Here is a 72,089-nt window from a genome sequence, read left to right as displayed (position 1 = left end):
AAGTTATGATTATTTTAATATTTTCAAAACAATGGGATCCCATATCCTAAATGAATTTTCATGTATTTAACCTTTGCTTTACAATTTATAATAAAGTTATGGTTATTTCATATGTATGTTTCTTAAGATTAGTGTCTGTGTATAGTAGTTATTAATGGTCCAAAGTCTAGAATAAGTTGGGTCGTTACACCTTAGGTTATAATAAATATATTTCTAGGAACAACAATATTAATCAAACCTTATGTTATAATTAATATTTTTAAACTATAGGTTAAACTTATAAAATTACTACTATCTAGCTAGTTAAGTAAATATTCTGAGACTTTACAATTCTCCCCCACTAAAAAGAATTTCGTCCTCGAAATTTACTTATCAAACAATTCCGGATACTATACTATCGTGTCCTCCTCCAACTCCCACGTTGCCTCCCTTTCAGAACTATTACTCCATAAGACTTTGACTATCATAATACTCTTAGACCGTAATTCCTTCATCCCTCCATATCTAGGATGCTAACCGATCGTTCCTCGTAACTCAAGTCTTTCTGAACTGCTATTGTATCATACTTGAGGATGTGAGATGGGTCTGACACATATCTACGCAGCATCGAGATGTGAAATACATTATGACTATCTGCTAAAGCTGGCGGTATGGCTAAACAATATGCAACTGTTCCCACCTTGTCCAATATCTTGAAAGGACCTATAAACCGGGGACTAAGCTTGCCTTTCTTCCCAAACTGCTTCACACCTTTCATAGGAGATATCTTTAAGAAGACTTGATCTCCAACTTTGAATTCCACATCACGACGCTTGGTATCAGCATAATTTTTTTGTCGGCTCTGAGCAGCGAGCATGCGCTTTCCAATCAGCGCTACTGCATCTTGAGCTTTTGAGAGATGAAATAAGCGTCGTACGTAGTCCCTAAACTTTTCCAATATAGCATAGTCTCTAACCATTAGGAGTCTCGAACGTCACTTGCTTGCGTTTGTAGTCGATGGTTGCGCCATGCCTTGCTAGCCAATCCATGCCTAGTATTACGTCGAAGTCTTTAATCTCTAATTCTATTAGGTCTCCTTCTAGTTCTACATCCTCAATTTTGATTGTTACACCTCGTACTACTTGTGATGATAGAACTAATTCACCCGAAGGAAACTATGTCACAAACCTAGTTCTACAAGGTTTGTCTAATTTCTCTATCATTCCTAACAAGATATACGAGTATGTTATTCTCGAATCAAACAATACTTGAACATATACTATCGAGGATATGAATCTGACCTTTGACTACTTTATTACTAGCAGGGGCTTCTCCCTGGGTCAAGGAAAAGTCTCTGGTCTTGAACCATCTTAGTATCCCTCTTCTTTTCTTGCTTAAGCTATGGACATTCCTTCTTCTGATGACGTTCCTGACCACAATTGTAACATGCTTTGGTGTTTGCACGACATTCCCCAAGATGTTTCTTTTGGCATTTGGAGAACTGTGGGTATTCTACATAACCCGGCCTATTACTTGCTCATACTCTTTTGTCACTATTGACCTGCTTATTATCATAATGCCTTCTCTTCTGCTTATTATTGTTGCTATGCTGAGGATGCGGTTGCAGCTGAGGCTGTTGTCATTGTCGCTGCAGTAGCTCTTCCACTTGTTGTCGTAGCTTGACAATTTATGCGGTGATGTCAACCAGCGGCGACAGTGCATTTTGGTTAGTAGCAGGAGTGGTAGCACGCGTTCCCCTTCTGCAAACTGGAGGGACTTCACTGGTCTCGTTGGCGGCGCTAGAGGCATTGGTGCGTGCAAACCTTCTCAGCGACATCTTTCGCAAGGTTCTAATAGTCGAGAAAACATATTAGAACTTACCCTAATAGGCTCTATGGTAAAACTTAATCTAAGCAAACATAACTTAGACCTATTAATTATGATTTCTTATGAAAAAAATATATATGTAAGCCTTCTTTATAATTAGGGTGTGTTTCTGAACTTTTTTTAAAAAATAAGCCATCTTTATTTTCTAAGTCTATTTCTAATCATCCTATATGACTAAATTCTCAGGCTCGAAACTCATCGTTGTTCCAAAGTTAACCATATTGAGGGAAGGCTGGGATCAGTAAAATTGTTTCCACTACTATGGTCTCCTAAACTCTCAATATAGAACCTGGTCCATTGATTTGTATCCACCCTCACCGAATTTGGTCATTATTTATTCAATTTATTATTTATTATGATTTAAAAAAAAAATCAAACTCTTACATTTCATTAAAAACAACAATGATATTAATTTGGAAAAAGGTTTTCGCTATGTACAATCATAAATGCAAATAAATAAATAAAACAAATAAACAAACTAACATAACAAGGGTATATCTAAAAATCAGGATACATAATGGCTGACACGTTAGCTATAAACATAAACATAAGCATAATAAACATAAACACTTACATTGGCGGTTAGATTCGAAGCTTGAGCGTGTGTATCAAGGAGAACTTCATGGATATGGACCGTTGCTCTGATAACATTTTGTAACGCCCCACGTCACTATGGCTACTTTCTGGAATGATGACTGGCCCTACAAAACCAACACGAGTCTTTCCAACGTGCTTTGTCCTCACTCGCATGCTTCCTGGGAAAACTTCTCAGGAGGTCACCCATCTTGAGATTACTCCAGGTCAAGCACGCTTAACTTTGGAGTTCTCAAGTGATGGGCTATCGAAAAGAAGATGCATCTTGTTGATATAGGTAGTATCCATCAATCCACTGTGTAGTCCTATACCTACACAGTCTTAGAATCATCACACTTGACCTTCCACAGGCGGTGTGGGATTGCACAAATTTTACCCAGCCTTTCCCCTTACGGATCACAGGATTCTGACTGTCATAATCACCCCGTTACGGGCCCGACGTCCCCGTCGGCCACACTTCCAGCTGGGTCAAGGCTTTGATACCAACTGTAATTACCCAATTATTTCTAAGACCTTGGCCATTAAAACTACTAGACATAGCTACTATTATTTGATACAAACATAAGAAATAACTTAACTTTATTGAAAACACAAAAATATTGTATCAAATACAAAGTAAATAAAATATGATAGGGTATGGGATCCCATTTTTTATAAAACATAAAAAAAAAACTTTAATTGTTAAAATACTAAATGCAGAAATACATCAAAACATGATTTAAAAGACTAAAAATAAATAACGCCATCCTCGATCGACACGCAGTCCATTCAATCCATTCATCCTTAACACATAAGCAAAGCTACCAAGAATCCTTCCGCCTTCCATATTCATTCTCCTACATAACACTAAAAATAAAGGAGTGAGCCTAATGCCCAGCAAGGAAAATCTATTAAAAATCACGTATCATAACGTAAGACTATATCATAAACATATACTATAAAACGTATGACTATAACAACATATATCAATAGGACTATAACAATAATGGCCATCATAAATTATTGAGGTTTGTTAGCTAAGCAAGTCATGTACCCATAAATTTGTGGGGCTTGCTAGCTAAGCAAGTCATATGCCCAATCATAAATTCTTGGGGCTTGCTTATCTAAGCAAGTCGTATGCCTAAGTGACTGAAAACATATTTTTGGGGCTTGTTGTTTAAACAAGTCATATGCCCAAGGACTAAAAAACATACTATACATATACTCATCATAACATAAACATATCATAACATAAACATAAACACATAAAATCTATCATATTTTCCTTACCAAAAGGAGGGATATTTGGAAACAAGAACGGGATTAGAACACTCCTATAAACCAATAGTAGAAAAGGTGAGAATCTCTAAGAATAAAGATGAATATGAAAACTAATCCATCAAGAAGAAATTTACCAAGAAGGACCTTAAGTTTCAAGAACTTAAATACCTAATCAAGAACCATAAACAAGAGTTAGGATCTGAATAAAAGAAACTAAAGAAAACTAAAGGATTATAAAGAACTGAACTTAGGTATAGGAATACCTTGATTGATCTTATGGATTGATCTAAACCTTAATACCAAAATCACACTATTCCTCACTTCCCAAGTGTTTAGAAAAGCTTAGAATGATAAAGCTTTTGTCCCAAACCCAAGTTTGCCTCTCCATCGTAATACTAGTACGTTAGAGGCTCTGATCAAATGCTTGAAGAATGAAGAAAATGGCTGAGCACTAGGTCTTATTTATAGAGTTTGAGGAGTGAAACTATCCTATTAAAAAAATACTTAAATCCTTAAATAAACATGATTATGACAAGTGTCGTGCTTTTAATGGTTCTAGAAGGTTCTAGATCTTCTAGTTCTTTCTTTTATTTAAAAAAATACTTAAATCCTTAAATAAACATGATTATGACAAGTGTCATGATCTTAATGGTTCTGGAAAGTTCTAGAGTTTCTAGATCTTTCTTTTATTTAAAAATACTTAAATCCTTATATAAACATGATTATGATAAGTGTCATGCTCTTAATGGGTGTATCTAAACCTTAGGTTATAATAAATATATTTCTAGGAACAAAAATATTAATCAAACCTTATGTTATAATTAATATTCTTAAACTATAGGTTGAACTTATAAAATTCATAACTATTGCTACGAGTTTCCAACTAAGTCCCGACTTGAACCAAAATCCACAAAATCTAACATAATACAAACTAATACTAACTACTACTACTACTACTACTACTACTACTACTACTACTACTACTACTACTACTACTACTACTACTACTACTACTACTACTACTACTACTATCTAGCTACTTAAGTAGATATTTTGGGAATCTACACTTCTTAAGAGGGGCAAATGAACTTTCTGATTCAGAAGGCCGACGCATCTACCCATGTGTAAATGGAATGTTCATCAAGAAGTTCTCCACGTAAACAAAAAGGTTTTCACCTAATATGTAGACCGCACACTTAAAAAAAATCATAAAAAAAGGTGTGCAATGAACTACGAAAGGCTTGATCCCACTTTGGGTACGTAAGCAATCTAGTTTATAACTAGGCCCAGCCACAAAAATAAAACAACTCATATTCCCCTTCAAGAAAAAAAAAATGAACTATGAAAGGCTTGATCCCACTTTGGGTACCTAGGCAATCTAGTTTATAACTTGGCCCAACCACAAAAATAAAACAACTCATATTCCCTTCAAGAAAAAAAAAAGAAGAACTACGGAAGGCTCGATCCCACTTTGGGTACGTAGGCAATGTAAAATGAAATATATTATTAATTTAGATGCAGCCACAAAATCAAAACAAAACAATTTCTCCACACAACGGAGTTAAGGTTCATAAAGATCCAAATGACAATACTACCTTCAATCTCTAATGCTGATAAACAAAAAAAATGATACTAAAAGTTTTGAAACTAAAAGAAAACGATGAGATCTTCAGTCTATCTTGAGGAATGAGGTCAAAGAATTGTGGATCTTCTGAAATTCTTCTTTGTGAGCTTTGATTGCAACTTTAGCTCTTTCGACTTCATAGAATTTTCCACACAAGCTTCAAGCTTTGATTGCTTTATCCTCTCATCAATCGTTTGATGCTGCTTCAATGAGTCTTCAAGATTAGAAAGATCTTTTTCGGCTGATGTTTTTTCAGTCTCATATTTAGTTCGTCTTTGTTGTAACACCAATTCTGCTGCGATAATTTCTGCCTCCTTGATCTTAAGATCTTCCAAAACTTATTTCTTGTCCGACAAAAATATAGACAGTCTATCCATGGTAGCCAAATTTTCTTCACCCCGATTAATTATATCATGGATGAGAGATATATCAATATCTATGGCACTTTCAACTACCTGGGAAGCAATTGCAGATTTTTCTTTCAGAGCAAATGAATCATTGACAGAACTGATAAACCATGCAATCACGAGTTCGACATTCATCGTCCTACAAACAGCATCCAGTAAGTCAAGCTTCTTAATTACTTCAGCACGACATTCAAAAATGTATTTTGCTGGTCGGGAAGGAGATAATAAATTAAATATGTCATTGATGATGCCAATTACAAACTCCTTGGTGTATTCCTTTAAATTTTAGTTGGTAATTGCTAAAACAGACATAGATGAGATTTGTTCTGGTGGAACAATATTCTCTCGAGACAACATTTCATCAGAAAATTCAACATTAACATAGTCATCAGACTCATCAAAATCAACAAGCTCATCTACTATCGAACTGGGGGCATCAATACAAATGTCAAGGGGTGCATTAATTGAATCTTGTGTAATTGGGAAATCTATATTTTTATCTTGATTAATTTCAAGGGTTTTCGTACACTTTTTCCTTTTGAAATGTACTTCTGAGGTATCGTCACTATCTGACCCAACATCGACATAGTTGGCATTAGAAAATCCAGTATCATTGGGAGTACACTTTATAAAGACTTCATCAAGAGTTGAATAAATCTCTTTAATGTCCTTAATGATATATTTATGATCCTCTTCTTCATAAGGTTGCTTTGAGAGCTCTAAATGAAGATTCTTGACATATCTCCCTAAGAAAGGCATACAAGTCCTTGCCCCACCAACGACAGTACCACCACGTACACTGACCCATACGAGTCATATTAGGGATATGAAAACGAATACTAGTATTTCTCCTTAAAAGCAAGGCCCAGGCTTCAGTAACGTCAGCTATCCCACATTGCGTTCTTCAAGAAAAACTATAACGGAGTTCATTTGAGGGCACACCTTGATCAAAACCAAATTGTCGAGAAAATCTATTGGGAAAGTATGGCTCAACATATAGTTCTTTGCGTATTCTCACAAGTAATATGGTCGGTGAATGACATAATCTTCTTCTCTTAAAATACGGTGGGCTGCATTAAGACTCCGATTCTCAGCTAGTACCCCAGCATATTTGCTTAAAAAAAGGAAAATCAATAGAGGAGCTCCAATTGCTATATAGGTCACAAAAATGTTCAGCCAACCAGCCTAATACATAATGTATAGGCAAGAAACTTTGGCCTTGACCTTGCACATGTGTAGCTGCAATATTTAAACCATGATAAATATATCCTAAAACATAAGGAGCAAGTGAAACTTTGACCCCTTATGCCATTAATGAAGCCATATAAAATGTTTCGGGCCTTACATCATAACCTTGATAAGGAAAAACAAACCGAGTTAACCAGAAAGATATGAAAGCTGCAAGAATACACTCCTTGGATGTGTTTAAAGGAAGAGAGTGTGCGTCAATTCATTTGTCATCTTTCCTTTTTAAAGTATTCTTTGAGGGCTTGGAGGTAAAGAAGCTCCCTTAATACCTTCAAAAATCTTTTGCCCTCTGTAAAAATATTTGACCTATTGCTGCCAAGTTACTTTTGTACCGTTCAAATGGTCACAAATTTGAGCATGAGTCCTTAAAAGTTCCACAACAATTGGGCTACGCATAGGCCCTTGCATCAATTTAGCATTTAAAGGAATTAAGTTTCTCATAATGAATCCCCAAAATTGGTAAGCCAGCAATGACTTTCAAGTCATATAAAGCAATGCCCATTTTGCTGCTGCTGTGGTAAAAGGTATTAGCTAATGGCCCCCAAAGTTCCGTAAAAGCTCGACATATGTTATTCTCAATTAAAAAAGGGAACCTAGATATAGCTATGGCACCATAAATCCCTGCATCAGTCAAAGTACAACGATGAAGACATATAATTGTTTCTGTCCATTCCATAAGATAAGAAAGAAATTGAGCTCTCCCTCTAAAAGAAAAGTTACCGTGAGTTTTATTCTCTAATAAGATGCGATGAAGACTAGGAAAAAACTCACTAGTAACCTTATGAGTAGTATCACCATCACCTCTGTTATCAACCAACTCAAGAACCTTAGCCTTGAAAATAGGACCATAATGTCGCATATGTTGGACAACTTCTTGATCATTCGACAAGTGATATCGCAAATCACCAGAACTAACATCTTCAATTTTGGACAAGGAAACAAGGTCATGTGGAGTCACTGAAACCCGAATTTCTTTCAATGTTACAGAACGTTGATAAGATGGCCCAATCTTAATTTCAGATCTTGTTTCATCAGGATCCCATTGAGAATGGAGAGTGTCGAAGGCAGACATTTTAGGATAACTCTCTCACTATAAAAAAAAAAAAAAAATTATTAGTGAAGAAAAAAAACTCAAGCATGCACATGTACATAAATGACACACACATGCTTGAGGGGGAATCTGTTGAACGAAAAAATATATATAAAATAAAAATATAATAATATATTATTATAAAAAGTGGTATCAGTCAAATTAGTGGAGATGAATATCTCCACCTTCCATGTTCTACTCTCAACACTCTTCACAGATTGAGAACACTGAGAGCCCTACCGGTAGGGCTTAAAATGAAGCCCCTATAGGAGAATTCCCCTATATATATCAATCTTGTTAAATTTATACAAATATATACATATATATGCATTCGTGCATTCGTGAGATGTATATATATATATATGTATGTTGAGAAATTAAAAAATTAGGGTTATACGTGTGCATGCTATACATTTACAGCATGTAACATGTAGAAAGATATATAAATATATGTGTGGTATGATATAAAATAAAATAAAAATTCGTACTCATATGCATATATTTTACATATGTAAACATAAATTTTGTTTATCAAAAGTAAAGAAGCAAACTCTTTTGAGGAGGATTCCTTAAATCAAGAAATAAATGGCACTTGAAGATAGATACTTTCCACAAATAAACATTCGTCGTCTCCTAAAAAATATATAAAAGATTAAAACTATATATTTATATAATTGGTATGATATAAACAATCAAGGAGAACAAATATACATACCTAAATATATGCTTCACTTTATTTCTCAAAGTTAAAACATGTCTATCAAATTCGAAGAACTTTGAAGAATGCATTATGTTGAGTATGGTAGAAGGTTTAATAAACAAAAGATGATATCTTAATTCTATTTCAAATTCAAATTGAATTTTAGAATATAGAATAATGATATTATCTTATAAATATCTATATCAGAGTTTATCACAAATTCTAAATTCAAATCTCTAAAATTAAATTTGAATTTTAGTATATAGATATTATCTGATATGAAATTTAATTATTCACTACCAAATTTTGGAATAATTAAATTAAAAGGTTCTAGAATCTGCCAAAATTAGTTTCGATCTCTTTATTTTATAAAAAAAATAATTTTCTATAAATAAAGAAATTTCAACATAAAAAAAATTCTAAAATCATATCAAATGATAGAAGAATTTTAAACAAGAGGTCTTTCACCTCAACTTTTTTAAAACATCACAAAAAAAAAAAAAAATTGAACTATGTTTGACTTGATTCCTCTAAATGATACGTAGGCAACTTAGTCGCTAAAAAACTAAGTGCAGTCATATGAACCACGAATTCCCAAAATTCTCAAATATCAAACACAAATCATAAAATTCCAAAAAGGTCATTCACCTCGGAATTTTTCATATCTTCCAAAATACTAAATGATTCCATGATATGGTCATCTACCAAAATTTCATGAATTTTTAAAAATACCATAAATTCCTATGAATGGTCATTTACTAGAATTCTTCCACTCATTTTCTAAAATATCTATCTAGAACTACAAGTGACTTGATCTTTCATAAAGAAGGTATGTAGGCAGCTCAGCCAGTCAAATTCACTAAATGTAGTCACAATTCCAAATTCCTTAAAATTTTCCCAAAATTACACAAGTACTTAATATCATCATAATTGGAATCAAAATGTTTTCCTTTAAATAAAAAGAGTAGTAATTAAGAGGTTATTCTTATAATCTTGGATGGGTCGAACTCAAATTAATAAACTCTTATGCTATAAAATCGACATAGGTGAAATTATGTTTGGCAATAATTTTAATATATTAAATTTGAAATTTTTGTCAAACACTTCCAACGGCCATTCACAATCAAACAATAAAAACAAATTAAATCAATCAAGAAAATGAAAACTGGGATATTCTATTTTTCATGACACAATAGATAATTTTAGTAACAAGAATAAGATAAACATTTATGCATACCAAGTAGAAGCAGTGTAATGCAAACAATGTCTATAATTTTAATAATAATTAGTTTCCTATATTTTTTAAATATATATATAATTGAATGAATTATAGTTCTATAGTATATATAAATATTTATACCAATAATCTCTACATATATGACATCTAAACAGAATGTTGACGTAGATATATATGTACATGGATTCATGACATATATATATAAAATATAATAATATTTAAAAAGAAATTAATAATATAAATAAAATAATAATAGAAAAAGTCATAGTGTAGACAATAGTATACATGCATCAAATATTTTTAGTTTCTAATGTATCTCACAATGTACTTTGTGAATTTGATGAAGAAAAATGGCTACAATTACTTGATAAAAAATAAACTATCAGACAAATATAAGATAAAGAAAATGATGTATGCCTTTATTATTTTTTTAAAAATATGATTTAATTATTTAAATTAACATAAAATATCTTTAAAATATCATATTTTAATTAATTAATTAATTAATTTTTGTTTAAGTTTATGTTTGTTCTAGTTTTTGAATTTAGCAGTGACAACAAAATATTATATATTATATGTTTAATATAATATTAAGTTTAAGTTTAAGTTTAATTAAATTTTATTTAAGTTATAAAATATATGGTATTATTATTTTTAAATAATTATCATTGTAAAATATCTCAAAAATATCCTATTTTAATTATTTGTTATTTAATTTTATTTAAGTTTAGTCATGTTTACAATCTACCGTTAAATATAAGAATATACTGTAAAATATAAGAATATTTTGTTAAAGTTAACGAAAAAAATAAAAAAAATGTTAAAACAAATTTTTTTCGTTATCTACACACTTTTTATATAAAAGAGATAGAAAAGAGTCACATATATAGATATAAATATAATGCGTTAAAACTGATGTTTATTTTGTAAAAAAAAAATGAAGAAAAGAAAAATGAAGTTTGTTAACATAACTGCTAATACATATCCTTCTAGATTGGAAATCCTTGCAATTTGTCTCATTTAAGGGTGTTTGCATGGCTCTCCATTTCATAGTCCTCCAACAAAAAGATGAAAACAATTTAGAGAGAGAATATGATAAAATAAAAAAGATGCAAAATAATGAAAAAAATTAACATGTCATCATGATCTACATATTCAGCAACTAATTAGTAAACTCTTAACACACTAAGTATGCTTAACTTAGAGTTAGAATTGTGAATTTCCTCATGTAATTAAGCACCATTTAAGGGAGAGACTTCAAATAGAGCATACTATAATTTATACAAACATCTTAACATAATATTCAAAAGTATAAATCAAATCCAAATAAAATAAATGTGGATAACTTTATTCAACAACATCCCTTCAATGTACGCAAAATGAAGTTGGCTAAGGTTTAAATAAAGTTGGCTAAGCTTTTACTTTTGCTTAAAGTATAATATAAGTAAAAGTTGTGAGTTATTTTTTCTGCTTGTATAACTATTACATAAAAATCTTTTTTGATGAATTTTTTTTTCAAAGTGTGGATATTAATAAATATATATATCTTATGAGTAAATTAGAAATTACAAAAATTATTTTAATTTAGAAAATAACTTCTCAAAAGTTCTTTTGGGAGAAGCTACTCAACTTTTCTGAAAAGGACTTCTAAATTAAAAAAATAACTTTTTATTTTTTTACCCAAACACCTCCAAAAGACCTTTTAATCTAGATGTTAAAAAAGAGCTTATAAAAGCTTAGCCAAATAGACCATTATTTCTAGTGAAAAAAAATGCATACTAATTGTAATGCCCCGAATTCTCTGATGTGGTTTAATAGCGGGATTAGTAGTCTGGGAGGGCCATACTTGCTTAATTAAGCCATTAAATGATATTATGCATGTATATGTGAATTATATTATAGTATGATGTTAAATGCATGCATGTGGGTCCATATTTTAATTATAAGGGTGTGATGGTAATTTGGCCCGTTGAGGGTATAATTGTATATTTGCATGCATGTCGGTGATATATGTTGAGACCACATTATAATGTGGGTTTGTTCGAGCTATTCGGTATGAGACGACCATGGTATGTTAATTAGCAGTCTGGTCATAAAAGGGTTAAGTTCGAGGCTTGGGAGGAGTCTCGGGGTGTTTTTAGTGATTAGTGCGTTACCGGGTATTAGAGGGTAACATGATATGAATTATTGGTGCTTGGAGTTATGGGGGATAGTGGGAATTGAAGAGCGTTAATTATGATTAACGAGATAGATTGGAAAGGACAGATATGCCCTTGGGAGCCTTTAGAAACCCTTAAATGACCTAGGGGTATAATGGACTTTATACCACTAGGATAGATATAAACTCCTTTATGCTGTAAGTTTATGAGAAAAACAGAGCAAGTTCTTGAGCTTCCCACACCTTCTCCTTCTTCCATTTTCTTTGTGATTTTTGGTGATCTTGTTGAGGATTCAAGATTGGGAAGTAGACCTTGGGAGTTTAGGAGAGTGTTCCACCATTGAAGAGCATCACAACCTGAGTTTGAGGTAAGTTTCCAGTCATTAGTTTACTGGTATGTTCTGTTTTGGTGTTAGTTTTCAGCTTGTGTTTTTGTGGTGGATTGTTGGAATTGATGGAAGTCTTGAATGGGTTTATCTTGGGTTTTGCTAAGGGAGTGATATAGATCAAGTTTAGGGGTTGTATTGGAGGTTTGAGTGGTGTTTAAGCTTGGTTTGAAAGGTTGGTTCCAAGAGAAATCGCAAGGGAAGAAAAACAGGGGTTTTGGCTGAACTGGAGGTTGGGCCGCGGCCCTTGAAGGATACTGAAGTTAGGCGCCTCTGTTTGAGGGGTGGGCCATGGCATGGCCAAGGAGGGCCGCGGCCCTTAGTGGCTTTTTGGCCAGAAATGGCTTCTTGGCTCGTGGATGCTAGCCTTAGGCCTCGGGGTCGATCCTACTACCCGGTTTAGTTGTGTTTGATGTCTCAGAAGCTAGGTTTTGGTTTCAGAACCTTTTATTATTCATTTTATTGATGGAATCCCATAATTGGTTATGACCAGGTAATCGCTAAAGGACCAAAAGGTTAATCGTTCTCAAGGGTCGCTCTTATTATTAATTCTCGCTCGAACAGGAGGTAAGAAAACTGCACCCTGTGTATATAGGACATGCGTGACTATTATTGAGGCATGTTGATTGATAAGTGTGGACATGGATTGCCTATTAAATGTTAGCGAATGTTGAATATTTGTATATGTACTGATTAGTCAAGGACGCTGACCTAAGAGTCAGAAATGGCATAGCGTCATGAATGTCGAGCCAAATGAAGATTAGATCTAATCGATGTCGGCGTTGAATGACTCATATGGAGTATTACCGCTGGACCGACCCTAAGGTCGATGACCTTATAAGCGCTTGTCTGGTCTAAGACCAGTTACTCAGAGCCAGGGCATATGGCCCTGATGACTGTTTGTCACATGGCTAGGGAACGTTGTTCCAGGGTTATGACTCTATGGTCATGATGAAGGTTATGTTGGTGACTATTCACCATACACCTATCCTGTTCAAACTTATGAAAAGTTCACTAATCAGTTAAGCCCGAGTGACCCTATCGTCACATGGCTTTAGGGGGCTGTACCCACTTTTGTGACTGTTGCGACTGTCACCTATTTGTTTGGACTGAAGGTCCTGAATGATTATTATGATCATTGTTGATATTATATCATGTTTTATTATGCTTTTCTTGCTGGGCCTTGGCTCATGGGTGCTATGTGGTGCAGGTAAAGGGAAAGAAAAGTTCACCCAGCCTTGAGTGGAGAGCTTAGGTGGTGATGTGTACATATGCAACCGCTTGACCACCACGGCCAAGGCGTTCTTAGAGGAACTAGGGGGTTTACCCTATTTTTGCCGCTTAGGTTGGCGGGATTGTAAATTTGAAACAGTAATGACCATTCTGTACTGAGAACAGCTTGTAAATGTTTTGATTAGCTTTGCAAAGAAGTTTGTAATGAAATATATCCATTCCTTTTTATTTGTTTTCTACCTTAACCTGTTAACTACACTTAGAGCACGTTTTTTACCAAAGAACTTGGGTAGCGGGTCAAATTTCCGGTCCATCGTTCACCATCACTGTTCTGGGGCAACCAGGTCGTTACACTAATTGGGGAGGGAAAAATAAATAATCACAATGCTACCCCAAAAGCTATACAAATTTCATAGAGAGATAACTCATAATCTCTTTAAGTTAATCATTAAAATTTTCTTCTGCGTAAAGTTGAACTTAAAGGGGAAAACCATTAAACAACAACACATTGAAGTTTGTAAAAGTTGTCATCGTCATAAGTTAGAATAGAACAAAGAATATTAGGATTTACTTTTTGCAACTCTTGTAGTGATACACTTTAGTAGTGTATCTCACAAAACCAGAAAATTAACTAGGAAATTAAGGAAAAAACTTTATTGAAAGACGAGAAAAATAAAGAAATACTTTCATGATATTCTAAAGACTTGGTTTCTTTCCTGCCTAGGGCTCAATTATATCAATCCAAGCATGCTATAACACTTTCTATCTCATCCTCTTTAATCCCCTAAACTTTTCAAACAAAACTAAAATAAATAAGAAATACAACAGAAACAAAACAAGTAACTAAAATCAGCAAACTTTCGATAAATAACCCTTCCCAAATCTGCTCCTTGATTACACAATATCTCCTAGCATAAGGATATCGTGTTGGTGGTCTATCATTACCCACCACCCAACTTTCACCTTGCCCTTAAGGTGGAAACGAATGAACTAGTGCAGCAAGTGGGCAAGATTCATCAGTTGTAGGTCCATCAATGGCATGCTCATCATCTCTAGGATCAATATCTTGCATCAAGAGAACTTATAACTCTTTCATCTTGCAACGATGACCCAGTGAATACCTATCATCACACTTGTAGCACAAGTCGCGTGCATGCTTCTGTTGAAATCCTGCTCCAGATAGTCGACGAAAGGCTGGTTCATCTTTGGTGATTTTCGTGTGTGGAGAACAACCTATTGGGGTTGAGAAAGTTGAATCCCCAGAGGAGAACTCAGTATTGCGAGTAAAGCTGGTAGGGCGTTGGGCCATCAACTTGGCTTCATTTTTTTTACCAGCTCCATAGCATGTTCAAGCCTACTGGGCCCAAGGACAATAACCATACCCTATATCGGCTTGCAATCCATTAATAAACGTGGATTCCATAACTTTTTGTGATATTCCTTCTAGCGACGAAGCGAGCAATTCGAGTCACTTTCTATATTCACGAACGATACCATCTTTCTTCAAGGCTAGAAACTCACGATACATCGACCTAGCCGGAAGTGGCCGAAACTTGCGAATCATTTGGGTTTTTATGTCTTCCCAGGTTACAAAAGGTTGTCGGCAGTGCTCTCATTGAAACCAAATCAGGGCTTTTCCTTCTAAGCTGATAACTATTGTCTCCAAACTCTCACTATTCGTCATAAGGTGAATTGCAAAAAAAATATTCAGCTTTCAAGAGCCAACCATTCGGATTTTCACCATCGAAAGATGAAACACTACTACAAAATTCCCCTTTAGTGCCAGTCAAACGTGTCAGTTTTGACTTAGTTTGAGCATTTGTGTCAGCTGGAAAGTGACACGAAATAAAAGGCATTTGCGTCCTATATAAGATTGATGATGTTAATGAAGAGTATTCGTATAATTTATAACTGCGCAAACCTTAACATTTGGGTCAATTTTAAACAAAGACAAATGAGCTCGTTTGAGTTAGTTAAAAAATGTCATAAATGTTGTTTTTAATTTCTTTTTTTAATATTTAAAGTAAATATAGGCCCCAAATCTATCAACCCAAAGCCATCATTTTACTTTAACCCTTACATCTCTTTCTATCACTCTCTCTATTAGTCGACACCTTCTCACCCTCTCCATCTCTCAGCCCCAATCGCTCTTTCTCTCTCTCTCTCGGCCTCTCCCTCTCATCGTCTCTCTCTCTCTAATAAGTTTGTCCTCTTTCTCTAACATTCAATATATCCATCACTTTGTCTTATGTTCATTTTTTTTTCTCTTTTTTTTTTTATTTCTATTTTCTGTTGTAGATGGCGGTGGGACTTTGGGATCGACGGCATGTGGTGGACGTGATGACACAAGGTACTCCTGTATATTGAAATCGTACATATTTGGTACCCTACTCAAATTTAAATAATAACATTTTGCGAATTCAATCAAACTACACTCTATTATGTGAGCTCCAAATTCAAATTTAATTACTTAATTACATATACCTGATGACAGTTTTGTCATATTGATAAAATTTTATTTATCAAATTTGAGTCTAGGGTACCAAATATGTATGATTTGAATATCAGGGTCCTATATGATGTTTATTGAAAAAAGAGGGTACCAAAACGATATTTTGCTAAAACAAAATGTACCAAATGAGTAAATTCTCTTATATAAATTTGAGTTTAGGGTACCAAATATGAACGATTTCAAAATGCAGGATACCAAATATGTACAATTTTAAAATACAGGGTAACAAATGAACATTATTATAAATATATGGTATCAAAATGATATTTTACAAAAACACAAGGTACCAAATGGGATTGGGTTGGATACAATAGTTGTGTTTTGTGATATACAAGTATTATCAACATTTCTAAAATTATGAACTAACACTCACGCACAAAGTATATTGACATTCGTCATCATTTCATTAGAGAATTTGTTGAAGGTAAAATATTGATTTTAATATATGTTGAAACTTCGAAATATGTAACTGACATTTTCACAAAGGCCTTAGACGTTGTTAGAATTGATTCTCTCAAGAAAGCCTTAGGGGGTTTGTTCTAATTAATTAGTTTTAGTATTTATGCCATATCCTTGTTTTGATTGCCGAAATACCTTGACATTTTCAAATGGAGAATGAATATAAAAAAAATTTCATCAAAAGTTTTCTTAAAAGTGTATTAGTATATTTTTGTGATGTGATATGTCTATTTTATTAAAGTAATCCGTTCGTTAACCTATTGTTAAAATGTGTTTGATATATAAATGTACATAGTGTATGTGTGTGAGTTGCTTATCTCAGGCTCCAACATTAGAAAAGAGCTACTTGTTTTGATGAAGTCATTCTTAAATAAGTTAATACTAGGTAACTGCTAAAAGGGCTATCATCAAGTATAGTGTGAAAATTTATGTGTTCGATAGCAAATGTTACCTTCTTGGCGAAGAAAAAGGTATAAAACATTCACTAGAAGAGCAATACTCTATCATTCACTCTCGCTGTTTGAGAATGGTTAAGTATAAAATCTTGACAATACATTTGTTAATTATGGGAAATATTGAGAAAAAAATTAAGGCATTTCACATCAGAATTAATATTATTGCAATGTTTCTTTTGATGATATTGATATTCTTTCTTTCTTTAGATTTTCGACGTATACAAAATATTTTGGCATTTAATTTTTATTTCATGTTAATAAAAATGCTAGAAACATGTGAAAAGAATTTTGTGAAAAATGAGGTTTTGTTTTTGCAGTTAATAACAATCTTTTTTATTTTGTTTCATTTTTTGAGATATTCCCTTCAATTGAAAAACTATTTTGTCTCGTGTGTGCGCGTGGTTACCCAAATTTGATTTGTATTGAGAAATTTTATGTTTTATGCATGATAACACACACTAATTAAAAAATATGACAAAATTATGTACCATCCTGAAAATAGGCTTTTTTTTTTATCTTTACTATAATGTCCCTCTCATTAACTTTTCTCTTTCTCTCTCAACCTATCTCTCACACTCTCAATTCCTCTCTCTACTATGGTGACACCACCACCACCACCACTACCTCACCATTGAAGCTCTTTTTCTCACTCAAACATCATTTCTCTCTATCATTTCTCCTTCGGATCTCTACCCATGACCATCATTTCGATTGAAGTACCATTGAACCACCTACCCCCATTAACACTACCATTAAAGTACCCATTGAAGGACTCGTCAAAATTGTGTGTTCAACGTACAAATTTTAAGATTTTACATGATCTAATATTGTAGATCTCGAAAAAAAAATACCAAAATTAAAAAAACCATCTGAAACGGACATTTGAGAGAAAATATATGAACCTCAAAAGTTTTTGTCAACTTTCAGCGCAAAGCATCGAAATTGCATCGATTTTGCAATGAAAAAACATCATTTTGGCCAAAAATCAAGTTTTCATATGATTGCATCACAAGAGCATCGAAATAACATCGATTTTGTATCGAAATTGCATTGATTTTGCATAGAGAAAGCATCGTTTTGGCTAAAAATCAAGTTTTCATGATTGCATCACAAGAGCATCGAACAACATCGATTTTGTATCGAAAAAAATATCGATTTTGCATTGAAAAAGTATCGTTTTGACCAAAAATCAAGTTTTCATGATTGCAATGCAAGAGCATCGAATTAGCATTGATTTTGCATCCTTGCAAACGTTTTGGCAAAAAAAAAAATCAAGTTTTCATGATTGCAACGATGCAAAATAGATGTTGTTTCGATGCTCTTGCGATGCAATCATGAAAACTTGATTTTTGGTCAAAACGATGCTTTTTTGATACAAAATTGATGTTGTTTCAATGCTCTTTTGATGCAATCATGAAAACTTGGTTTTTGGCCAAAACGATGCTTTTTCGATGAAAAATCTATGCAATTTCGATACAAAATTGATGTTGTTTCGATGATCTTGCGATGCAATTATGAAAACTTAATTTTTGGCCAAAATGATGCTTTTTCGATTCAATTCGATGCTCTGCACTGAAATTAGACGAAAACTTTGGAGGTTCATATCTTTTCACTCAAATATCTGTTTTAGATGTTTTTTTTTAATTCGAGTAATTTTTTGAGATCTATAAGATTAGATCATGTAAAATCTTAAAATTTCTATGTAGAACACACAACTTTTGACGAGTACTTCAATGGGTACTTCAATGGTAGTGTTAATGGAGGTAGGTGCTTCAATCCAAAGGATGATCATCAGTAGAGATCCGACAGAGAAATGATAGAGAGAAATGATTTTTCAGTGAGAAAAATAGCTTCAATTGTGAGGTAGTGGTGGTGGTGGTGGTGGTGGTGGTGGTGGTGGTTTTGCCATAGTAGAGAGAGGAATGGAGAGTGTGTGAGATAGGTTGAGATAGAAAGTGAAGAGTTAATGAAGGGGCATTATAGTAAAAAAAAATTCAAAAACGCCTATTTTCAAGATGCCACATAATTTTGTGATATTTTTTAATTAGTGTGTGTTATCATGCATAAAGCATGAAATTTCCCTTTGCATTTCTCTTCTATTAAGGCCAACGTTTTCACCAAGACCAACTTGCCCCACTTTTCTCACAATTCCTATCTCTCTTGTCTTCTTCACTCACTTTTTCTCTAGCTTTGTTCTTCTTTTCTTCATTTTCAAAAAGTGGTGAAGATCTGTGGTGGTGCGCAATCTGGCGACAAGACCCAGACCTCCAAACCCATTCCTCCAGCTTTGGGTGTTTTTGCAGTTGGCAAGACGACCATGACCATGGCATGTAAAAGGGTGCTCCAAGCTACTCTTCACGATGGTAGCTCTTCTACTACTCCGACCATCTCCAAATACAAAAAGCATTGAGATCCCTCTTATTCAGTCAACTATCATGCCTGGTGCTAACTTGTCGCTTGCTACATCACCCACTCATTTTGTGGGGTCAAAATCCAAAGTAGAGGTAGTAGCCCAATGGTTGGAGGCACCGAATCTAGTGGGTGAACCTGCAGTTTTTCCACCTAAGGTAGCAACTTCCATGCCTGCTTCCACCAAAAGGGAAAGGGTCTCGTATGGTAAGAGACCTAAAACTTTAATCTCCAAATGTCTAATATTCTTGAAACTCCAGTTGAGTCCAAGAGGAAAAATTTTCCCTCTAGATTTGAATCTAATTTTGAAATGAAGACTAAAACTGAATCAAAGACCGCCACTCTAAGTGACTTTGAAAACTTTAATTAGGATCTTGAGTTTAATGGTAATGATACGCCTACTTCTGAATTTGAGTTTGATGGAGCGAACTCTCATGTTGCTTTAGCACCTAAGCTTGTGGCTTCAGTACAAAAGCCAATTGATTTTGCACCTACCACAACTATTCTACCAACCTTGAAAGTCTCCAAATATGGGAAAGTTCTAGCTCCTCAAAAAACCACATCCTTAAAGGTGGCTACCAAAGTCAAAGTTGTGGTTGTTGAGTTTTATGCTCTTATAAAACCATATTTCTTATGTAACATATTTTATTATCAATAAAGAATATAATTTATTTTTTTATCAATTGCATTGTTCATGTGTTTTATTATATGATTATTTATTTAACACAAATGTCTATAAAATTCTGAACATGTGTAGCTAGTTACAATTATAGGGACTAGGTCACAGTAGATTATGTTGTACCTGAAAAACACAAGTTGACGTGTCCTGTTCGTGGTACAGCTGGGAAGCATTTAATGAAGCTTTTCTTAATTCCAAGATCATGGTACGAGTTCCCTAACGCTTAGGACGGGTTAATCATAGGTCAACAAAAGATCTAGGAGATCCTCTAGCCAGACCTCTAGGTCCCCTAGACATAGCTTGAGTACCTTGATATTGAGATTGGCCTATCGTGGAACCCTCTAGCTCATTTAGTATGTCTTCAGCTTGCTATCGATACACAAAAGGCATAAATTTGAATCCCTAAAGACTTGGGATTTTTATATACATATTTGGAATATTGTAATCTTATATGATAAATGTATAATATGGGACAATCAATATGTTAAATGTAATTATTTGTATATTTGGGAAGTTTCCCAAACCTATCCATTAATCGCCTATAGAGAGAGAGAGGGAATGGACAGGAAATGGGATCGAATGATTTTATACTGAAACTCTCAAGAAATTGTCATAAAAAACTCTCTTGAGAGGAAAATAGCAATTGTTGACTGCCTTTTTCGCTATCAACTTAAATCGAGAGATTAAAGGAAATACAGGGAAAAAAAACAAGAATTTTACGTGGTTCAGGCTATAAAAGAGCCCTAGTCCACGAGTCTCTACTATTTAGTGAGTTTGGAAGTTTCTTTAGCAAGCTTCAATGGTGGTTCTCAAGAAGCATATATATTAAACTGAGTTATAGAGTTTCTCTTATAAAATACTAAACCCTTTACAAGGAGATACTGTTACAACTAATGCCCTAAAAGCATGTAAAGACATTTTATTGGTTTTAAATAAAAATAAATTTTATTATACTTGAATGTTATTATTATTGTTTCAATTAATTATGTAATAATATCAAGAAAATTCCCTATTCATTCATGAGAATATGATCTTGTATTAGTACGAGAGAATTAAGATCATATATAATGAATAAAATAGTCAGTAACATATTAAAGGAATGAATATTTAATGAATGTTTACTAGTATTGTTTGCTAAGCATACGAGATGCAAGTAATCTAGATTCAGATTACTGATGTTGATTGACATTTTAGTAAATGTGTTGTATATTATATATAACAAGACCGATGAGAATTAATTATCTTTATAAACATTCCATTTGACGTAAAGATTTAATTCTTATCATAATAGATGATCATTTGTAGATTAGCTAAATCATGAGTATTCATGAACTCCTGTTTATGTTTATTGGATCTTTTGATTCACTCGTTAAGGTCTCTTAGAATAATGAGGCTAATGACTTTTGTTTAGGAGATTCAATATCATTGATGGCTGGGAACATGAATTACAATATTGGAATCCATGCTTTCCCAACTGATCGAATATTGGTCCCCTTAAGGGTTGATTATGGAACTGAAAAGTTATTGAGCTCAAATCTATAATTAGATTATAGATTAGTAATTCACTAGTGAATTAATGGTACTTAAGGATCAAGAGGTAATTAGAAGGGTAAATTGGTAATTTTGACCAGCACTAATTAACGAAACAATAATGGAGGACAGAACTACATATATTGATTATATCAATGAACAACTAGAGAAAACTCTGTAAATATAATTCTATAAATACTTAGAGTGCAATTCCATATTTATAATGGGGGTAAACATGGACTTAATTAATAAGGTTATTAGATTAAAGAGTTTAATTAATAATCTAGTTTATTGGAGTTTTGTATTATAGGTCCATGGTCCCCAGATCACCTCTGTTCTGCACTATCAAGGATAAATATATCAAAAGAAAGATTTGTTAAGAGAAATGACTAAATTGTAAAGGAATTAATTTTCCAGGACAAGGAAATAATTATTTGATAATTATGGGTAATTTATTAATTGTGAATTAATTAATTATTTAACTATATAGTTTTTATTTTGAAAACTATAGGTTAAAATTAATATTAATCTTGTTTGGATTAATATAAGAGAGATAATAATAAATATCTTATTTATAATATGATATTTATTTATTTAATTTAAAATTGATATTTCAAGATAAAGTTAATTTTGAATTAACTGATATTTATGTTGGAATAAATATCTTGTCTTAAAAGTTGATTACATAAACAAATGAGAAAATTAGGGCAACCCTAATAGGGCTGGGCGACACACATTGTACAATATAGTGTGTGGCGCCTAGCATCAGATTTTTTATCCTTGGGATTTGAATTTTAAATAAATTTGTTTAATCAATTATTTAATTATTCTTTTTAAATATGATTTATATAGATAATTAAATGAAAATATCTAATCAATTTTAATTTGAATCATATTTTAATTGAATAAAGATTATTTAATTAGATTAAATATCCTTATAAATAAGATATTCTTGATATTCATAATGGATGATGGATAATCAGACTTTTTCTCAAAAGCGATAGTTTTCTCTAAACCTTCTCTCTGTCAAAACTCTCTAGATCTCATGTGTTGAGTACATCTAAGGAGTCACATAAATCAAAATTTTGAATCCTACGTGCCCACACACGTCCTTGTGTGTTTGAGGATTGGTCTTGAAGATCAGGGTGTGAGATCTCAGAACACTAGATAGGAAGATCGTTGATTTATAAAAAAAGACTCAAGGACACTTGATAGGCTACAAGTGGTAATCTCTAATCTATTTGCATGTGATTTAATATTTATATATGTGTATGATCTTGGCTGGTATTAATATTTATTAAAATAGATCCATATATTCCGTTACGTACCTTTAATTTGATCATTTAATACCAATAATTTGTATCAGAGCAGTCTATACATATATATACATATTAAATAATGTGTGAGTTTCTTGCATTTGTTATATGTATATTGAATGGATGGATATGTTCTTTCAATGTATGGTTGAATGATGGATCGTTAATTATATGGTGCAATTGGGTTATAAATTTTATTATTTTTTTAGATCTTCAGTAAGCCATAAAGGGCATAGGATTTTTGTAAATTTATTTAAGAAATATGTATTTTAAAAATCTGCACACAAAGATGAGGAGGAACCCGAGCCATGCACCTAAGAGGCACATGGACCGAGCCCTTGCTCACCCATGCGCACACTTAGGCCCGAGCCTCCTGCAATGACATGCACTAGCCCCGTGGCTAACTCACCTGCGCACGTCACCCAGGCTCCCGAGCCCCTGCTCCCGCACGCACACGGCTAGCCGCGCCCTGGTCTTCTGCCATGCGCATCCCTGTCGTGCACCCAGCACCTAGCGTCGAGCCCCTGCTGCAACCATGCACCCGAGCCTAAGGCTCAATGGTATCGTCAACCCTAGGATGGCTAGAGCACCAATCTTGGTGCCCAAACCCTAGATCCTAAAATTGTTATAAAATATCTTTTATTTAATTAATTTTTAAATCATTTCAATTTAAAAGTTTAATTATCTTATTTTAATTTATTAGAAAATAAAATATATTTTAGTTGGTTAAGATATTAAGTTTAAATAATTATTTGAATTTGATTATTTACATAAAAGTTAGTTTTAATTAAATAAATTAATTAGAAAATTTGTTTCTAATTAATAAGTTGGGAAAAACAAAATTCCTAAAAATTAGCAAGAAAGCCTAAAGGAGAGGAGCATTCTTGGAGAGTCTTGAAAGCTACATAGGCTTAGATTGCAATTTTATTTCTAATTTTTTCAAAGGGTTGTAAATCTTAGAAATATCCATTAATACTTAGTTCATCATTTATTGTTTATTTATTTATTGTATTTATTTAAATAAATGTTCATTGATGTTTGATTGATAACATGATCATGCATTAGTCAATTACATGCCATTCATGAAACTCCACATAGTTTCTCATTAATCATGCATCTTTTAGAAACATGATTATCTAGGATTGTCCTATTTGTTTATATGATCCATACATTCAAAGAACATATCCATCCATTAAATATACATATCAACATACATATAACAAATGCAAGAAACCCACATAGTATTTAATATATATATATATGTATAGACTGCTATGGTGCCAATTGTGGTATTAAATGATCAAATCAAAGGTATGCAGCGGAATATATGGACCCGTTTAAATAAATGTTAATATCATCCAGGATCATACACATATATACGCAGTGGTATTAAATGATCAAATCAAAGGTACACAACGCAATATATGGACCCATTTAATAAATATTAATATCAGTCAAGATCATACACATATTTAAATATTAAATCACATACAAATAGATTAGGGATTACCACTTGTAGCCTATCAAGTGTCATTGAGTCTTTTTGTATAAATAAAAATTTTTCCTATCCAGAGTTCTAAGATCTCACACCCTGATCTTCCAGACCAATCTGCAAGCACACAAGGGCGTGTATGGGCATGGAGGATTTAAAATGTTGATTTATGTGACTCCCTAGATATACTCAACACATGAGATCTAGAGAGTTTTGACAGAGAGAAGGTTTAGAATAGCTTTTAGGTTTAGAAAAAACTCACTTTTGAGAGAGAGTTTGATTATCCATCGTCCATTCTGAATATCACGTATATCAAATTTATAAAGATATTTAATCTAATTAAATAATCTTTATTTAATTAAAATATAATTCAAATTCAAATTGATTAGATATTTTCATTTAATTATCTATTTAAATCATATTTAAAAAGTATAATTAAATAACTGATTAAACAAATTTATTTAAAATTCAAATCCTAGGGATAAAAAATTTTGATGCTCGGCGCCACACACTGTACTGTACAATGTGTGTCGCCCAACCCTATTGGGGTTGCCCTAATTTTCTCATTTATTTATTTGATCAACTTTTAAGACAATAAATTTATTCCAACATAAATATCAGTTAGTTCAAAATTAATTTTTTATTAAAATATCAGTTTTAAATAAAATATATAAAAATCATATTATAAATAAGATATTTATTATTATCTCTCTTTATATTAATCCAAACAAGATTAATATTAATTTTAACCTATAGTTTTCAAAATAAAAACCATATAGTTAAATAATTAATTAATTCACAATTAATAAATTACCCATAATTATCAAATAATTATTTCCTTGTCCTGGAAAACTAATTCCTTTACAATTTAGTCATTTCTCTTTACAAATTTTTCTTTTGATATATTTATCCTTGACAGTGTAGAACAGAGGTGATCTGGGGACTATGGACCTATAATACAAAACTCCAATAAACTAGATTATTAATTAAACTCTTTAATCTAATAATCTTATTTATTAATTCTATGATTACTCTACTATAAATATGGAATTGCACTCTAAGTATTTATAGAATTATATTTACAGAGTTTTCTATAGTTGTTCATTGATATAATCAATATATGTAGTTCTGTCAAAATTACCAATTTACCCTTCTAATTACCTCTTGATCCTTAAGTACCATTAATTCACTAGTGAATTACTAATCTATAATCTAATTATAGATTTGAGCTCAATAACTTTTCAGTTCCATAATCAACCCTTAAGGGGACCAATATTCGATCAGTTGGGAAAGCATGGATTCCAATATTGTAATTCATGTTTCCAGCCATCAATGATATTGAATCTCCTAAACAAAAGTCATTAGCCTCATTATACTAAGAGACCTTAACGAGTGAATCAAAAGATCCAATAAACATAAACAGGAGTTCATGAATGCTTAAGATTTAGCTGATCTACAAATGATCATCTATTATGATCAGAATTAAATCTTTACGTCTAATGGAAAGTTTAAAAAGATAATTAATTCTCATCAATCTTGTCATATACAATCTCTATAATATACAACACCTTTACTAAGATGTCTATCAACATCAGTAATCCAAATCTAGATTACTTGCATCTTGTATGCTTAGCAAACCGTACTAGTAATCATTCATTAAAGATACATTACTTCAATATGTTACTGACTATTTTATTCATTATATATGATCTTAATTCTCTCGTACTAATACAAGATCATATTCTCATGAATGAATAGGGAATTTTCTTATTATTATTACATAATTAATTCAAAAAATAATTATAACATTCAAATATAATAAAATTGTATTTTTATTTAAAACCAATAAAATGTCTATACATGCTTTTAGGGCATTAATCCTTAAAATCTCCCACTTGCCCTCATAGCAAGTGAGGCATTTCCTTTAATCCCATATTGCACACGTGACCTATGAATGACTTTGCAGGAAGTGTCTTGATTAATGGGTCAGTCAGGTTCTGTTCCGACGTTATCTTCATAACAGTCACATCACCTCGGTGTACAATCTCTCTTGTCATATGGTATTTCCTTTCTATATGCTTCCATATCTTGTGGCTTCTAGGTTCTTTGGAATTAGTTACTGCTCCAATGTTGTCACAGTACAGGGTTAGTGACTTATCCATATCTGGAACAACTTCCAGATCAGTGTAGAACTTCCTCAACCAAATTGCCTCCTTAGATACTTCACAATCTGCTATGTATTCGGCTTCCATGGTTGAATCAGCTATGTTGGATTGCTTAATGCTTCTCTAGACCACAGCTCCTCCACCAAGAGTGAACACTGACCCAGATGTCGATTTTTGACTGTCTTTGTCTTATTGGAAATCAGAATCAGTGTATCTAGTAGGGTTTAGCTCACCCCCTAAATATACCAGTATATAGTCTCTCCTTCTCCTAAGATACTTGAGAATGTGCTTTACTGCAATCCATTGTTTCAAACTAGGATTTGATTGATAACGACTTACAATCCCAACTGCATAACATATGTCGGGCCTACAACATAGCATACATCAGACTCCCAACTGCTGAAGAATATGGATACTTTCTCATATCCTCTTCCTCCTGAGGCGTCTTAGAACATTTTTCCTTAGAGAGAGCAATTCCATGTCTGGTCGGTAATTGACCTTTCTTGGAATTCTCCATAGAGAATCTTTCAAGAACCTTATTTATATAATTAGCCTGAGAAGGTGCCAAGTGCTTGTTATTCCTATCCCTTAGGATTTGGATTCCCATAATATAGCTCACCTCGCCCAAATCTTTCATTTGGAACTTTTCAGCTAACCACTTCTTTATGTTTGACAATGTCTCTACATTGTTCCCAATGAAAAAAATGTCATCAACGTAAAGAACTAAGAAAACCACCACTTTTCCTTTGAGGTATTTATACACACATGCTTCGTTGACATTCTGTTCGAAGCCATATGTTTTAATTGTTTCATCAAAAGTGATATTCCAAGATCTAGATGCTTGCTTTAATCCATAAATGAATTTTAGCAACTTGCACACCTTTTGATTTTCCCCTTTCTTTATGAACCCTTTTGGTTGTACCATATAAATACTTTCATCAAGATAGCCATTCAGAAATGTTGTCTTGACGTCCATTTTCCATATCTCATAATCATTGGCAGCCGCTATAGATAGGAGGATATGAATGGATTTGAGCATGGCCACATGAGAAAATGTTTCTTCATAATCAACGCATTTTCTTTGAGTGTAACCTTTGGCTACAAGCCTCGCTTTGAAAGTATCTACTTTCCCATCTACACTTATTTTCTTCTTGTATATCCACTTACACCTTATGGGCCTGATATCTTCAGGTGGATCCACAAGTTTCCAGACAGAATTGGAATACATTGATTCCATTTCTTGGTTCATGGCTTCTTGCCATTTCTCCTTTTTAGGATCATCCATTGCCTCTTTAAAGTTTAATGGATCATCCTTGTCTGTATCAGAAACAAGTACATGTGCCTCATGTTCGTAGCAAACAGGTTGTCTCATAATCCTCCCACTACGACATTGCACTGGGGTTTCTTTTTCAGGAATCATGGTTTCCTCGGTTTGTCGTTTATCATTTAATGATGAAGATGATTGTGATGGAATCTTATCAGCTGTGAGTTCCTCCAATACTACCATGATCCGAGGTTTATAGTTATTCATATAGTCATGTTCAAGGAAGGTCGCATTTGTGGAAACAAATACCTTTTGATCCTTTGGACTATAGAAATAACCACCTCTTGTTTTTGGAGCGTAGCCAAAAAAAATGCACACTTCCGACATTGATTCAAGTTTCCCTAATTTAGGTCGAAGAACATGAGCAAGACAGCCCCAAACGTGGAAATAGTGCAAACTAGGTTTGTTTCCATTCACAGTTCAAGTGGCGTTTTGCTAATGGTCTTAGATGGGACTACATTCAAAATGTACGTCGTCGTTTGAAGTGCATATCCTCAGAATGAGAGAGGAGGTGAAGAGTAGCTTAACATAGACATGACCATGTCCAACAAGGTCCTGTTTCTTCTTTCAGAAACACCATTTTGTTTTGGCGTTCCTGGTGTTATGAGTTAGGATAGAATACCGTGCTCCAGCAAGAAATCTTTGAATTCTAAATCCAAATATTCTCCACCTCGATCAGATCAAAGTGCCTTTAGAGTCTTACCTAACTGCTTCTCAACCTCAGCTTTGAATTCTTGAAACTTACCAAATGTTTCACATTTCCTAAGCATTAGGTAAGTATGACCATATCTTGAGTAATCGTCAATAAAAGTGATGAAATACTCATACCCAGCTCTTTCTTGTACATTGATTGGACCACATACATCACTGTGTACAAGCTCCAAAGGTTCTTTGGCTCTATTTCCTTTCGCTGAGAAAGGACGTTTGGTCATCTTTCCTTCTAGACAAGATTCACAAGTCGGAAGAGGTCCAACTCTTAGTTCTCTCAAAGGTCCATCTTTTGTTAACCATTTTATCCTATATAGACCTATATGATCAAGTCTAAGATGCCAAAGATATGTATCATCCTCGTTTGAAACTTTTTGTCTTTTGTTACCTTGCTGTTTTGGTACTTTAAATAATTCTGAATTATTGAGCGTCCGTTCATTTGGTTTGAGCATATACAGTCCGTTATTATGTTCTACTTGACATATTTTAAAACCATTCTTTGAAATAACAATTTCATTATTACTAAAATAAATATAAAAAAATTATTCATGCAACAGAGATAAAGAAACTAAGTTTCTAGAAAATCCAGTAGTAAAATAAAAAATTGTTCAAAACTAAATAATTGTTCCCAAAATTTAAATAGACTGTTCCCTTTGCTCTTGCTGAAACGAGTGCTCCACTTACAACTTGCATGGTCACCTCACCATCTGCCAGCTCCCTTGATGACTCAAGTATCTACAAGGAAGAACAAACATGGTTAGTGGTTCCTGAATCTAAAACCCAGGATGACATATCGTCTTCCACTACACAAGCTTCAACGACAAGTAAATCATATTTACCTTTCTTTTTCAACTCAGAGAGATACTTCTTGCAGTTTCTCTTCCAGTGACCTTCAACTCCACAGTGGAAACATTTTCCTTTTGGTTCTTTCTTCTTGGAGTTGTTGTCAATTTTTTTCTCCTTGGCTTTTGGTGCCTTCTTGCCTTTATTGGACTTTTTGCCCTTTCCTTTGTCCTTATTATTGTTCTTCTTTCTCTTCTTGGATTTCTCTTCAGAGTTTGAAGGTTTCTCCTCTACCACATTTTCTTTAGTCTCTTTTGTAATGGATTTGTTAAGAGACTCAAATGTCTGCAATTCATTCAATAGCTGGGTCATGTTGAATTCCAACTTATTCATAATATAGTTGATGGTGAATGCAGGAAAGGTAAGAGTGAACGATTCCAGTATGATGCTTGCTTGTGTATGTTCATCAATGATGGCCCCATGTATTTTTGCTTCATGCATCACATTAATCATGTGTAAAACATGTTCACATACACAAACATCTTTCTTCATCTTAGTAGTCATTTAGGTTCTAGTAGCCTCAAGTCTACTTTGATCAGATTGTTGCCCAAACATGCCCTGCAGAGAATCCATTATCTCAAATGCAGTTTCCATGGTTTCATGCTTTGTTCTAAGAACATCATTCATGCTCACAAGCACGTGACACTTTGCCTTATTATTGGATTGAATCCAAGCATCATACTTGTCCCAAACATTCTTCGGGGCAGTGGCAACAGGCTCTCCAGGACATTCCTCAGTCAGGACAAATTTGTGGTTCTCACAGATTAGCATAAGATTTAGATTTGATTTCCATCTTATAAAATTATCACCATTAAGTTTTTCAAGTGATAGTAAAGCGGTTATTTTATTGCCACCATTCGACATTACTTAAATAAATAAAAAATAATAATATTATTATTTGAAAAAATATCAATGTGTTGGAAAATAAACATGATGCATGAATGCAACAATTAAAACACATAAATTAACATTTACTTTTCCATGATAAAGCTACCCAACAAATAAAGTGACGTCTTAGGGTCGGTCAAGTTAAATTCAGATAACTTATAAGACAATCTTATCTTTATCATTTAAAACATAAAATAACTCTTTATTTCTCTTTTAAACATAAAGTGGTCAAGATGTAATTATCCACCGCAAAAGCTTAATTACATCTTTGTAAGTATAGCACATTATTTCATAATTCATGACTTAACTTAGAGAGTGCTGCCTTAGGGTCGGTCAAGCCTAAAATACATAAATTCCTCCTATCTTCGTAAGAATCCAGCCTTGGTATTGATATGTCTAGAAACCTTCCTTAGGGGGGGAGAAACAAAGCCACCTCGTGGCCCTATTCATATCTCACGGTATTGTACTAATAATGGAGACCATAGGTCATATTGAGATGTTCACCTTCTCCCACTTACTATATTAGATTAAATGTGTTTTATTAAACTAATCAATTAATTCCAAATTAATTACTAGTTTATTAATAACCCTATGAATGCAATTAATTACAAAATTCATTATTATAAAAGAGCATGTTTCTATAATTAATGTGATCTAAATAATTACTCATTACATTCATCTAACTTTACTGAAATTCTTTTTACATAAAGTTGATTATCTTAAAAGCCTATAATAACTATTGCCTTTATTATAGTGTGAGTTACAAAGTTTTAACTAATTTAATACTTAGTAGTTTACATGCAATTGATTTCACAAAAAACAATTCATACAAACAAATAGGACAATCATAGATAATCATATTTCTAAAAGAGGTATGATTAATGAGAAATTGTGTAGGGTTTCATGAATGACATGTAGTTGACTAATGCTTGATCATGTTATCAATCAAACAACAATGAACATTTATTTAAATAAATACAATAAATAAACAACAAATGAAGAACTGAGTGCTAATGGGTATTTCTAATATTTACACCTTTTTGAAAAAATTAGAAATAAAATTGCAATCTATGCATGTGTAGCTTTCAAGACTCTCCAAGAATGCTCCCCCTCTCCTTTAGACTTTCTTGCTAATCTTTAGGAACTTTGTTTTGCCCAACTTACTAATTAGAAACAAATTTATTTATTTAAATAATCACTTTTGTCATCTTTTTAATTTAGTTGAATTTAAATAATTAAAGAATCCAATTCAAATAATTATTTAAACTTAAGATATTAAAAAATCTTAACCAACTAAAAAATATTTTATTTTCTAATAAAATAAAAAAAGATAATTAAACTTTTAAATTCAAATAATTTAAAAATTAATTAATTAAATAAAAGATATTTTATAAAAACTTTAGGATCTAGGGTTTGGGCACCAAGATTGGTGCCCTAACAATCCTACCGTCGGCGTCACCATTGAGCCTTAGGCTCGGGTGCATGGTTGTAGTAGGGGCTTGGCGCTAGGTGTTGGGTGCACAGCAGGGGTGTGCGCGACAGGAGAACAGGGCCCAAGGGTGCGGCTAGGCATGTGCACGCGGGAGCAGGGGCTTGGGAGCCAGGGTGACGCTCGCGAGAGCTAGGAGCTCGCGGCCTGGGTGCGCGCGCGGGTGAGGCAGCCATGGGGCTGGTGCGTGCGACTACAGGAAGCTCGGGCCTAGGCATGCGTTTGGGTGAGCAGGGGCTCGAGCCATGTGCCTCTTAGGTGCATGGCTCGGGCTCCTCCTAATCTTTGTGTACAAAATTTTAAAATACATATTTCTCAAATAAATTTACAAATATCCTATGCCATTTTTGGCTTACACAAGATCTAGAAAAACAATGAAATTTCTAACCCAATAGCACCATATAATTAATGATCCATCATTCAACCTTACATTCAAAGAACATACCCATCCATTCAATATACATATCAACATGCATGTAACAAATGCAAGAAACCCACATAGTATTTAATATATATATAGACTGCTCTGGTACCAATTGTTGGTATTAAATGATCAAATCAAAGGTACGCAGCGGAATATATGGACCTATTTTAATAAATTTTAATCCAGCCAGGATCATACACACAAATAAATATTAAATCACATACAAATATATCAAGAATTACCTCTTGTAGCCTATCAAGTGTCCTTGAGTCTGTTTGTATAAATCAACGACCTTCATATCCAGTGTTTTGAGATCTCACACCCTGATCTTCCAGACCAATCCTCAAACAAACAAGGATGTGTGTGAGCACGTAGGATTCAAAAGGTTGATTTATTTGACTCCTAAGATGTACTCAACACATGAGATCTAGAGAGTTTTGACAGAGAGAAGGTGTGTATCCTAAGATTCAGCACGAGTCTTTTCTAGCTCATGTACAACTGGCAAGTAACGAACTGTAGTAGATGATTCATAAGTCTGTATTTCCTCCACAAAGGCAGCGTGGTACCCCAAGTCAATAGCACGAGCTGGGGAATGCAAAGTGCCAAGCACGAGCTTGTAAAATTTATAAGGCATATCATTTGCGACACGAGCTGACGATGCATTCAGCTCGTGGTACGTTAGAGACCTAACGTATCCTTGGATCTTTATAAACCCAGATACATATTATAGACATGCATGGTCAGACATAGCATGTCCGAAAATCCCTGAAATCCCAGACACGTAATATAATCATGCATGATCAGGCATCGCATGTCCAATTATCTCTGAGGATCCATGATTAGTTCCATCTAATGATATGACCATTCCTTAGGATAAATTGTAATATTTATCATTTAAGTGTGGTTTAGGTCACACAGAGGGGTTAAGTCACGTGATGACCCAAAGGGATATCCAGGGATTTTCTCTATAAATTCTAAGATCTTGGATAGGGAAAAAGGTTGGTTGTCTTCTGTAATATAAAAATTCAGTCAAAATTTAGAGAGGAAGACAGTAATAAAGTAGACTCATGGACTAGGGGGATTTTAGCCTCCAAACCACATAAAAAAACGACAAGTGTTCTTGAGAGTTCTTTTATGGTATTCTTAAGTATTATTTTCTTATTGCGGTTTATCATTAAGCATTAATCCATCCCAACTATTTTCATAATTCATTGTTGGCTAAAAACTGCGTCAACAGCTTTCATTGAGAGCTACAGATTAGTGCTTTCATCAAAATCCCAGTCAGAGTTCAACATGGTGGTCACCCAGTCGAGGCAGGAAAATGAAATGGATCAGCCTGGTGGGCAGGAGCCTCACCACACTGCTGTTTCCGATGAGCATAGCCCTGAAGTCCAGCAATGATCGGGAAAGCAATTGATGGGCCACGGAGACACTGGGAGTTTAGCATCATTGCCGCCGAATCCGAACCCAGATTACTTGACTGTGGTAGAACTGGAAAATAGGCAGTTAAGAAGCCATTTGGCTAGAGAAAACAAGCAAATCGAGGAGGTTTTGGCTCGGCTACCCCTTCTTACAATCAACGTTAATGTTGGAAAGAGGCAAGGTGGGTCTCATAAGTCTTGCCGGGATATCCGATCTAGACCAAGTTGATCAATTAGGGCCTTGACCCCAAGTTCTGCACCCATAGCGCAAGATCACCAAAATGTTAAGCCTGACGGCCCTCCCAGGGGTCATCGGCAAGTCAGTTGGTCGGTTAGGTACTGGACCCCAAGTTTAGTACCATTGACGCCGTTTTTCATCAACTTAAAATGTAGAGCACGTAAACAGTAATAACTATGGCATAGAAGAACAATACAGTAGAAAAATGAGAGTTTTTTATGTGATTCAGCAGTTAACTCTGCCTAGTCCACGAGTCAATTTTATTAGGACTTTGGGATTTTCTGGAAATCCTTCAGGGATGAATTCTCCATAATTTCTCTCTAGATTACAAAAATTCGATCCTTTACAAATGTACATGACATCTCTATTTATAGAGGAGATCTCAGAATCCAATCCCACACTTTTGGGAAGTTATTCTGTAAATTAATAAATTTAATTACTTAAAGTTTGTAACTCCCACGCACAAGGAAACGTCCCCTGAAGACCAGGGGGCATATAACAGACTAGTTAATATCCCTTTAATGTAGGGGAGTTACGACAATAAATATCTTTTAAACGCATAGACCGTGTCTCATTAGATGACCCATTACGTTGTTCGAGATCAGTAATCAGTAACCTGCTGGACCAGGTCTTTAGGTAAATTATGAACTGGTCACTTTAGCCCAAAACCAACTCAGAGCGGGTGAATACCACTGAGGCCATTATACTCCGAGCTTATACCCTTGCTGAGCTCGGGCTACTTGATCCGAAGACACCCGACAACAGATATACTCTGACGCTACGTCTTTCGATCTTAGATATCATTCCAAGGTTACCATATCTTCGAGATTGCCACCTTGCTTCGAAGGTTTGACGTATAGATCATGAACATGTATTTTAGCCATCACGAGCTCACACCTGACGAATCTAGCTTTCGAGGTCACGACCTCAGGTCTCGAAATCTGGGTGTAACATTTTGCCCCCTCAAAAGTATTACTTCGAATCCTATGAGAAGGAAACTTTTGAACTACTTTATTCGGGAACTGCTCCATCACACATACTCGAGTATGGACACACGTCAGCTGGGTATTGCTCACTCAATGTACTTGAGTGCCTTGGAAACCTGCCCATGATCGTTCGCTTGCCACCTTTATGGTACCATCATGTCACTTATCCCTAGCCGTCGGATTTGATACAGAATCTGGCCAATGGCCCAGATTAATCCAGCCTTTCGCATTTTCATGGGTTTATAAATTGGACCCCAATCTTCTTCTTCCTTTACTCTCACATTCATTTCAGAGAGAAAAAAGGAAGAAAGAAAAACCATAACCCTCCTTGCCCATTCCTTGCACGTTCTCGAAGCCGAGTAGACAAAGTAACATTGGAATCTTCGACTCAGTGAGGTCGTACTTGCAACCGCTCGTTTGCTCATCCATTTCTCTGTTTCATCCGATCACATTGTGTAAGTATCAGTTCATGGCTTATTTGCGTTACGTATATACATTTTTTTTCTTTTTATGCACGCTTATGCTTCTGTTGCATCGTAGGCATTAGGATTTATTCTCGTCCCTTTTATCAATCCACTAGTTTAATCGCACTAGTATTAGATTCAAACCCAACTTCTGCGAAAAAGGATCCAAAAATGGTTCCTTTTTTTTAGAAGCCGTATCTTGCACACGAAGATATCGGGTACAAAATTAGGGTCTGCCTTTATGAAATACACGATTCCAAAAAGTATCACCTTTTCAATAACCACCACCTTTCTTTCCTAATATTTCGAGATTTCCCATGAAAAATCCACCTTCCTATCCTTCGGTGGAACACACACTCTGGGACTGGTCTCGTCTCCTTTGGATCGAGCTTGACTTGTAACCTCGATCATTCGAGCTTAGGTGCTATTTATCTCTGTACTTCTTGCTTGCTTGGCCCTCACCCTTTTACTTTCTTGTTAGATGCCGCAAAATTCGGGAAAGTGGTGGGGGTCAAAGTTTGCAATTCCCTATTCGTCAGTAACGCCGAGCCCGGAATCTCCTTTCACTCGGAATCAACGTCTACTTCAGGAACACGAACTAAGGCATGAGCAAGAGGACACTCGAGATCACTTCCGACGTAAGATAGACGAGGTCGAAGAAGGGAAAAGGAGAAGACTAAGGGTCGCCCTTCATCCAGATCCTGATACCAAGCCTAGACCGATCCCACTCGACCCTTCGCTTAAAGTGACAGTCGCCTTCAAACTAGGTGATCTGCAGTTTTCACTGATGGGGGAACCCTCTACCTCATAGCCGAGGAGGGATTTTTTTGAGGCCGAGCATTATTGGAACTCGGTCACGTCCCTAGGCTAGATAACCGATATTCTGGCCTTTCATGCTATAGGACTATCAGGCTCGCTAAGGTGTCGAGCCCCAAGTTCCCACAAGCGAAGCTACCGCGCTCCAGGAGATGGAAATCCTGACAGCAAGCTGAGATACGCAACTTGGAGCCAGGAGCACATGAAGGCAGGGGCGGTACTGCCCTTGAAGTATTTTTTCAAGGACTTCACATATTTTGTTGGGTTGGCCCCCTTCCAGCTCAACACCAACTCTTACAGGATTCTGTCTTCCCTGAGGTCAATTTACCACGAGCTGAAGTGGGGAGGACCATCACCAAAGGAGATCATGTATCTCTTTTGTTTGAAAAGCAATCCCTCCCGAGCTCGGGGAGGGGATGACTTCTACTATCTCTCGAGCTATCCCAAGTAGATGAAGATGTTTGAAGGTCTTCCCAACCATCCCCCTGATTTCAAGAAGGCCTTCTTCTAGACAGATGGCCTAGCCCCGTCTCGATTCTATTCATTCAGACGGATTCGTAAGTATTTCAACCTCCTTCTTTTGTGATTGAACTTTTCTTTAGGCTCGTGCGTAGCTAAAATGTGCTTAACTTTCCAGCCAACTATCATCGCCCTACTCCCACTGATGAGATGAAGGAGTACAGAGAGACTCTGCTCTAACTTCCTTACGGCACGAGATCCCTCTCCTATCTCCTGCATGAAGACAAGCTCTGGGCTTGTGGGCTTTTAGGAGGGGATCAGTCTACATCGGACAGGTCCAATAAAAAATACGACCGGTGGGAGCTCATGCCTCTGCCAATGGGTAACCTTACCCCAAGGAGAGAGGCGAGGCCTCTGCCTCCAGTCCATCACAAGAGTCCACAATCGGGGAACGAGGCCAACGACGAGGCCTCAAGCTCGGGTTCGGATGAGCAAGGTACAGTCATCCTTAGCTCGAATATGTGTTCCCCTTCCCTACTAAAGCATAAGCCCGATAGGTTAGTATTGTTTGAGGACGATAGGAACCATTTTTATGTATGGTCTTGGGTAGATGAGCGCGTTCATAGGTTCGATAGCTGGCTCGGGAAATACGACACCATGTATAGCCTGAACGAGGTATGGAATGGAATAGCCGTCCAATATGGGACCAATGACAATAGGGACCTTTCGAGGTTGACATCCACCTATAGGGAAGGCACTACCCCCGCTTCTTCTGAAGATGAGGGAATTTCGTGGTCGCCGAGCTCAAGCGCGAGGGAGAGTTCCAGTTAGGTTTCTCTCCGTTTGACTTTTTATCCCATGTATGTTTGCATGATGCTGAGTTACGTTATTTTATTATTTTTTTTATAACTCATATTGTGGTGTAACTGTGTAGGCAAGATGGACTCCGATCTCGACAACATCCTTGAGAGTGGGGGAGCCAAGAGGAGTAAGCGTCCCAGGGGGTCGCGAAAGATCGACCGGCCCGCCAAGGTCCTTAAGAGGACTGAAAAGACACCTCCTCCCCCAGCTCCGCCTACCACGAGCTCTGCTGTTGATTCAACTCCACAGGTCGGGGCACCCACCATGGTCGAGCCCCCACCTCCCATCATGGTTCACTCAACGCTCGACCCACCTCCGAAAAAACCCTCAGCTTCCCTAACTCGCAAGTTGTCAGTTTCTACTCACGTTGATGAGTATGTAGAAGACAATGCTGCTAGACCTCATGGGGCTACGCTGGGCTCGGAGATTCTGTCTCGAGTGGGTCAGAGCTTTAGCGGTTTCGACGCTCCTCATTGGCAATTTTTGAACAACGCCCGAGACTACAACACACTTAACGAGAAGAGTGTCGAGCTTACTGTCGCAGTAATTTTTCTTTTCTCGCTACTAGCTGTACTTATAGACGGTCCATATGCTAATGTTGATTTCTTTGTATGCCAGGCTCTTGCTATTTCTACTCAGCTCAACTATAAATTGAATAATGAGATCCACTTGAGCAAGTCCTATGCTCAAGAGGCGAAGGATCTTCAGCTCAAACTGAGTGATGAGCTCAGGGCAACAAAGGCAAAGGTTAAGGCTGGAGATGAAGGCCAAAATATTCGAGCTTGAGAAGCAGAATGCCAGGCTCGCAGAGCTTGAGAAGGAAAATACTCGGCTCAAGGGGGCCAATGCCAAGCTCGAAGAAGATAAGGCCGCCACTTTTGAGATCATTGAGGGTGAAAAGGCACATCTTCTTGAAGAGTTTAAGGAGAAAAAGGATCGGGCGGTCGACTTGGCCATGTATAGAATATGGGCCAACAATGTCGACCTCGATACCAGCTTCTTGGGCCATCTTGAGATGAAACTCGTAGCCAAATGGCAGGCTCAGCTAGAGGATGAGGAGGCTGCTTGTGATGACGCATCGGGAGCTGGGGAGGACGTTGATGCTGAGAAGGCCAAGGAGATTGCTCCTTCTCTTTAGATGATACCTCGAGGCTGCGTCCCTTTACTTTTGTAATTGTTTTCTTTTACTTTTATGCCCATGGGGCTGGTACAATTTTTCAGATTGCAATATTTTGCACGTTTTATATTAAAGAGTTATATATGCCTGTTTAATCACACAAACATAGTTTGGATTTAAGCTCGAGGTTCAATGCATTCATGCATAGTTTGCTCGAATTATCCGCTTCCGATCTCGTTATTTGTCAAGGTCGGATATTACTTTAACCATGCACCCGAAAGTTGTATGGTGTGTAATGCAAACGGTTTAGTTATATCTTACTTTTTAGTTACTTTTTTTCGCCCTCGGTTAGATCTCCGAGGTTATGAGGTCGAAACTATTGTTTTGCAAGATACTCCAGCCTTAATCTCGGCATATCCGAAGTGGGTTATGCTCCAACTTACCGCCGATTAGTTTTAGCTGGTTTGTTCCAAACTTATTAAGGTCGTGTTAGGTTTGTAATCCATACACTTACATTTTAATCTAGTTTGCATATTTGGTTACGTCCAAACACTTTATCTTTTTGCTAGCTTGGTTATATCCAAACTGTCTTAGCTCGCGTATTTGGTTATGTCCAAACACTTGCATGTTTTTTTGTGTTTGATAGCTTGATTGCATCCAAACTATCTTAGCTCACTCATTTGGTTATATCCAAACACTTGTACGCTTTTTTGTGTTTGATAGCTTGGTTGCATCCAAACTATCTTAGCTCGCGCATTTGGTTATATCCAAACACTTGTGCGTTTTTTTGTGTTTGATAGCTTGGTTGCATCCAAACTATCTTAGCTCGCGCATTTGGTTATATCCAAACACTTGTATGTATTTCGTATATGTTATTTTATTTTTCAAGCTGATGGTATATATACCACTAATGCCCCCTTAATATCCTATGAATGTGACCATAGGTTATTAAATTAAGAGAGATTGCAAAAAATATAGCATATTAAACGAAATCAACCTTTATTTGACAAAATCCAAAAATAGAAAAAATAGTACAGATAAACAAGCATGGTTACAGGCAACATCCTTCCTATACTATTGATAGTAAGGTCGTAGGTGTTCGCCATTCCATGCTCGGAGTACTAGACTTCCATCCAATCTCGCCAACTTGTAAACACCGGGTCGGATGACTGACTCTATCTGGTAGGGTCCTTCCCAATTTGGCCCGAGCACGCTAGCTGCTGGATCCCGTGTTGCCAAGAATACACGCCTCAGCACTAAATCTCCCACACCAAATTGTCGATCCTGAACTCTTTTGTTGAAGTACCGGGTAGCTCGCTGTTGGTATGCAGCATTTTTGAGTTGAGCTTTGTTCCTTCTTTCTTCGATCAAGTCAAGAGTTTCTTCGAGCTGAGAGTGGTTCGAGGCTTGATCATAAGCGAGGGCTCGAATTGTGGGAATTTCGACCTCAATCGGCAACATAGCCTCGCAACCGTACGCCAGAGAGATCGGGGTATGTCCTATCGATGTATGGGCCATAGTCCTATATCCCCATAGGACTTGGGGCAATTCTTCGAGCCATCTTCCTTTTGCTTCTTCCAACTTTTTCTTCAGCGAGCTTTGTAGAGTCTTGTTCACAGCTTCGACCTGGTCGTTTGCCTGGGGATGGGCCACTGACGAAAAACTCTTTATTATTCCATTTTTTTCGCAAAAGTTGGTAAACACATCACTGTCGAACTAGGTTTCGTTATCTGATACAATATTCCTCGGCATCCTATAACGACATATGATGTTCTTCACCACAAAGTCAAGGACTTTTTTGGAGGTTATTGTCACTAACGGTTCAGCTTCTGTCCATTTTGTGAAGTAATCCACGGCGACTACCGCGTATTTTACTCCGCCCTTGCCCGTCAGAAGAGAGCCTATGAGGTCGATTCCCCATACCGCAAATGGCCATGGGGAGGTCATCATAGTTAGCTCGGACGGTGGAGCTCGAGGAATTGTGGCGAATCGTTGGCACTTATCACACTTTTTTATGGAATCAAAAGAATTTGACTTAATGGTAGGCCAGAAATAACCTTGGCATATGATTTTCTTGGACAGGCTATGCCCCCCAGTATGGTCTCCACAGAACCCTTCATGAATTTCTTCAATGATTTTCTTGGCTTCGGGTGGAGTCACACACCTAAGTAATGGCATGGAATATCCTCTTCTATACAACCTTCCATCCATAATGGTATAACGAGGGATTTGATACATCAACTTTCGAGCCTGGTTCCGATCTTTCGGAAGGACGCCGGTCTCGTGATATTCAATTATCGGAGTCATCCAGGTAGGCTCGAAATCGATCATACACACGTCTTCCTACTCTGGCTCGCTAATACTCGGTGCCGAGAGATGTTCAATTGGTACAACATTTATCTCGTCATTCTCGGTAGAGGTAGCAAGCAGGGCTAAGGCGTCCGCATTCGAGTTTTGTTCTCGGGGGACCTGTTCTATCGCATAGAACTCGAAGTGTTCTAATGCTAATTTTTCCTTTTATAAGTAAGTTTCCATTCTTGTACCACGAGCCTGGTATTCTCCCAAAATTTGGTTAACCATTAGCTGGGAGTCGATGTAGCAATGTATTGCTTTAGAATTGAGCTCCTTGGCTATGCGAAGTCCCGCCAGTAAAGCCTCGTACTCGGCCTCGTTATTTGATGCGTTGAAGTCAAATCTCAAGGCAGAATGAAATCTGCTTCCTGCAGGAGTGATCAAAATTACTCCTGCCCCCGATCCATTTTCATTAGATGACCCATCAACGTAAAGTTTCCACAGCTCATGGGCCGAGGTTATAACTTCATTGTTGGTCATACCAGTGCATTCCACTATGAATTCTATCAAGGCTTTCACCCTAATGGTCCTCCTTGGAAGATAGGTGATCTCGAATTGCCCAAGTTCAACTGCCCATTTAAGGAGTCGACCTGAAGCTTCTGGCTTAGACAAGAATTGTCTTAGAGGTTGATCAGTTAGTACATGGATGGGGTGCGCTTGAAAGTAGGGTCGAAGTTTCCAAGACGAGTGAATTAAGCTGAGAGCTAGCTTTTCCATCAAGGGATATCTCGATTCTGCCCCCAGCAACCTTTTACTGATGTAATATACGAGCCTTTGCACCTTTTCTTCTTCTCGTACGAGCACTGCACTTATGTCGTGCTCGGTAGTGGCAAGATATAAGTACAGAACTTCTCCCGTAATAGGTTTTGACATTATAGGGGGTTCTGCAAGGTGTTTCTTGAGTTCCTGAAAAGACAACTCGCACTCCTCTGTCCATTCAAATTTTATGCCTCCCCTCAACAGGTTGAAAAACAGAAGACAACGGTCTGTAGATTTCGAGATAAACCTACTTGGCGCCGCCATTCTGCTGGTCAAACTCTGGACATCTTTGTGTTTTTGAGGTGAGAGCATATCGATCAGGGCTTGGATCTTGTCTGGATTAGCTTCTATTTCTCAAGCATTTACAATAAAACCCAGGAATTTTCCTGAAGATACTCCAAAGGAGCATTTCTGAGGGTTAAGCTTCATGTTATATTTCTGGAGCACGACAAAGCATTCTTCGAGATCATCAACATGGTTTTCGTTAAGTTGAGACTTGACTAACATGTCATCAACATAAACTTCCATGTTGTTCCCTATTTTCTCGGAGAACATCATGTTCATGAGCCACTGGTATGTGGCCCCAGCATTTTTGAGCCCTAATGGCATGACGTTATAACAATATAACCCTTTATCTGTTATGAAGCTCGTATGTTCCTCGTCGGGGGCATGCATGGAAATCTGGTTATATCCAGAATAGCCATCCATGAATGACATTAGTCCATGCCTTGATGTGGCATCCACGAGCTGATCAATTCGTGGTAAAGGAAAGCAGTCTTTAGGACAGGCCTTGTTGAGGTCCGAGTAGTCAATGCAGGTTCACCATGTCCCATTGGGCTTCGGGACCAGTACCGGATTGGCTACCCAATCGGGGTAAAAAGCATCCCTAATGAATCAGTTTGCCTTTAACCTGTCGACTTCATCTTTTAGGGCCTTTTTCCTATCGTCGTCCAGTTGTCTTCGCTTTTGTTGCTTCGGTGGAAAGCTTTTATCAATATTCAGCGCTTGGCTCACTAAATTTGGACTTATTCCTTCCATGTCCGAATGTGACCACGCGAAGACATCCTGGTTTTCCTTCAAAAAGAAAATTAATTGCTATTTAGTTTCTTCATGGAGATTTTTCCCGACCTTTACCGTTTTCTAGGGATCTGACTCTTCGAGCTCTTCCAATGGTTCGAGATCAGCTTTTCCTCCACTCTTGGATCGATCTCTTCATCTATCTCCAAGATCGTCCCGTCCTTAGTCTGAATAATGATGAGTGCTTGTATGCTTGCCTGCTTCTTTCCTCTTACAGAAATGCTATAGCATTCCCTTCCGGCTAACTAGTCTCCCTTTAGCGTCCCGATGCCACTAGAAGTCGGGAACTTGATGGCCAAATGGCTTACAGACGAGACTGCCCCCAGCCCTACTAGGGCAGGTCTCCCGAGCAGCATGTTGTAAGTCGATGGCAGGTCCACTACTACAAACTCCATCATCTTGGTCGCTGAGACTGGGTAGTCTCTCAAGGTTACTGGGAGTTCAATGGACCCCATACAGACAATCCCCTCTCCTAAAAAACCGTATAGGATCGCTGCACAGGCTTTTAGGTCTCGAACCGCGAGTCCCATCTTTTCTAAGGTGGCCTTATAGAGAATGTTCACTGAGCTCCCATTATCAATGAGAACTCGGTGAAATCTCTTATTCGCGAGTTGGAGAGTGATGACCAGTGGGTCATTGTGGGGAAACTGAACATGGGACGCATCGTCCTCGGTAAAGGTTATTGGCTGAGATTTAATATTTTGGTAGTTTGGAGCTCTAGGTTGGGGTTCATAAGGGGACCCGTCCCCAGTTTTTAGCTCATTCACATACCGCTTTTGGGCACTCCTGCCCGTCCCTGCGAGATGAGGCCCGCCCGAGATGATTATCATGTCTTCTCCATCAATTGGAGGTGGCCTATCTTTTCCTCTTGCTCGGGAATTATTATTTTGAGCAGGTTGTGGCATAGCTGCCCTCTGGCTAGTAGAAGCCTGATTGTTACTCTTGTTTTTGACATACTGTCTAAAATATCCTCTCGAGATCAGTCCTTCGATATCGTCCTTCAACTGCCTGCATTCATCAGTAGTGTGCCCAGTGTCTCTGTGAAATCGACAATACTTGCTGGAGTCCCTCTTGGACTTCTGATTTCTCATGGGGTCTGGACACCTGAAAGGGACCTGGTTTTCATTAGCCAGGTATATATTCTCCCGAGACTCATTGAGCTCGGTGTACACTTTGTACACGGAGAAATACCTTTCCCCCTTCTTCTTCTTTCCCCCTTCTGCCTCGGGGTTACTTCCTTCATTCTTCTTCCTTTTGGAAGGGTTTTCCGCATGAGGCTTTGAAGCTGCTAGGTCTGCCGAGGTTGAGGCAGAGTTTACGTTTATCGTTGTAGTTACAGGCTGAGAAGTCATATTCAGTGTTGACCTCACCTCCCCTACATTGACAAACCTCTGAGCTCGCTTATTAAACTCGGTTAAGGACCTCACAGGTTTTCTCTGCATATCGTCCTAGAGAGGACTTCCCGACATTACCCCAACTTGGACAGCCATTAGATGACCACTGTCATCCACATTTTGAGCTCGAGAAACCTCCAGATTAAACCTCGTAAGGTAGCTTTTTAACGTTTCGCCTGGCTGTTGCCGAACATTGGTCAGAGTTGATGCCTCGGGTCTTACCCCAATCATGGCTCTGAACTGTTTCTTGAAATCCTTTGATAGCTGATCCCAAGAAGTGGTTGAATGTCTTATATTTCTCGAACCATCTTTTTTCTGGTCCTGTAAGCGATGCTGGAAATAACATGCATCTGAGCTCGTAACCCACATTACTTGCTCTCATTATGGTATTAAATGTACTCAGATGGCTATACGGGTCGGACTTCCCTTCAAAAGGCGGGACATGAGGAATCTGAAACCCTTGAGGAAATGGAGTGTTGGAAATATGGGGAGCGAATGGTTCGAGCTCCTCATCAGAATCCTCATCCCGACTCCGACCTCACTCATTTTTCAAGAGCCTAAATGCCTTTTCCAGTTGATCAATTCTTTCCTGAACTGGGTCCGTAGTGGGTCTTGCCTGAAATTGGCTATCATTGATCACAATTCCAGGCTCGCGCCTTTGCAGGGGATCTATGCGCCCATTTAGGCGATCTCTCAGGTCCGGGTTCGATGGATTACCACTACCCCGATTCTGATGTTCCCACAGGTCGGAGCGGTTCCTATGGTTTCCAGTATTTCTTCGACCTTGATCATACATGCTGACTGATCTAGTGTCTCCTGAGTCGTCACTGGCGAGGCTTGTTGCATGATTATTCCGAGATGGATCTCTTTCATGCTGCCTCGTCTTTCCATTGCGAGACCAAGACATTTGACTTCTTGTAGGCTGGGTGCCTCTCCGCTCCCTGAAGGCATCTCTATTTCCTTTTCTCCTTCCTGCACGCCTTTCCTCATCATCTCGATCTAGTTGAGCATTCCTGTGAGGTGGTGAAGGGTATCTTATAGGCGATGGAGGGAATTGTATGGGTGACGGTGGTTGCTACCCATTTCGAGGTCTGGACGATCCTGAGTTCGCCCATGTTGGCTCGGTAACATTCTGCATGTTACTGGGAATCTGAGTCCGAGCCTCTGCAAGGGCTCGGTTATTCCCAATTTCCGCTGGTACCTCCGCAGTTGAATTAACCGGAGCCCTAGCCCGAGTACTTCTTTGGGGTCTCGAAAGAGCGGATTGCTCCGCCGGTGGCAGAGGTTGCTCCGGTCTCCTTGTGGCAGCATTTTTCTGAGGTCTCCCACGAGGCCTGCGGGGAGGAACATGCACGTCCCTCAGAGGTGGGGCATTGTTCTCATGCGGAGATAGGGGCTGAGCTGCATGGGCCTCCGCAGCTAACCTAGCCAATTCCTCATTCCGCTTATTGGCCTCAGCCAACTATTTTCTCAGCTGTTGGTTTTCAAGTTCCACAATGGGGATGTACCATTCAGGATTATAGTACATGTCCTCATCATCCCTTGGGGCCGGAGGTGCTGTAGGTCCCCGAGAATCAGAGGACTCGCTTGTCTCTTCAGTTTCTGGATTTGCCATTGGCTGCTTCCCAAGGCGTCGTGGATAGTTTTCTTCAGGAATATTTTGATCATTCGCGGCCATAGCTGTTCAGGGATTGTACCGCTCAAGGCTGTCAATGAAAGCACCAAACTGTTGATGTCATTTTTCATCAACTTAAAATGTAGAGCACATAAACAGTAATAACTATGGCAAAGAAGAACAATACAGTCGAACAATGAGAGTTTTTTACGTGGTTCAGCAGTTAACTCTGCCTAGTCCACGAGTCAATTTTATTAGGACTTTGGGATTTTCTGGAAATCCTTCAAGGATGAATTCTCCAGAATTTCTCTCTAGATTACAAAAATTTGGTCCTTTACAAAGGTACATGACATCTCTATTTATAGAGGAGATCTCAGAATCCAATCCCACACTTTCGGGAAGTTATTCTGTAAATTAATAAATTTAATTACTTTAAAGTTTGTAACTCCCACGCACAAGGAAACGTCCCCTGAAGACCAGGGGGCATATAACAGACTAGTTAATATCCCTTTAATGTAGGGGAGTTACAACAATAAATATCTTTTAAACGCATAGACCGTGTCTCATTAGATGACCCATTACATTGTTCGAGATCAGTAATCAGTATCCTGTCGAACCAGGTCTTTAGGTAAATTATGAGCTGGTCACTTTAGCCCAAGACCAGCTCGGAGCGGGTGAATACCACCGAGGCCATTATACTTCGAGCTTATACCCTTGCTGAGCTTGAGCTACTTGATCCGAAGACACCCGACAACAGATATACTCTGACGCTACGTCTTTCGAGCTTAGATATCATTCCAAGGTTACCATATCTTCGAGGTTGCCACCTTGATTCGAAGGTTTGGCATCTAGATCACGAACATGTATTTTAGCCATCGCGAGCTCACACCTGACAAATCCAGCTTTCGAGGTCACGACCTCAAGTCTCGAAATCTGGGCGTAACACGTACCACCATCGTATGTGTCTAAAAACACCCATGGGGAAGGTCTAGGGAAAATTCACAAAGACAGCATGTTCCAGCCAACCCTCCTCCGTCACGATCAGAGCGCTAGACGAAGAGAGCTAGAAACGGTGGAGCCGAGCGACCGCAGGCTAATTTGGTTCGTCCGGACGGGACAAGAATCGCCTCGTCAGTTTGTCATCCCCCATCGCCCATAAGACATCCAACACCGCCTCGTTCTGTGCAAAATGTTCCTGCTTATGGAGACAGCAGGATAAATCCTCCTCCCGCTGCCCCTACCTATGTCCCGCGAACACGTGGCGATATCCCAGATCCTCATCCTCAGTTGTGGGCCCTAAGTTTCTCCAATGGGAATTATGGGACTGAGGGTCGTCGAAGTGGCAAGTCCAATACAGATTTGAGAAATCACCTGAGTTCGGCTCGAAGCCCTCAAGGCGATCCCCAGGCCGATCTTCAAGATCGCCTAAACTCATAGAGGAGAAATTCGACCCAAAATGGAGTCAGTTACCCTCGTAAAGAGGGAGGTCCTTTCAAAGTACGTGATAATGGGAATGTCCCACCAAACCAAGCTCGAGCTTGGCGGGACAACAACCCGTCAAACGTGTACAATGGGACGAGGGCTAGAGAACAACCCAGAATAACCAAGGAATCAAAGAACAAACCCTCAAGAGGTTAGCCCAGATGGAGGAGCTAATGAAAAGACTCCTATCAGAAAAGGAAAAAGATGAATATGATTCAGGGGATGAGCTCGAGCTTTTCACCTCAAACATTGCGGCAACCACATACCCGCCGGGTTTCAGGATGCCCCGTTTATAAAAATTTGATGGAGATGGAGATCAGTCCAACCACTTGGGAATGTTTAACACCCTGATGATGGCCCACAACATTGGACCCAAACTGAGATGCCTAATATTCCCCTCGACTCTGATCGGGCCGGCTAGGCAATGGTTCAAACAGTACAAAAAGCACTCTATCAGCTCGTGGAAGAATTTCTTTACTGATTTCAAGAGATCTTTCAAGGCTTCTCAGGCAGCGAAGATTAAGGCCGAATCCCTAGAAAATGTAAACCAACAGTCAAGAGAACCTTTGAAAGCATACCTGTGTATGTTTGCCAACGTTGTCGCGCGAGCTAGAGACGCCGACGAAAGTTCCAAGCTCATGGAAATGAGGGCAAGGATCCTTGTGGGAGGTGACCTATGGCAGGAATTGCAAAGAAAGGGAGTTAGCACTATGGATGAGTTCCTGAACCGAGCTCAAAGGTGGATTAATCTAGAAGAAGTGCGAGCTTCTGTTGAAGGAACCGGCCAGGCCCCTGTTCAACTCGTTGGAGCGGCAACAACTGTGGCTGGTGCTACAGCTCAAACCATTGCCCAAAATAACCAAGGGGGTGGCAAAAGAAAGGGAAACGGTGAAGGCAGTCGGAGCGGGTTAAAGAAAAGCAAGTCCGTGGAGAAGTTTAAACTGATCTATGAGACTTATTCCGACCTCACGGATACTAGAAAGCGCGTCTTCTTAGCGAATTCTGCTTGCCTTCAGTGGAAGAAGCCATAACCATTAAAGAATCAAAGGGGAAAGAAAGATCCCTTGAAATTTTTCCAATTCCACAATGATATCGGTCATAATACTGATGACTGCAGGCAATTAAAGGATGAGATCGAGACTCTCATTAGGGCAGGACCGTTGGCTCAATACGGCCGGAATCGAATAACTCCCAGTTTGCCCGTTGGACAAAACATTCCATCAGCTCCGAAGGCCCCAGAGAATCAGACCGGATCTCAGGTAAATCAGGATACTCCTCCTCCGATAACATTGGCGATGAGAGGAAAGTGGAGCTGATAAAAAATTTGCAAGGGAATCTAGATGTTTTTTCCTGGTCTCATGAAGACATGGTGGGGATAAGCCCGAGTGTGATCATGCACACCCTGAACTTGGATAAAAGCGTGCCTGCGAAATACCAAAAAACAGAGGCATTTGGGTACAATCTGAGCTGAGGCCCTAGAAGAAGAGGTAGCTCGGCTATTAAAATTCGGGTTTATTCATGAGGCTAAATATCCGATGTAGGTCGCAAATCCTATCCAGGTCCCGAAGCCAAATGGAAAGTGGCGGACCTGCATCAATTTCTCTGACCTAAACAAAGCTTGTCCCAAGGATTTCTTTCAATTGCCAAGAATTGATCAGTTGGTAGATGCCACTGCGGGGCATGAGCTCATGTCCTTCATGGATACGTATTCTGGATATAACCAAATCGCGATGAACCCCGCGAACCAGGATCATACTAGATTTATGACTCCAGTGAATGTTTACTGTTATAAAGTTATGGCCTTCGGGCTGAAGAACACTAGGGCTACCTACCAGCGATTGGTTAACAAAATGTTCGTTGATCAGATCGGGAAAAACATGGAAGTGTATGTCGATGATATGCTAGTCAAATTTAAGACTGCCGATAACCATGTTCCCAAGATCCGAGGGTAATGTTTCGAAAGGCGAAACGACGGCAAAAAGTTGGCCAGACCATTATTGCAGTCCTCGAAACCCGAATAGACGCCAATCGTAGTGTTCCACGTGTCCAGTACTCGAATAGTGGGCAAGCCTAGGCAACCACGACGGAAGTTTAAAAGTCCCCACCGTGTAAGTCAGAAGGTGATGTCATAAAATCACAAGTAGGGACTTCGGGGGCAAATGTGTATCCTAAGATTAAGCACAAGTTTTTTCTAGCTCGTGTACAGCTGACAAGTAAAGAACTGTAGTAGATGACTCATAAGTCTGTATTTCCTCCACAAAGGCAGCGTGGTACCCCAAGTCAATAGCACGAGCTGGGGAATGCAAAGTGACAAGCACGAGCTTGTAACGTTTATAAGGCATAGCATCCATGACACGAGCTGATGATGCATTCAACTCGTGGTACATTAGAGACCTAACATATCCTTGGATCTTTATAAACCCGGATACGTTATATACATGTGCATGGTCAGACATAGCATGTCCGCAAATCCCTGAAATCCCGGACACGTAAGGCATCGCATGTCCGATTATCTCTAAGGATCCATGATTAGTTCTATCTAATGATATGACCATTCCTTAGGATAAATTATAATATTGATCATTTAAGTGTGGTACAGGTCACACAGAGGGGTTAAGTCATGTGATGATCCCAAGGCCTATCCAGGGATTTTCTCTATAAATTCTAAGATCTTGGATAGGGAAAAGGGTTGGTTGTCTTCTGTAATATAAAAATTCTGTCAAAATTTAGAGAGGAAGACATTAATAATATAGACTCATGGACTAGGGGGTTTTAACCTCCGAACTACGTAAAAAAACGACAAGTGTTCTTGAGAGTTCTTTTATAGTATTCTTAAGTATTATTTTCTTATTGCGGTTTATCATTAAACATTAATCCATCCTAGCTATTTTCATAATTCACTGTTGGCTAAAAACCGCATCAACAGAAAGTATAGAATAGTTTCCAAGTTTAAAGAAAACTATTGCTTTTGAGAGAGAGTATGATTATCCATCATACATTTTGAATATCACATATATCACATTTATAAAGATATTTAATATAATCAAATAATCTTTATTTGATTAAAATATAATTCAAATTAAAACTAATTGGATATTTTCATTTAATTATCTATTGAAATCATATTTAAAAAGAATAATTAAATAATTGATTAATCAAATTAATTTGAAATTCAAAATTCAAATCCAACGGATAAAAATCCCTGATGCTAGGCGCCACACACTGTATTGTACAATGTGTGTCGCCTAGCCCTATTAGGGTTGCTCTAATTTTCTCATTTGTTTATTTAATCAACTTTTAAGACAAGATATTTATTCAAACATAAATATCAGTTAATTCAAAATTAACTTTATCTTAAAATATCAATTTTAAATTAAATAAATAAATATCATATTATAAATAAGATATTTATTATTATCTCTCTTTATATTAATCCAAACAATATTAATATTAATTTTAACCTATAGTTTTTCTAAATAAAAACTATATAATTAAATAATTAATTAATTCACAATTAATCAATTACCCATAATTATCAAATAATTATTTCCTTGCACTGGAAAATTAATTCATTTGCAATTTAGTACTTAACCTGCTAAGCAAGTCATTTGAACTTAAATGTGTAATTCAAGACTAAGTCAAGGTCAAGTAGTAAAAGATTGGGTCAACAAAATGACTATTTTTCATTAAAATATTAAGTTCGTACACGATATCCCAAAAATCAGTTTACAGATTGGTAAAAGATAAACATATACAATTTAGCCGTCCTAAGCGGCAAAAACAAGGCTTAACCCTAGTTCCTCCCAAGCTACCCTGACCATGGTGATCAAGCAGGCCACATATGTACACACCGCCCCTAAAGCTCTCCAACTCATGGCTGGTCCAGCTATGAACTACTTTACCTGCACCATGTAGCACCAGTGCGCCAAGGCCTAGCAAGAAAACTTAAAACAACATGCACAACTAGGCAACAGTATAAATACAGTAAATATAATTCACCAAATTCTACAGTCAACATATTATAGGCAACAATCCCAATAAAAGAGCAACAATATCATTTAATCAATCTTAATACAAGCCATTCAGAAATTCAACAAAATATAAGTATCAAGCTAATAATGGTAAATAGATATTTGAAGCATATATTTTAATTAGTAATACAAATGCTCAGGGTCGACACCCTTAGGCCAAGCCCTCTGTTTATTAAGCTAACCCGGCTTGCTTAGGTTGAGTCCATTGTTTATTTAGCTAACCCTAGCTTGCTTAGGCCGAGTCCTCTGATTATTTAGCTAACCCCAACTCACATTGGCCGAGTTGCGTCCAGCGCGCTTATCAGCAGCCCTGACACACTTAGGTCGTACTTCCATATAAAGCATATCATCAATAGAGTCACACATTGCATATATTCAGATACAGGGAACCTTAGTTCCAAACACGACCACATGGGTGCAGTTTTCTTACCTTGGATCCCGAGCAGCAAGCGTATAACAGCCCCGAGCATGATCCTTAATTCCTAAGCCCTTACAGTGAAATCTAGTTACATTGCGATAATGGATAATCATAAGATTCTAAACCGTTTAAAAACTTTGGATTCAAATACTAGCCTTCAGGACCTCGATTTCTACTAAACCAGGTAGTAGAAATTGTCCTGAACACTTAAGTTTGACTCCCCAAGCTTAAAAACAACCTTAGACAAAAACTGCCTAGGCGGGTCGCGAATTGACCCTAATGGTCACGGCGGGTCCCAAGTCAGAGGCACAACCTCTTGCATCAGGGGGAGGCAGGCCGCGGCGCGCCTGAAGAACAGCAAGCCCCCAGAGCCTTCTGCGACACACGGGCCGCGACGCCCATGAACTGGGTCGTGGCGCGCCCCCGTGAACCCAGAAACCCCTGGGTTTCATTGCATTTCTACCCAATCTAACTCTTTAAAAATCCAACCCAACACACAGAACAAGAATTCAACCACCATATCACATTAGCCCACTTAATTCACCGTAATCTCCTTAAATTCTAACCCATAATCCCTGTCAAAACCCAGAATTCCTTAAAATCCCTTTGGAACTTAAAGGCTTACAAACTCCCACAAAGACAACAGAATTTCAGCAGTTAGCATCTCGAATTTTACCTCAATTGATAGCCTAATCTCCTCATAAATCCTTTGACTGGTCCTAGCTTTAATTCTCCACATTTTCCCAGTCAAATTCCCAGCTTAAACCAAGCTTCTTTCAATGTTTTTCTTCAGCCTCAAAACATATGAGAAGGAGAGAGAGAAAACGTGAGGGCAAGAGGGAGAGAGAGTTTGAGAGTATTCTGATATGTTCCACTAAGTTATGATATTTCCTAGTTATATCTCCTTAGTTAGAATGACCAAAATGCCCCTTATACTAACCCAGCCTCATATTTGCCCTTAGGAGAAAAATGGTCATTAACCTCGATTCCTGCTAATTCCTTGAGTCGTCCTACAAATCCCGAACTAGTTCTGTCATGTCCAACTAATTACCATATACTTACTCATTAATCCATAAATCTCAAATATACATTAAACTTCCCAAAATACCCCTAAGCTCATCCCAAGATGGGTATTATTCCCCACTGTGACTATTCCGCCAATCCGCTCACTAGGATCGCTTCGAGCCGTATACAGCAAATATATCTACATAATAATGTAGTCTCAATCATTTAACACATATAATCACATTTATGCCCGCTACGGGCCAATATTACAAATATGCCCCTATAATCAATAACGGGCCCACATGCATATTTAATTCTCATAAACTCATATTATCATATATATCATGCATGCCACATAGTCACACATTTAATCAATTAATCACACATATATCAAATTATGTCATCACGGCACGCTAATCAAGGCACTAAACCCTATAAGCATTTTTGGGATGTTACATCCTTACCCTTGATAGTGTAGGACAGTGGTGATCTGGGGACCATGGACCTATAATACGCAGGTCCAATAAACCAGATTATTAATCAAACTCTTTAATCTAATAATCTTATTTATTGATTACATGATTACACCACTATAAATATGGAATTGCACTCTAAGTATTTATAGAATTATATTTACAGAGTTTTCTCTAGTAGTCCATTGATATAATCAATTTATGTAGTTTTGTCCTCCATTATTGGTTCGCTAATTAGAGCTTCAAAATTGTTGTTTTACCCTTCTAATTACCTCTTGATCCTTAAGTATCATTAATTCACTAGCGAATAGTTAATCTATAATCAAATTATAGATTTGAGCTCAATAACTATTCAGTTCCAAAATCAACCCTTAAGGGAATCAATATTCGATCTGTTAGGAAAGCATGGATTCCAATATTGTAATTCATGTTCCCAACCATCCATGATATTGAATCTCCAAAACAAAAGTCATTAGCCTCATTATTTTAAGAGACTTTAACGAGTGAATCAAAAGATCCAATAAACATACACATGAGTTCATGATACTCAAGATTTAGACTGATCTACATATGATCATCTATTATGACAAGAATTAAATATTTACGTCAAACGACAAGTTTATAAAGATAATTAATTCTCATATGTCCTGACATATGTAATCTCTATTATATACAACACATTTACTAAGATGTCTATCCACATCAGTAATCTGAATCTAAAATACTTGCATCTTGTATGCTTAGCAAACCGTACTAGTAACCATTCATTAAAAATTCCTCACTTTAATATGTTACTGACTATTTTATTCATTACATATGATCTTAATTCTCTCGTACTAATACAAGATCATATTCTCATGAATGAATATGGAATTTTCTTGATATTATTATATAATTAATGCAAATAATAATTATAACATTCAAATATAATAAAATTGTATTTTTATTTAAAACCAATAAAATGTCTTTACATGCGGGCATTAATCTTAACAGAGATGTCACACATGTTACTCGATCTTGCAACAATGGGATTTGAGTCCATGTCCTTAAGCAAACTCGCCGACCTTAATAGTAGGCGGTGAGTTTCACTGAAGGAAGTTATTGGACGGAGAGTCATCACGAATACAGGTCAGAGAGTGTTCATAACACTCTATCTCGAAGACAAGAACCCGACCTGAGAGACTATCTGAACTTTGCTCACAGTTTTTGCAGTAACCATCAATCCAATCTGCGTGAGCAACTAAACTCACACCGAAGACAACAAGGTCATGATCACAAGATGAGTTACACTCAGCCAAGGGAAAACCCTTCTCTGAGGCGTGAGGACAGGAACATCTCAAATTATTGAGTTCAAGCTTGGAGGGATGATAACCTGGATAATGTGCAGCCCAAGATGGGAGCTAATAACCAACTTCCCAATAAGTCGACAGTAAGGGATCCAACCCAAGAATGACTAGCTCTATTGGAAGAGCAAATGAGTTGCCTCCTAGCAGATAAGAACAAGGATGATTGTGGTTCCGATGAGGAGCTCGAGCCTCTGTCTTCTCATATCATCGTGGCTCCCAATCCACAAGGTTTCAAGATGCCACATATGGAGACCTACAACGGGACCACTGATTCGTCTAACCACATCGAGACTTTCAACACCCTGATGCGAGTACATTATGTAGGCATCGACCTACAACGTTTCATGTTCCTAGCAACCTTGACAGGAGTGACCAAAATGATGTCCAACAAGTTCACAAGGCATTCTATCACTTCTTAGAATCAACTCTCCTCAAATTTCAAGAAACAATTTCAAGCTACGAAGGAAATACGTGTGTAGGTTAACTCCTAGGCCAACATAAATAAGCAATCAGGTGAGTCTCTCAAGGCTTACATAAACCGGTTCACAAATATCGCAGCTCGGGCTAAAGATGCTGATGATAGTGCCAAACTCATGGCCATGCGAGGGATCATCACAGGAAGGGACTTATAGAAAGACCTCCAAAGAAAAGGGGTTAAGAATACAAATGAATTATGTCTCAAGCTCAAGAGTTGATTAACCTCAAGGAGGTAGAGTCAGTTATTGCGAGAACTAGTAATACCCTCGTTCAGCCTGCGGGAACGTTGGCCAATGTTGTGGTGCTAGCTTAGCCAGTCACCCATAATAATTAGATGGGTAACAATAAATGCAAGGGTAATACTGAGGGCGACAAGATGGGAGCCATGAAGAATAAAGTTGGAGATAAGTATACTTCAATTTTCACTGTGTATACTGACTCAATAGAAACACAGGAAAATATATACTTAGCTAATTCTACTCGCTTCCCCTGAAAGAAGCCCAAGCCCATAAATAATCAGCAGGCTAAAAGAGAACCAGCGAAGTTTTTTCGTTTCCATAACAACATCGGTCATGCTACAGATGATTGTTGCCAGTTGAAGGACGAGATTGAGACACTGATCTGGGAAGGAAATGTTAGCCCAGTATGCCCGTAATCGACTAGCTCCAAACCAGCAGGTCGCACAAAAGCAGCGGCCACCTCCGGGTAACCAACCAAATTTAGTTGCAGCTCTTCCAACTCCAGAAAACCCACTCGTCCCACCTCTAGGGGAAGGGAGGGACATTGCCACGATATTAGGTAGGCCACATTTGGCGGGAACAAGCAAAGGGGCCAAATGAGATATTCCCAGGAGCTGAAGACCCATGATGGTTCAATGTATACTCTTGAGCAGCACGTGCTGAAGCAGCAAAAGACGGACAAACAGCTGAGGAAGAGGACAAAGTCATCTCCAATCCCACACAATGATCTGGTCGTGATAACCATCGTTTAGCTTGCTAACAGAAGAGTTTGGACAATTCTGATAGATAATGGGAGCTCCATGAATGTGCTATTCAGGTCCATTCTTGAGAACATAGGACTCTTGATCATGAACCTAAAAGCCTTTTTAATGACTCTTTACAGATTCTCATTAATTTAGTGTTGACAAATGATCAACTCATTAATTCTTATATTTTTTTTTCTTAAATTCTTTTAATCCAATCTTATTTAATCTCAACATCCAATTGCCACCATTAAAAATTATTTATATAGGTAATCCCATCGTCTTGCTTCCTTTGCTTTTTCTTCCCAAATAGTCGTAATTTGGCTAAAGAGTCATTTAGCTTATGGTTCATAAAGATTGTTATTGAAAAGATTGTACTGACAAGGAGGAATTTTGGAACAAAGTTGGTAAGTTGGTATTGTCATCATTATTTCTTGTTTTGCTGATGGGAGACCTTAATGGGACCTTAAATGATGATGAGTGCATAAACTATGCAAAGGAAGGCAACACCTTAAGGTATTCATTTGATCTGGACGCATGGTGAACAGAGAAGGTTTGATTGATCTTGGCCGCCAGGGAAGCAAGTTCACTTGGCATAAAAGAACGAAGGAGAACCATAAGGGACCTATGATGAAGCGAGGCAGACTTGATAGAGCTTTGGTTTCGACAGATAGGGGGATTCTCTTCCCTAGCGCCATTGTCAAAAATTTGATTGTTGCGGCATCTGACCACAATCCTATATTACTGGACACATCGGGGGGAGATAGTTGTAATTATATAGCGTTCAAATATGAAAGTATGTGGGCTAGGGATCCTCGAAGCTTCTGGGTGGTTAAGAATGCGTGAGCAAGGAAGCTAAATCACAACCCAATGATTAATTTCCACAGAAAATTGAAGAATACAGATTCACCTTTCGCTTTGGAATCGCCTTCAGTTCCGAGATGTCAAGAAAAAAATAGAGGAGGCTAGAGGCTGATTGCAATAAGTGGAAACCCGGGACCCTAACAATTCTGCTGCTCACGAAAAGGCAAGAATTATCCTCAATGAAGCGTTACAAAGGGAGGAGATTTATTGGAAACAGAAGTCAAGAATGGCCTGGTTAAAAGAATGTGACAGGTGCACTAGATTCTTTATGGTTTCTACCATTGTAAGACGAAGACGAAATTACATCCAAGTGATTGGGTGTGATGATGGTCAGTGGATTAAGGAACCTGCTATGATTGTCTAGAAATTACAGAATCGATTCCAAGAAATTTTCACATGTGGGGTGAGGATAGGTTCTGTGGATTTGGAAGGCCTGGTGAAGAGGTGTTTCACATCCCAGGATCTGGAAAGACTGAATGAAGTTCCTCGAGAGGAGGAGATAGTGGGGGTCATTAAGATGTTGGGAAGGATAAGGCTCTGGGACTGGATGGCATGTCTGTCGCTTTCTACCACCATTACTGGCACACTGTGAAAGAAGACATCTACAACATGGTAAAACTCTTCTTTTAATGGAATGAACTCCCGAAGTTATTAATGCCACAAACTTGGTACTCATCCCTAAGAAAGACAACCTGACCTTCATCAACGATTTTCGACAAATTGCCTTATGTAATGTGTCCTACAAGATCATCTAAAAGCTGCTAGCTAGCTACCAGACTTCAAGGTTTTCTCCTCAATCTAGTCTCTCCAAATCAGGCAGCCTTTGTTCAAGGAAGGCTTATTTCAAAAACTCGATGGTGGGGAAGGAGATAGTCCACTCCATGGGTAGGAAAATAGGGAAGAAAGGTTTCATGGTGATAAAGCTTGACATGGAAAAGGCATATGACAAAATGGATTGGAAGTTCATCATTGAAGTTATGGAGGGTAGGGGTTTCGGCTCTCCTTTTGTTGATTGGATTAGAAAATGTATCCAGTTAGAAGAGATGAACCTGCTCATAAATGGTAAGATTGCTGGGAAAGTAAACCCATCAGCTGGTCTAAGACAAGGAGACCCGCTATCCCCAACTCTCTTTATTCTCACTTCTTCCCTCCCCTCTTATGTAGCTGCGTCAGAAGTGATTCCAATGTCTATTGCTTCTCGCATTGACCGATCCCTCAGAGATTTTTGGTGGGGTGATACTCCAACCAAGAAAACTTTCCATACGCTGAATTGGAAGGAACTTTGTAAGCCTAAAACATAAGGAGGATTGGGGTTCAGATCTACAGAGATGATCAATAAGGCCCTCCTCACCAAATGGGCGTGAAAAGGCCTAACTAGCATTTGGAGTAATACTATGAACGTTAAATATAGAAAAGACAAGGACTTCTTAAAACTCCAGCAGAGAACAACGGATTCCATCACGTGGAAAGAGGCATTAAGGGCGAGGGATGTTCTCCAAAGGGCCTATGCAAGAGGAATTGGATTAGGGAGACTACTTCCATTTGGTTCCACCCTTGGGTCCCGGAAGGAAATCTCCAACCCCAACCTTTGAAGGACGCCACTCTTGGAATTAACTTAATAAAAGAGTTTATCGAAAATGGGCCCAATTGATTAAAGAGTGCTTCTCGGACCATGATTCTAAACGCATCCTAAATATTACACTCCCTATCAATGAGAAACATAATGAGTGGATGTGGATAGGAGAAAAGGTCGAGATGCTTCTCGGTAAAGTCAGCATGCAGGTTGTTAAGGAATAAGTCACAAAATGGCGAGAATAACAAACTTTGGAGATGGATATGGGGTTCGAAGATTGACAACAGAAGTAAACTATTTTGGTGGCAAGTAGTCAGGGACATTTTACTCACCAGGACCCGTCTATAACGCTTCTTTAACATGGACAATGTGTTCTGCCCATTATGTGATCAAAATGAGGAAAGTACCTTCCATCTATTCTGGGAATGCTCATTTGCTTCGACTGTATGGTTTGAATGTAGTTGGGGACTAAGAACCAATGGCTGCCAGGCTGGGAAATGGAGCCAGTGGATGCACTGGTTTAAGATGGACAGTCATAGGCCGTCAAACCTCCCATTTGGGGAATTTATAGCAACTTCCATTCTTGAAACCATTTGGAATGTGAGAAATCAGATCATTCATGGAGACGAAAAGCCTTATATCAGGAGCATAATCAACATGGTAGATTGGAAGCTGCTGGAAATCAACCACCTAATTCACCATAATGCAATTATCCAATCACAGTTTGGTTACCTCCTCAGAAAGGAATGGCTGATTTGCAACACTGATGTCTCAATTGGGAAAGATTACTCAATGATTGCAACAATCTTTAGGGACCGCAAGGCAGAGGTGATCAAGGTGGTAACAGAGAAAATTCACCCCATTGACCCCCTCATTGGTGATCCTTGGGCCCTGAGTACATCGGCAAAAGTTGCACCAGATAATGGATTCTGTAATGTTGTCTTCCAGTCCGACTCCCGAATTGCGATCCAATCGCTGAAAAGGTAAGGACCCCTCAAAAGTAGATTATAGACTAATTGAACCTCATAAATGGTTTCATGAATCAGTTACGAAGCTCAAACTTTGGGAAATACATCACATACCGAGATCATGCAATTAGGCTGCGCATAACATAGCCAAGTGGGCAAGGCTTCACAAATTGGAGGGAGACTTAGCACTGGATATCATTAATACAGCCTTGATGCGCGATGCTGAGTTTCAAGTTCTGTAGTTAGTAGTTGAAGTTCAGTTTCTTACGTTTATGTAATTTCATGTTTCTTATTTCGTTTTCATACTAGTATTGCCTCTTTGTAGGCTGACTCTTTGTTTTCCTTTTAAAATTTTCATAAAAATAATAAAATTATTATTAATAGAATCTTTTTTTCATTAATGTAAAGCAAAATCAGTTCTATAAATGAATAAAATCCAAAACCGGCAACATAACAAAAGCCACGAGACAAGTTACCTTTTGGTGGTCAATGATGATGGCAATGAGCAAGTTTAGTAGTAAGAATCACTGCAGCCCGCGCAAGCACAGACGTCAGTATCATTATTAAAGCTTAAAAATTAGCCACAAGTTTTCCATTTTAATTCGGGATAATTGCGGCATAAGTACCCAATGTTTGAGTTTTGTACGTGGCATAGACCCAATGTTTATTTTTAGTGGCAAAAGTACACAAAGTCAGTAAAACTGTAATTCCGCCAGTCTCCTCCGTTAGGCAGACACGTGTCACGTTTTTTTAGTTCAAATCATAATTATTTTTAAAAAATTATTGAGTTGGACCAATCACGAAGTGACACATGTTGGTCCAGTCATCACAAAATGGAACCTAACGGAGGAGGCTGACGGAATTACAGTTTTACTGACTTTGGGTACTTTTTCCACTAAAAATAAACATGGGTCTATGCCGCGTACAAAACCTAAACATTGGGTACTTATGCCGAAAATATCCCTTTTAATTCATTGTGTTGATTTTTTCTCTTCTTTTCCCCTTTTGAATAATCGTTTAGTCAAGAGCTAGTGTGTATTGAGTGCTCGGGTGCTGTGTCTAAGTGAGAATTGGAGCAGGTCTTCATTGTGTAAATTAGTGATTATACAATGTGATTTTGAATAAAAGATCTAGCCAGAAATGCTTATAAAGGTCCCCCAGGTGGTCTTTACGTGACCTTTCTCTCTAGGTGGTCTTTACGTGACCTTTCCGTGCCTTTGGTTTGCAGAGGTTGTTGCTGGTTCCCTGTTCGGATGGAGTCACACGAAGGCTCCCAGGTGGACCTGGAAGATATCCTCAATAAAACAGTCTCACTGTCAGTCGTAGATGATGAGGAGGATTGGGAAACTATTGATCCTGGGGATCTCATGGGGAATATGTCAGTGGTGGGGAGAGTGATAGCACGAAGAAAGTGCAAGGAAAGATTTTTAAGAACTACCTTCGGAAGAATATGGGAGACAAAGGTGGGATGGAATGTGAAAATCCTGGAACAGGGAGAAGCGAGCTCAATGGTGGGGTTCACTTTCGAGGAGGAACGGCTAAAGAAGAGGGTCATTAGCAGATCCCCCTGGTCCTTTAAAGGAGGCATCCTGTTCGTCGATTCATGGCCAGCATCTGGCATTTGGGAAGAGGCTCGTCTGGAGCACTTTGAGTGTTGGGTTAGAATGACAGGCATTCCTCCGAAGGCCTTAACCAAAAATTATATAAACAAGCTGGGAGGTATGGCTGGGACTGTAGTAGACATAAAATGGGACGACCCCCGGGTCATTATGATGAAGCAGGAGGTGAGGGTGAACATTAAATACCACATCAACAAGGTTGCCTTTGTGGGGAGGTACCTGCCAGTAGACTGAGGGAAACATTGGGTGCAGTTTAAGTTCGATTACCTCCCCCTCCTCTGTTTCACCTGTGGTCGATGGGGTCACCATAAAAATTCATGCAGTAGAGAACAAGTCTTGGTGCAAGACCTTAAGGGAGACATGGTGCCCCTGTATGGCAGTTGGCTAAACACAGATGACGATAGGAAGAACTGTTTCAGCAACTCGGAGAAACATAAACTTCCCGTTGGAGATAGGAGGACAGATTCAATGGTGGCCGGAGGAGTAAGGCAGGAAGGGGAAGTCCAAGGGGTCGAGAAAGCTGATGGGACTGTGTCTGGGACCGCAATGCATGGAGTGCCTCAACGCTCATTGGGGAAAGAGCTTCCTCAGACCCAGACGGCGGTTTCTGCCTTAGACCACAGGAAAGAAAATCACATAGGCGGGATAGTGGACATTGAAACCAGGAAAGAGCTCTCCATGGGACAAGTGCCTGTTAAAGGAGGTCAGAGTGGAGTTCGGCTGATTAGACAGCAGGAGGGACAGAAGGCGATGGAGATAGTGCCTATGGGGTTAGACTATCTTGATCAGGAAGTCAAGGAGGTTACCTCGAATGGGTCGGGCCTGGGGTCTCCTAAGAATCGCGTTAGTGATTCGGGGGGTCCGACACAAGGACAGAAAGGGCCATGTGATAAATTAAAAGAGCACGTGCCCCATTCTGAGTTGGACAAGGAGAAGGGTAAAAAGAGAAGTTGGAAAAGAGTTAGTAGAAAAGACTGCTTTGGCCAGACATTAACCAGGGAACGTTACGAGGTTTCGGAAAATAGCAAGAAGAGAAGAGGAGTGAAGGATGGGAGTGCTGAGCAGCTGGGGCGAGTCTGCAAAAAACAAGAGGTGGGGGAGAAGAAGATCGATGGGCCCGAGTTCTCCCCACCGCCTACTAACCTGCTGGGTCCGGGAAAGTTCGATGTGGGAAGCTCAAGTTTCCACTCTGGTTAGAGTCAAGGAAGGGGAAAGAAGAAAAGGTCGATCAAGGAAGAGGCTCGTACCAAATCTACACGGACTGGAGTCACTAATTCAATTGAGAAGCTGGAGGCAAATGGGGAAGGGATACGAGCGAGAATAGAAGGAGGAGAGGCAACACCGGGGGAGAGGTTTCCCATCTTTGAGGATTCCTCGGCTCCCATCACTAAGGATGATTCGGCGAGCCTTGGGGGTCAAGGCTGCCGAACACAATGAAACTTTTTTGCTGGAATGTGCAGGGGTTGGGGAACCCTTGTACATTCAACATTCTAAAATCCCACTGTGTTCGTCTGAAACCGGATATCGTGTTCATCATGGAAAGCAAGTTAGCTCGGAATCAAGCGGAAAGTGTTACTCTCAAGTGCGGGTTTGACAATTTCTTTTCAGTAGATAGATCCGGGCTGAGCGGAGGTCTGTTGTTAATGTGGAATTCCAATCTAAAGGTTAGTATACGAAGTTTTTTCAAAACATCACATTGATACTGTGATCCATGAAGCAGAGGAAATGGGCTTCCATTTTACTGGAATTTATGGGAATCATGTAGCTGTAGAACGTTGTCACACCTGGGAGCTTCTTTGTAGCATTGCTGACTCTATCCAGGGACCTTGGATCCTGGGAGGGGATTTTAATGAAATCCTGGCGACGGAGGAAAAGAGTGGAGGAAATAATCGAAGTGGAGAGGCCATGAGTAGGTTCCAGAGTGCCCTGGACTACTGTGCTTTGGATGATATTACTAGACGAGAAAAGGTCTTCTCTTGGTGCAAAGGCCAGAAGACGAACTTTATTATGGAAAAATTGGATTGATTTCTTGCTAATGTGGAGTGGAAGGACAGGTTCAAGGACTTTAAAATCCAGTACCTGGACTGGATGGGCTCTGACCATAAGGCCATTGTCACGATCTTTGGCGAGGAGTGGCCCTTCAGGGAGACTAAAGGAAATTTCAGGTCTCGTTTCCACTTCGAGGTGGCCTGGTGCGAGGAGATGGCGTGTAAAAAAACTATTGAGGAAAAGTGGAATAATGGTGAAGTTAGCAATAGCCCATCCGAATTCAATGTGAAGACAGAGGAGTGCAAGAAGAAGTTGAGGAGATGGAACCATGAGATGAGGAAGCAGATGAATGCTAGTATAGACGAAGCCAACCAAAGAATTAAAGACCTGTCTATCACTATGGACTCCAATAGCTGGCAACGCCTTAAGAAGGAGGAAAAATATCTGAATTGCCTGCTGGAGAAAAAGAAGTTTACTGGAGACAAAGAAGCAGGGAGGTATGGTTAAAATGTGGTGATCGCAACTCTCGCTATTTCCATCATAAAGCTTCGTTGAGGAAGAAGAAGAATAGAATTGAAGGACTGCTTAATAAGGCAGGGACGTTCCATAGCAAGGCTGAGAAAGTCGAGAAAATCGTGGTCGATTACTTCCAAACCTTGTTCAGGTCAACTAATCCCTCCGACGAAACAATTGATACCACCTTAAGAGGGATTCAACCAAAAATTTCGGAGGCTATGAATGAGATCTTGCCGGGGAAGTTCTCTGAAGAGGATGTACGTTCGGCGATTAAGGGTATGAATCCTATCAAAGCCCAGGTATTGACGGGCTCTCCGCTCTCTTCTTCCAGAAATTCTGGAGCTCGGTTCGGGGCAATGTAGTCAGCGTTTGCCTGAAAGTTTTAAATGAGAATTTCCCTCTCCATCAACGAGGCTCTGATTACACTCATACCAAAGGTGCCGAAAGCAAAGATGATTGAGGAGTACCGCCCTATTAGCCTATTCAAGGTGGTTTATAAAGTTATTTCAAAATGCTTGGTGGAATGTATGAAAAGCTCTTTGGCGTTGGCTGTTTCGAATTCCCAAAGTGCGTTTGTTGTGGGAAGAATGATTCATGATAATGCAATTATTGGTTACGAAGGTTTACACTGCATGAGAAAGGATCACTTCGGGAACGGAATGAAAATGGCCTTAAAGCTTGATATGTCCAAGGCTTATGACAGAATTGAATGGAGATTTGTGGAGCGACTGATGTTAAAGATGGGCTATCATGAAGAGTGGGTGAAGAAAATCATGGGGTGCATTACCTCAGCTTCCTTTTCCTTCCTGATTAACGGGGAAGTCAGAGGTAATGTAACTCCAGAGCGTGGTCTTCGCCAAGGTGACCGTCTCTCCCCCTTCATTTTCGTGCTCTGCGCTGAAGCTCTCTCTGGTTTGATTTTGGAAGCTGAATAGAGTAATATTCTAGAGGGTGTTTGCTTTGGAAGAAGAGGGGTGAAAGTTTCTCACTTATTCTTCGCCGATGACAGTATCATGTTTCTCGATGCAGATGGGAGTGGGTGTAGAGCTCTGAGAAACATTCTCCGTTGGTACACTGCCGCTTTGTGACAGGTGATTAATTTCAGCAAGTCAGAAGTTTGTTTTGGAAGCAGAGTTGATGAAGATACAAAGAAAGAAATAGCAGGGATGTTTGAAGTTAAAATCACGGAGCATTTTGAGAAGTACTTAGGTATCCCGGGATTGGTTGGCAGATCGAAGAGGGAAACACTTAAATCTATAAAAGGCAGAATCTGGAATAAGATAAAGGGCTGGAAGAGATCCCTGTTCTTCGCAGCGGGGAAGGAAGTCCTGATAAAGGCAGTGGTGCAAGCAATGCCGAATTATGCCATGAACTGTTTTAGACTCTCTCTGAATTTGATAAATAATATTCATAGCATTGCTGCCAAATTCTGGTGGGGCTCTTCCGAGACGAAAAGGAGAATTCACTGGTGCAAGTGGGAAGAGTTGTGCAAAAGAAAGTTTAGAGGAGGCTTAGGGTTCAAAGATATGGAGCTTTTCAACAAAGCTATGCTTGCTAAAAAATGTTGGAGGTTAGAGAGATTCCCGGATTCCCTGGTTGCTAAAGTCCTCAAATTCAGCTATCACAGTGACTGTGATTTTCATCAAGCGAAGATGGGTTCAGCTCCTTCCTTCATTTGGTAGAGTCTTCTTTGGGGGAGGAAAATTATCGAAGCGGGCTCACGATGGAGAATCGGGTCGGGAGAGGAGGTTAGAATTGTGGAGGACAAATGGATACCAAGGCCGTTGAATTTCACCTTCCTGGAAAAACCTGAAGTGCCAGCAGGCATTAGAGTGGTCGACCTGAGGAAAGCTGATGGGGAGTGGGATGAGAGCTTCATCCGAAACATATTTACTAAGGAGGATGCGAACAGTATTTTAAGCATCATTCCAGGATCACTGGACTCTAGAGATAAAATAATATGACATTATAACGGTAATGGTGAATACTCGGTGCGCAGTGGCTACCAAGTGGCTATTCGTGAGAAAGAAAGGGCCGAAGGATCAGATATGAGGGAAACTGAAAGTTGGTGGAAAAAAGTGTGGAGTTTGCGAGTCCCTCCCAAAATCAAATTTTTCCTTTGGAAGCTAAGCAACAAGTGGCTTCCCACTAACAGTGTTCTGTTTTGCAGGAAACTTAGGAAGGAGCACGGGTGCTGTAGGTGTAGGAATTCTAACCAGAGAGAGGACTGGTGCCACACAATTTGGCAATGCCCAAGAAATCAACAAGCTTGGAAGGTGGCGGGTTTCAGCAAGATTAATAAAAGAAGGAATCTTGAGGACCCGATATCCTTCCTGTCCAGAATTTCCCTTCAGCTTCCCCAAGACAAATTTAGTTTCTTTAATAATCTTGGCTTGGCAGTGTTGGAACTGCCGAAACAATGATGCTTTCAGGAAATGGAACCCGGAGGCTATGGTAGAATGGGCGGCCATCTATCTGGAGGAGTTTGCTCAAAGCCATGATACCGCTCCAGCCAAGACCAATTCTGCTCATCAAAGGTGGAATGCTCCTATGGAGGGAGAGTACATGATCAATGTGGATGCGGCAGTGAACAAGATCCAAGGATGCTGTAGCAACGGAGTTGTAATCAGGGACAGTTTGGGAGATGTGATAGCTTCAAGCTGTAAGTTTATAAACTGTGCTTATGACCCTCTTGTTGCTGAATTACTGGCCATTCAACAGGGTATCAACCTCAGTAAGAGGTTCAACATTAAAGAAGGGCTGTTAGTTTCGGACTGTAGCCTTGTAGTTGGTATGCTCAATAGTCCACTGGAAGAGGGAGGTGACTTGGATTTACTAGTGGCTGATATCAGGAGGGAGGCAGAAAACCAGAGTATTCAGTCTGTTCGGTTTGGTCCCAGATCATCGAATGGTGTGGCTCACATGATAGCCAAATTTGCATTGCTATCTCAAGAGACTAACTGTGGGAAGGCAGTGTTCCCCCGATTGCATCACTAGCTCTCGCAGATGACAAAGCCCTCTTGGAGTGTTGAGTCTCGTTTTGCTTTCTTTTCTCTGTAACTCATCTAAAAAAAAAAAGAATAATCGTTTAGTCGTTTTCTCCATTTCTTAATTTTCTTCATTGTAGAAAAAATGGGCCACTTATATTTTCGTATATATAGCCAAATTGGGTCTTTATTCAGTCATTCGACAAATATAAATTAAGAAAGAGGTCAAACGTTTTAGTATTGCGACAATTGGTAAACAACATACCCAAATACCCAAAATGGCTTCTGCTCAAAGTTCTCACAAATCTTCTTATGACGCCATGCAAAATGGGAAAGTTCAATCTTTCTCATAGGTAATCATCTTTTTTAATTTGGTTAGCAGGAATATTTTCTGGGTTTTGTCTCTCGAGTAATCTTGTTATTGATTATTGTTTTTCTTAATTTCTTAGAGTTAGTTGTGCAAATTGAAATAAAAAAAAAATGAATAAGAAAGAGAGTGATATGACATTTTGGTTTATAAAGTTGGATTAAACGTTATGGTGGTGTCTCATCTTTGACACTATAGGGGAGAAATTGAGTTCTACATTGGTACATCTTGGGCTGTACTTAGCATTACTATAGTTCAATTTTGTTTATTTTCTTCTCTGTGTTGCTTACTGTTTGATTGACCATGTGCTTCTTTTTTCATTTGGGAATTTGAAGATATTGGTCCAGAAAATTTGGTCGCTAAAGTCTTAATTTAAAATAAATTCTTAAGCTTTACAATTCATGTTTTGTTGTTGATAACTTCCAGGGTTGTTTTGGCACCCGTGACTCGACAAAGGTCATACGACAATGTTCCTCAGCCACATGCCATCTTATACTATTCCCAAAGAACCTCCAATGGGGGTCTTCTCATTTCAGAAGCAACTGGAATTTCTAATACTGCTCAAGGGTAATTCTATTGATGTATTACAATATTTTTAAATTCATGCTTTACATTTACTTTAAATTTGTAAAATGTTTGTGTGGTTTTGATTATATAGAGACGGCAAAGTTAGTTAGACCAACCTGGCTCTGATACCATTAAGGTGTTCCTGCTATAAGTTAGTTAGACAAACTAACGAATCAATAAACCCAGCAACTTCTCACACCAATCAGTACGACTTACATACTCAGAATTGCGTGACGTACGATCATACAGGATAGATTGCTAGATTTATTAACTCAAAGGTTAATCTAAAAACTTATAACAGTAGTTACCTTCAGATATGATCCATATTGCATGCTATCTCTACTTCGGAAATCTCTTAAGGATAGATTTAGAAGAACATTTTTGATAATAAACACTCTAGTATTTTATTGCTTCGAAATTCTCTCATTTTTACAAGGGGGGATGGTGGCCTTATATAGCCACATCCTTCAGCAAACAAACAAACTTAACCAAACCACAAACTTAACCCATCCTTGTCAAAACCAACCATGGTTGGGATAGGATAAGGGATAAGACAGGATTCCCCGACAAAGACAAAAGCATAGGTAAGGGATAAGATTCCCCGACAAAGACAAAAGGCTAAACAACAAAGGGATAAGATTCCCCGACAAAGACAAAAGGCTAAACAACAAAACCTTATGGCTGAAATAGTTATTTAAATATTGTCTCATGACTAATTTCATAGTCAGAGTCATATGTTGGGTCTTCATGAAGTGGGTTCCATCCTGTCGGTTCTTCATCCTCGTCACTGCCAGCTGGAGGACAGGCGTCGTATTCTGTGTACATCACGTTCCATTCGTCCCCTGTGTAATGGAAGAGATAGGGGTCTTGCATATCTGCAGATTCAGCATATGGGTTTTGTGAATCTTCAAAGTAGTCATTTTTTCGCAAAACTACCCCTTCAGTATCGGTCAATTTGTACAGAGACGGATATTTTTTTTCTAGTGTTTCTTCGAGTTTGGTGACCTGATCTGCTTCATTTTTTGACATATGGAAGGCTTCAAGGGCCCTTGTTATTTTGTGAGTATAGTCGGATGGGAATGTCTCCCAAGGAGCATCGTCTTCTGGTTTGGGCCACAGTTCCGGAGGTATAATCTGGTTTTTCTCAAACAGACTCTTTTGGATGTCCATGTACTCTTGGCCTCCAAGACCACATAATGGTTCTTCTTTTGACCCGTAGACTTCGAATATTGGATTGGTAACTATATTCTGTTCTGCATCGAGCTTGGCATTGATGCTAAGGAAGAGAACAGTATAACAGTTCATCAGGCTGGCAACATTTGGGCCTGGTGGATAGATGAAAGTGGGCCTGTTATTTTGGACCTTTTTCCATTCTGCTGATAAGACCCTTTTCCACTCTTCCAGTGGGGCAAACCAGGACAAAATATCCATTTGGACTTGGTAGGCTGGCTTGAACCTTTCTTGGTCCAAGAATGATTTTATGGAAGTGTGTAAGGCCATAGTTTGTACTTCGACAGCTATGGTGAAGACACTAGCTAGGTACCAGAAAAGGTGGGCTATCGGTTTTGGTGTGAAGATAGCATCTCGGAGAGGTAGGATTTGGGCAAATGGATACTTTGGATGGATTCCAAAGTCATTTTGTATGGAAGGTCCAAGCATGGAGATCATGAGATTCTGGATGAAGATTGCTCTGTGGGTTGCTCTTTCTCTGGCTGATTTTTTGGATTTTTTTGAAAGGATCTTCTTTGCATCCCGGGGAAAAGATTGGGTGTGTGTGATAGAAGAGGAAGAGGCCATCATGAATATGATTGGGATTATATGTGGTGATTTTTGGATGACAATGAGGATAGTTTTTGGTGAGTATCCTGAGGCTAGATTTATAGCGGGGGGTGACCTGGATAAGAAATCAGCTACAGTATTGTTTTTGCCTTGAATGTGCTTAATGTCAAAAGAGTAGTTGTCAAACCAAACTGCTAATCTCAACAGTTGGCCATTTGTCGTTTTGCTCTTTTTTAGGCTAAGCATTCCTTTTGACGCGGCAAAGTCTGTTTCTACCAAGAAATGGTGCCCTATCAGATGGAATTCAAATTTTGTGATGCCCATCTTTATCGCCAATAACTCTTTCAGGGTAGAGTGATAATGGAGCTGAGAATCTTTGAAGTGGCCACTCTTGTATCCACATATTTTTCTTTTCCCTGTCTTGTCTTGTTCAAGTAGGACTGCTCCCCAATACCGATCACTAGCATCTGTCTGTAGGATTCTTTTCCCGTCAGAAGGAATCTGCAGAGGTGGCAGTGTCTGCATTATCTCTTTTAGCTTTTTGACTGCTACAGTTTGCTCCTGTGACCATGGTGGAGTCTGCTTTTTAAGCATGTCGCTGAGTGGTCTTGTCAGTTCCGAAAGTCGCGGGACAAAATCCCGTAAATAGTTTACATTCCCTAGGAACTGTTGAATTTGCACCTTTGTGAAATCCTTATCGGGAAATTTTAGCAACTCTTGGGCTATATGTGGTTGGGCTTCATATTGGCCTTTGACTAGCTTCATCCCCAGAAAGTCAATTTGGGCTTGTCCGATGATCATCTTCTTTTCAGATAGCATGACCCCATGGGCTTCTGTGAGAGATATGAACTGGGCCAGAAGATTTTGATGGGCTTGCTCATCTTGTGAGAAGAGCAATATGTCATCAATGTAGATTAGGGCCTGATCTAGAATAGGGCCATAGATCTTAGTCATGGCCTTTTGGAACAGTGCTGGAGCTGTTTTGAGTCCGAAGGGAAGAGCAGTCCATTGGTAATGGTGGTTCGGAATGCAGAAGGTCGTTTTGGGCCTATCTTCTTCTTTAATACCCAACTGCCAAAACCCTGCCTTGAGGTCAAATTTAGAAAATATTTGGGCCTTTGACAAGCTCGTAAATAGAGAATTTTTATTTGGTAGGGGGAATTTATCGTCTACCAAAAATTCATTCAAAGGCTTATAATTGATGACCAGCCTCTGTTTTCCTCGGGCCTGTTCTGATCTCTTGTTGACGTAGAAAGCATGGCATGCCCATGGAGAGGTTGTTGGTTCGACCAGTCCTTGTTGTTGTAGTTCTTTGCATTCCTCAGTTGCCATTTTTTGATGCTCTGGGTTTATACCCGGGTGGCTTGCCTTGGTAGGGTTAACGTCTTCGTTGAGCTTAAATGGTAAACTGATAAAGAACTGATGATTTTTCCAAAGAGGGTGGTCACATTTCTGGAGGAATTCAGCATGATTTATGGCACACGAGTTTTCTATGAGTCTTTGTTTGACTTTAGAGAATGGGTCAGGAGGCATGAGAAAATAGTTTGGGATGGATTCCCATGGAGCAAAATGTTGTTTGTAACCAAGGCCACCAGGAAGAATTCTCAAACCCCTTTTCTTAGTGTAGACATCAAACCCAATGATTAAATCTTTTCCTGGTAATTTTGAACCAATTACTCTATGAATAATAGAGCATCCTGGGAAGAACTGTAATTTGATCGGTTTACTGATGAGCTCTGTGCAGAAGATGCTTCCGTTTGCAGCGTGGAAGTATTGCTTCTCTTTCCTCCAGTATTCTGAAGGGAGAACATCAGGGTTCATCATGGTGTATGATGCTCCTGTGTCGAAGAAGGCTGCTACTTTGACTGGCCGAGCATACTTTGTAGGGAGGATCTGCATAGAGATGATTGGTGATGGTTGTATTGTATTGATTGCTGCCATGTCGTAGAACTCATCTGGGATCTTCTGCTGTTCGAACGCACATAGGGATTCTGAATTGATCTCGTCATCAGTAGAGAAGATAGATTCCATATCATTTTCTTCGAGCAATATGCTCGTTGTTTGTTGAATGTGGGTGATCAGTTTGGCGGTCTTCCCTTTGGGGCATTGTTTGGCATAATGTCCCTTTTCACCACAGATAAAACATCTGTCAGACTTTTTCCTGAAAGAGCGTTTCCTCCTTAGAAACTTGAAGGAGCGGCGTTCTTTTCCCCTTGAGGATTTAAAGCTCCTAAAGGTTTTAAACCTTTTGCTGTGTTTCCTTTTTTCTGGACGACAGGAACATGCTGATTCTGATTGGCATTTGATTCGTAGTCCTTTTTGGCTGCAAACCTTTCCAAGCTTCTTGGATTGTTTCATAAATTCTTGGATAAATTTATGCTGAGAGCACATCTTTTCCAACGCCTTTAGAACTAGTTGATAAATTTCTCCAATCGTGGCATCAGCTAAGGTTCTTCCTGTTCCCGAGAGAAGTCTGAAGGTCTCTTCTCCTAGTGGTTCTGGTATGGAAGAGAGGAATGCCTGTTTTAGATTTGGGTCATCAATTCCACCTATTTGGTAGAATCGTTGAGTCATCTTTTTGTAATGCTTTT

The sequence above is a fragment of the Humulus lupulus genome, chromosome 2 (assembly GCF_963169125.1).
Source record: "Humulus lupulus chromosome 2, drHumLupu1.1, whole genome shotgun sequence".
In the NCBI taxonomy this organism is placed as follows: domain Eukaryota; kingdom Viridiplantae; phylum Streptophyta; class Magnoliopsida; order Rosales; family Cannabaceae; genus Humulus; species Humulus lupulus.
This window is presented reverse-complemented; position numbering follows the sequence as displayed.